General features: G+C 49.6%; 2 protein-coding genes across 21 annotated transcripts; one reads left to right on the forward strand and one right to left on the reverse strand.

Moving 5' to 3' along the window:
• The first annotated feature begins 31785 nt into the window (after positions 1-31785).
• ABCC10 (ATP binding cassette subfamily C member 10) lies at positions 31786-54506 on the forward strand. 13 transcript variants are annotated; one of them, XM_063633045.1, is made up of 22 exons: positions 31786-31979; positions 36330-36482; positions 37423-37548; positions 38808-39035; positions 39938-40094; positions 40325-40434; positions 42109-42188; positions 42794-42965; positions 46011-46109; positions 47127-47316; positions 48090-48167; positions 48316-48510; positions 48945-49095; positions 49281-49470; positions 49753-50096; positions 50431-50600; positions 51394-51554; positions 51830-52083; positions 53029-53174; positions 53255-53352; positions 53570-53682; positions 54008-54506. In XM_063633045.1, exons 2-22 carry the CDS (start codon positions 36363-36365, stop codon positions 54168-54170), a joined length of 3345 nt encoding a protein of 1114 aa, XP_063489115.1. In that variant the 5' UTR covers positions 31786-31979; positions 36330-36362; the 3' UTR covers positions 54171-54506. The 13 variants fall into 13 exon arrangements, 11 of the variants coding, with proteins under 11 accessions (XP_063489115.1, XP_063489111.1, XP_063489112.1 ...); XM_063633041.1 differs by adding an exon at positions 32189-32360 and having other exon boundaries at positions 31786-31921; positions 36330-37548; XM_063633042.1 differs by adding an exon at positions 32189-32360 and having other exon boundaries at positions 31786-31921; positions 36330-37548; positions 51872-52083.
• DLK2 (delta like non-canonical Notch ligand 2) lies at positions 54431-60467 on the reverse strand. 8 transcript variants are annotated; one of them, XM_055263174.2, is made up of 6 exons: positions 60402-60467; positions 59152-59282; positions 58812-58875; positions 57096-57208; positions 56017-56068; positions 54431-55353 (listed from the first exon to the last, which is right to left on the reverse strand). In XM_055263174.2, the coding sequence occupies exons 2-6, from the start codon at positions 59225-59227 to the stop codon at positions 54618-54620; spliced, it is 1041 nt and encodes a 346-aa protein (XP_055119149.1). In that variant the 5' UTR covers positions 59228-59282; positions 60402-60467; the 3' UTR covers positions 54431-54617. The 8 variants fall into 8 exon arrangements, with proteins under 8 accessions (XP_055119149.1, XP_055119146.1, XP_055119148.1 ...); XM_055263171.2 differs by having other exon boundaries at positions 56017-56161; positions 57078-57208; XM_055263173.2 differs by lacking the exon at positions 60402-60467 and adding an exon at positions 60284-60357 and having other exon boundaries at positions 57078-57208.
• Between the last annotated feature and the right edge of the window lie 1721 nt (positions 60468-62188).

The following is a 62188-nucleotide window of genomic DNA, read 5'->3' on the forward strand; positions in this document are numbered from 1 at the left end:
CGGCCATGTGTGATGCAATACTCAAAAATTACCGATGTATAGGGATTTATACCCTTGCTAAACAAGTGTGTGGGGGTTGTGTAACCTGCCAAAAAATAAACAAAAAAGTAGTTAGAAAACAGAGTACTGGAGGAAGACCTCCTGGATTAAGGCCATTACAAAGCATTCCTCTATTTAGGCAGAACTACTGACCTTCCTACTACGGAAACCAAACACCAATTTTTAAGAAATTATAGCCTGTAATCCCAGCACTTTGGGAGGCTGAGGCAGGCAGATCATGAGGTCAGGAGATCAAGACCATCCTGGCTAACACGCTGAAACCCCATGTCTACTAAAAATACAAAAAAAAAAAAAAATTAGCTGGGCATGGTGGCGGGTGCCTGTAGTCCCAGCTACTCGGGAGGCTGAGGCAGGAGAATGGCGTGAATCCGGGAGGCAGAGCTTGCAGTGAGCCGAGATCACTCCACTGCACTCCAGCCTGGGCGACAGAGCGACACTCTGTCTTAAAAAAAGAAAATAAATTATATACTGACCATACCCTCCACCCTGTCATCCCTTAGGTTAAAAAGACTTCTAACTGAAACCCTGCCTCTTGAATTCACAGGTCACCACTTCCAGCCTGGCGACTTGGTGCTAATTAAGACTTGGAAAGAAGACAATCTCTACCCAAGCTGGGAAGGTTCTAACAAGTGCTCCTGATCACTGAGACAGCTGTAGGAACAGCTGAACAGGGGTGGACACTCACACTTGGGTCAAGAGACTGGTAAAAGAAACCCCAGAAGGAAGGGAAAAAGGTGGATGGGAAGTGTATAGATCACCTAAGGAACCCTTAAAGCTAACTCTAAGGAAAACCTAAAAGGAAGCTATAAGCAGGCTCTGTCATTGGGGTGGATATGGTTAGGATTAATCCTAACACAAGGGGTGAAAGAAGACCTAAGTATTGAATAGGGCCCAGTACTAGGGATGGAAAGTAGGGAATATCCAAACTAATAGTCAACATAACCAAGACCTCCACCCTGCCCCAAACTATAAAATTTAGTACCTGCCAAGTCTTACCTTGTGGGAATTTAGGGAGCCACAGACAGTTGTCACAAGCAGACAAAGATCTATGTCCTAAAACAGATCGTTATTGGGCCCTCTCAGAAAAGCCCTGTGCTAGCTGGAATCAGGTCTGGTGGACTCAATATCAAAGCTGGGTGGGTCGTTCTTCCAAAAACAAACCCTTATAGAATAAAATACATTTGTATAAGGGCCCTACGCCACCTAACTGTAGAAATTTAGAATGCAATCCTATATTAATTACCATAACCCAGCTACTCTAGACCAGGAACCTTGGAGGTAGGTATTATGAACAGATATCTCAGGAAGCAATCCTGTGGAACAGTTTGCTCTTAGGCTAGTCACCAACTCCACCCTGAGCCCAGTCAGGATTACTATAACTCCTGGTCCCACTCCTTTTTTTTTTTTTTTTTTTTTTGAGATGGAGTCTCCCTCTGTCCCCCAGGCTGGAGTGCAGTGGTGCAATCTCGGCTCACTGCAAGCTCTGCCTCCCGGGTTCACGCCATTCTCCTGCCTCAGCCTCTCAAGTAGCTGGGACTACAGGTGCCCGCCACCACACCTGGCTATTTTTTTTTTTTGTATTTTTAATAGCGATGGGGTTTCACAGTGTTAGCCAGGATGGTTGATCTCCTGACCTCCCGATCCGCCCACCTCGGCCTCCAAAGGGCTGGGATTACAGTCGTGAGCCGCCGCACCCGGCCTCCCACTACCTCCTTTAATCCACCAGACAATAACTCTAAGAGAATAAAAATAATTAAGGTAACTGACTTGAGGCAGACTTTAGAAATTAAGACTGAATATGGGGATGTAAATGCCTGTTGAATGGGTCAAATTTTTGGTACTAGCTCTTTTTTTTTTTCTTTTTGAGATGGAGTCTTGCTCTGTTGCCAGGCTGGAGTGCAGTGGCACGATCTCGGCTCACTGCAACCTCCACCTCCTGGGTTCAAGCAGTTCTCCTGCCTCAGCCTCCCGAGTAGCTGGGACTACTCAGCTACTCGCACGCCGCCACACCCGGTTAATTTTTTTTTTTTTTTTTTTTTGTATTTTAGTAGAGATGGGGTTTCACTATGTTGCCCAGGCTGGTCTCAAACTCCTGAATCAGGCAATCCACCTGCCTCAGCCTCCCAAAGTGCTAAGATTACAGGCGTGAGGCACCACACCCGGCCAGTACTAGCTCTTAATAAGACCAACTGTTACGCATGCTCTGCTGGGCAGCCTCAGGCACAGGTGGTTCCATTTCCCTAGGATGGGATACCAATCCCGACGGAATGTGTTGCATGTTGGCTCTATACCAGGACACGAATGCATGGGGAAATAAGACTTACAAAAGTGTATCATTGCTCTTTCCCGCCTTGCAGAGATCAGACCCTAGAGCAATCCCCTCGTTCTCCAAAGGGAATATGAACCACTCCTCTTGCCTCTCTAGGCAGGGGGCAGAGTTCAGTAAGCCCGTGGGAAAACTCTCAGCTTGTACCCACATCCTAAACGTTATTGGTGAGTCAAATAAAGGCAACTACTCAGCATTTCGTATACCCCAGGCTGATGTCTGGTGTTACTATGGGAAGAGAAACCTCCCTAACCTGTTATCGTCCAATTGGACTAGAACTTGTGCTTTAGTTCAAGTGGCCATTCCCTTCACCCTGGCATTCTGTAAGATTCCCGAGAATCCACGTGGCCACTGAAGTTGGAGAGGTCTAACAAATTATTTTAATCCCAGCACTTATATTAACTCAATAGGAGTCCCTAGAGGAGTGCCTAATAAATTTAAGAACCAAAGGACACAAAAATAAATGTGAAAATGGGACCAATAGGAGTAAAAAGAAAAAGAGGAGGTAATTGAAAGAAATAATGCATACACTGGTCCATTTCCAAGACAAAGTGCCTTGAATTAGCTTAGGTCAGCAAACTACAGAAGATACAGGATATACTAGGCCCCTGCTTGGATAGCCAATGCCTGCTTGTCAGCCTCCCCACCCGCCTTAGTTGCCTTCACCTGAACCAAAGAAGTTTAGTCTAAGATAAAAATTTACTAGTCTGCAAAATAGCTTACTTTGTCTGTTTTTATCTGTCTGTCCGGCTACTTAGGTCATAAGTCAAACACTTAAAGAGCCCTTGAGCTAACTAGGATTGCAATGCATTGTGGGCTGCAATAAAATGCAGCAAGACCACCCTAAAAAAAAAAACACCTAAAGCCGCTACCCAACAATCAATAGGCAACATCCAGGAAGACTGTGACCCCATAGTACTCAGCCTATGAGGAACTGGGAGAGGGACCTGTGCATGAGGGGATAAATTGCTTGTTGAAACCGTGCTGGGTGTACCTGCCTATCACACACCCAATCTTGCAAGACTGTCATCAAAAGTCTCACTTTCACTGTTCTCTGGGTCTCTGAGTCCATTCTTTGGGTTTGGATGGGTGAGTTTGTTTCTCATACTTCTTCCTTTCTTCTTTCTTTCTATTGCCCAGGCCAGAGTGCAGTGGTATGATCATGGCTCACTGCAGCCTCAACCTCCTGGACTCAAGCAGTCCCCCCACCTCAGCCTCCTAATGTGCTGAGATTATAGGCATGCACCACTGCACCTGACCTATTCTGGCAACTTTCTACTTCCCTTCCCTACATAGGTGGAAACACAGCCAAATCATGTCATGGAATGAGTGATGAATTGATGACATTGGATTGTGTCTTCGTGATGATTAATAGGGGCAAATGTCCCCAATATTTTTGAGAGATTCCTCTATGTCTTTACTTTGGTTTTCTCCGTAATTTCCTATGATTGGCTTCTACCTCCACACTTGACTAAAATTGCTCTTGGTGAGGTCACAGAACACCCCTTTCTATCCAAATACTTCTACTCTCCCTAGAACTCTCCAAAGCACTTAGCACCTTACCTTTCCCTCCTCAAAAACTCCTCCCAGGCTTCCTCAAGTCTCTTTCCACTGCCCTGGGCCACTCCTTGATCTCTTGTCTAACCATCCCTCTTCCTTTTCCTGCCCTCTAGCTTTGGCCAACTGCAGTAGACATTTCTTTTTTGGGAGATAGGGGCGGAGGCTGCTCAGGCCATGAGAATTTCCCACTTTAAGAATCTTATAGGCTGGGCGTGGTGGCTCACGCCTGTAATCCCAGCACTTTAGGAGACCGAGGAGTGTGGATCACATGAGGTCAAGAGTTTGAGACCAGCCTGGCCCCCGTCTCTACTAAATATATAAAAACATTAGCTGCTCATAGTGGCGGGTGCCTGTAATCCCAGCTACTTCTGGGAGGCTGAGGCAGGAGAATCACTTGAACCCGGGAGGCGGAGGTTGCAGTGAGCCGAGATCGCGCCATTGCACTCCAGCCTGGGCAACAAGAGTGAAACTCTGTCTCAAAAAAAAAAAAAAAGAAAAGAAAAAAACAAAAAGAATCTTATATAGGCCAGGCACGGTGGCTCACGCCTGTAATCCCAGCACTTTGGGAGACTAAGGTGGGTGGATCACTTAAGGCCAAGAGTTCCAGAACAGATGGGCCAACGTGGTGAAACCCCATCTCTACTAAAAATACAAAAAATTAGCCAGGTGGGGTAACACGCGCCTGTAATCCCAACTATTTAGGAGCCTGAGGCTGAGACACGAAAGTCACTTGAACCCAGGAGGCAGAGATGGCAATGAGCCAAGATCACACCACTGCACTCCAGCGTGGGTGACAGATCGAGACTCTGTCTCAAAAACACAAACAAATAAAAAAGGCCCCAAGATTCTTATATGAAGCAGATCCTACTTATCACTAGAGATGCTGAAAACACCAGATCTGTGCTTTCCCAGCCTCCTTTGCGGCCAGAGCTGGCACTGTCCTAGGCTGGGCCAATCAGAAGCAGCTATCCTAGCCTTTGACTCTGGAGTTACTGATGAAAATAAGCAGACTTAATGGAAGGGCATTCCTGGTGACAGCAACTTCCAATTTTCATGCAGCTGTAGCAGCAGTGCCAAGCTCAGGTCCCTGGCCTGATGGTGTCAGTGATATGAGACGTGGCATATAGTGGACAGCAGAATCTTCACCAAACACTGTCTTTTGGAGTGGTTTTGGCTATGGTTATATCTGTTTAAGCTCTGAGCCTGGTTCTCCAGGTTTCCCAGTGTTTCTGTGAACTGCTCAGTAGCTTAAATTATTCAGAATCTATTTCCGTTGCTTGCAATTGAGAACTGGCAAATACAGCATTTCAGAAAGCTGTCCTCAGTTCTCCTCCCATATACCAACTAAAATCACACCAATCTCTATATTTTCTAAACTTCTATTGCACTGTTAAAGAATCCATGCAAGTTAGTGCATTATCATTTACTATCTCATACTTTTTCATTTTCATATGTTTATTTATAGTCTCTGTTATATCTGTAAATGATGTCTCTCCAACAATACCATGAATCATGAAAGAAATTAAAATGCCATATCGGGCTGGGTGCGGTGGCTCACGCCTGAAATACCAGCATTTTGGGAGGCCAAGGCGAGCAGATCACTTGAGGTCAGGAGTTCAAGACCAGCCTGGACAACATGGTGAAACCCTGTCTCTACTAAAAATACAAAAAATGAGCTGGGCCTGGTGGCAGGCACCTGTAATTCCAGCTGCTTGGGAGGCTGAGGCAGAAGAATCACTTGAACCCAGGAGGCAGAGGTTGCAGTGAGCCGAGATAGTGCCACTGCACTCCAGCCTGGGCAACAGAGGGCAACTCTGTCTCAAAAAAGAAAAAAATGTCATATCAAATATATGTTTAAAATCATGAGAAACTCAAGGCATACTTTTAAAAAGCCCCAAAAAGATGCTTTTTGGTATCACAGTATTTAATATTTATTCTTTCCTTCATCAATGTTTTCAATATTTTGATGTCTACTGAGTGCCAAGTACTGCAAAATTGATGAGGATAGAGACGAATAAGACATGTCTCTGATTTTTCAGGAACTTCGCTCTGGTGGAGGAGACAAACATGGACACATTGTGATAGTTCCAGGAGTGGCCACTTGGAGGTGGTATCAAAGTGCTGTGGGAATCCACTGGGGATTGCTGGGTATGTCACTGTCAATGGGAGGGAGCTGAGTTTCAGCTTGATCCTTCAAGACAGGCACTCAAGTGTGGAAAGGGCATGGGCCATGGGCATGTTTCCATAGGACCAGAGATAGACCTAGGTTCAAATCCTGACTCAAACTACTTATTAGCTTTATGATAATGAGAAAGTTACTTACACTCTCTGAGCTTCAGTTTCCTTATCTGTGAAATGGAGATGATAACATTTACATATATTGCTGGTTTATTGTGAATATTTTAAAAGACAATAATTGTATTAGTCTATTTTTTGCTGCTGTGAATACATACACAAGACTGGGTAATTTATAAAGGAAAGAGGTTTAATCGACTCAATTCAGCATGGCTGGGGAGGCCTCAGGAAACTTACAATCATGGCAGAAGGGGAAGCAAACATGTCCTTCTTCACAGGGCAGCAAGGAGAAGAAGAATGAGTGAAAGGGGAAAAGCCCCTTGTAAAACCATCAGATCTCGTGAGAACTCACTATCATGAGAACAGCATGGAGGTAACCACCCCCATGATTCAATTACCTCCCACTGGGTCCCTCCCACAATACGTGGGGATTATGGAAGCTATAAGATGATATTTGGGTGGGATACAGCCAAACCATATCAATAATATATAAAGAATCAAGCCCTCCATAAATAGCTATTAGTAGTACTATTATTGTTCCAGGTCCCATCCTCCAGGAAACCTTTCTTGATTGCTCTCGATGATCTCTCTCTTCTGAATTCCAGGAAAAGCCTTTGTGCTAATTGCTTGGCTTTATTATACACTGCTTTGTACTATTGATAGTGTGAGTTTGAATCTCAGTGCATAAACTTATACATGCCCCAAATATCTAATTTCTTCATATTCTAGAAATCAAATTAACTTCAACCTTTAGTCTCTATCCCACCAAAATGGCTGTCAATTCAACTTACAGGGACTTCCCTGAATTGTGCCAACGTTCTGCGACTCCTGCAGTGATATGGCATTAGAGGAGCCTCCTAGTCTACTGTCCATCCAGGTTACCACTTAATGCCCCAGCCCTCATCACCTTGATTCGTGGCTCTGCTTCATAGCCTGCCATGCCTAGGGAATCTTTGAGGCTGGGAGAATAAGGTTAAGGATGCAGCATCTCTGGGGTCTGACATGGCCATTCACCCTGGAGTCCAGCCACATCACTGGTGTTTTTTCATCTGAAAAGTGGTATAATAATAATAGTAAGAGTTATTAAGCAACTAATATATTCCAGGCAGTTTGCTAGATCTTTTGCACACCTTATCTCATTTAATCTTCCTACCCACTCTGTGAAAGAGGCTCTATTATTACTTTCAGGAACTTTGCTCTGGTGGAGGAGACAAACATGGACACATTGTGATAGTACCAGGAGCTGGCCACTTGGAGGTGGGATCTATTATTAACCACATTTAAGACTCTTCAAGCTCAAAAACTTCCCCAAGATCACATAGTTACACAGTAGCAGAGGCAAGATTTTAATTCTTGTCTCCAAAGTTTGGTTGGTTAACCACCATGCTCTATACCCAGTTTGCAGGGTAGTTCTAAAGATTAGAGCTAATATGTGAAAGTGCCAAGAACAGTATTGGACACATAATAGGCACTCAGTTAGGTACAGATATTGTTGTTATTTTTCAAAAGTGATATTTCTAGCTGCTGCTATGAGCTTGCCCAGTTTCCCACTGCAGGGCTGTTGGGAGAATAGGTGGGAACAAGGAAGCTTTTTATAGGTTGGCCTAGTTTCCCCTATTAATGAGTCCATTTACTCATTCATTCAACAAATAATTTATTGAGTAATTACCATGCGTCAAGCACTGTTCTATGCACTAGGAAAATGACAATGAGCAAAAATAATAAAATCCCTGCTCTCATGGAACTTAGAGCCTAGAGGAGGAGGGGACAGACAATAAACAAATAAAAAGTAGATAGATGATGTCTCAAATGGTAATATGCATTTTGAAAAAATTAATTTGGTAAGGGGTTAGAGAGTGATAGATGCAGATATACATCTATTTATATAAGGCGGATACGGAAGATCTCTCTGATAAAGTGAGGTTTGGGCAGAGACCTGAAGGAAGTGAGGAATTGAACCATGCAGATATCTGGGGATGTGGGTGACAGGCAGAGAGAAAGATTCTGAGGTGGCGCAGATCCTTGGTATGTTTGAAGAGCAGTGGAAGCCTAGGGAATGAGTATAAACAGAAAAAAAGTGGGTTGGCGTCTTAGATCAGAATCCCTAGAAGCAGAACTGAGATAGGGATTCGAGTGTATGTCATCTTTGAGGGAGTGCTGTCAGGAGAAAACGAGTGAGGGAAACAGAATAGGACAGGAGAAAGAGCTACGCAAAGATATGGTCTTCAGTTTGATCCTGTGAGAACTCTGGAGCATGAATTATTCCACAAAGCTGGTTCTACCCAGGCAAGGAATTGGCCTTTTTTACTTGACCTCGTTTAGTTATTAGTCATTAGGCAATGACAGGTCTGCAGGGCAGTGGAGAGCAGTAATTATCTCTCAGGCAAGGCAGAGCCACTTCGTGGGGAGCAATTCTCCAGAGGAGAAGGAAATGATGAGCCATTAGTAGCCAACACTCACAGGAGCTGAGGAATGGGTACAACTAGCCCTGTAAAGGAGATCTAAGTAGGACAACAGCATCCATTACGGATGGGAAATGAACCCTAAGAGGCTCTAACACTTTGAGGTTGAGAGGATAAAGAGAAAGAAAACTGGGAAGCAACCAATGAGGTAGGAAGAGGACCAAGAATATGTGGTATCCAGAAAGTCAAGAAATAAAATTATATCAAGAATGATGGAGCATTGACGAAAGAGAGGGGGAAGGGAACAATCAACTGAGTCATATATCACTCTGTTAGCCAGCCTCCAAGATGGCCCCCCAATGACTCTTGCTTCATGGTACACATTGTCCCTGTGTAATCTCTTTCTACTTTGAATCAGACTAACTTGTGTAACCAGTAAGATATTCTGAAAATAATGGAGTGCAACTTATGAGACCAGATCATAAAAGATATTTCAATTTCTGCTTTGTTCTCTTTGAAATCCCTTCTCCCAGAGGAGAAGCCAGTTGCCATATTGTGAGGATGCTTAAGCAACCTTATGAAGAGGTCTACATGGTGAAGAACTAAGGCCTACTACCAAAAACAAACACTAATTTGCCAGACATGTAAGCGAGTATATTGGAAGTGGATCCTCCAACCTTCTAAGACTTGACATGACTACAACCCCTGCCAACACCTTGAATGCAACTTCATAAGAGAACCTAATCCAGAATCACATAGCTAAGCTATTCCTGGATTTCTGATCCATAGAAACTATGAGATAATAGCTTCTTGTTTCGAGTCACTAAATTTGAGGGTAATTATTACGTAGCAACAGATAACCAATACAATGATAAGTGAAGAGTAAGGCCTGAGAAATGACCGTTTAACTTAATATGAAAGTCACTGACTACTTTGAAAAGAGCAGTTTCAGCAGAGCAATGTGGGCACAAGCCTAATTAAAATGTGCTCACAGATAATGAGAGAAGAGAAAGTGGAGACAGATAACTGACCATTCTTTCGGTAAGTTTTGCTGTAGGCTGGGCGCCGTGGCTCATGCCTGTAATCCCAGCACTTTGGGAGGCCGAGGCGGGCAGATCACCTGAGGTCAGGAATTCGAGACCAGCCTGGTCAACATGGTGAAACCCCGTCTCTACTAAAAATACAAAAAAATACAAAAAAAAACAAATTAGCCAGGTATGGTGGTGCATGCCTGTAATCCCAGCTACTCAGGAGACTGAGGCAGGAGAATCGCTTGAACCCAAGAGGCAGAAGTTGCAGTGAGCCAAGATTGCACCACTGTACTCCAGCCTGGGCAACAGAGCGACTCTGTCTCAAAAAAAATTTTTTTTTTTTGCTCTAAAGAGAAGCAGAGACTTGGGACAGTAGCTGAAGGGGGAAGGGCGTTGAGAAAGTTTTTTGCTTTTGTTTTACTTTTAAAATGGAAGATAAGGTCAGGTGCGGTGGCTCACACCTATAATCCTAGCACTTTGGGAGGCCAAGGCAGGCGGATCCCTTGAGCCCAGGAGTTCAAGACCAGCCTGGGCATGGAGTACAAAAAAATACAAAAGTTAGCCAGGCTTGGTGGTGTGTACCTGTAGTCCCGGCTACTCAGGAGGCTGAATTGGGAGGATCGCTTGAACTTGGGAGGTTGAGGCTGCTGTGAGCCGAGATCATGCCACTGCACTCCAGCCTGGGTGACAAAGTAAGACCCTGTCTCAAAAAAAAAAAAAAAGATGGAAGATAGTATAGCCTGACATATATGCTGATGGGAATGAGCTGAGAGACAGAGACAAATTTCAGATAAAGGGATGAATGGCTGCCAAGCCTAATGTCCTTGAGTAGTTGAGAGAAGAGATCTAGTAGCCAAGTCGAAGAGTTGACCTTGGGAGCAGAGACTGTTCAAGGAGGGCAGGGAGAGTGTGTAAGCATAGATACTATTAGTGGGTAGATGTGCCTGAATCTTCTCTGAAGGTTAGGAAGCCATGTCATCAGTAGAGAAGGAGAAGGGCAGAAGGTGTAGAAGGTTGGAGAAGATGTGGAACAGTCATTCAGGACAGCAAGCTGAGGCATAAGGCAACTTTCCAAGAAGTTTACAGCCTGGATTTTTTTTTTTCAGACGGAATCTTGCTTTGTTGCCCAGGCTGGAGTGCAGTGGCATGATCTTGGCTCACTGCAACCTCCACCTCCCAGGTTCAAGCAATTCTCCTGCCTCAGCCTCCCAAGTAGCTGGAACTACAGGTGTGCGCCACCATGCCTGGCTAATTTTTGTATTTTTTTAGTAAAGATGGGGCTTCACCATGTTGGCCAGGCTGGTCTTGAACTCCTGACCTTGTGATCCACCCACCTTGGCCTCCCAAAGTGCTGGGATTACAGGCGTGAGCCATGGCGCCCAGCCCAGCCTGGATATTTTTAAGAAAATAAGTAACCACGGCCACCCATCGTCTGGGAGGTGAGGAGCGCCTCTGCCCGGCCACCCATCGTCTGGGAAGTGAGGAGCGCCTCTGCCCGGCCACCCATCGTCTGGGAAGTGAGGAGCGCCTCTGCCCGGCCACCTATCGTCTGGGAAGAAGTGAGGAGCGTCTCTGCCTGGCCGCCCCGTCTGGGAAGTGAGGAGCGCCTCTGCCCGGCCGCCCCGTGTCTGGGTAGAAGTGAGGAGCGCCTCTGCCTGGCCGCTCCGTCTGGGAGGTCTACCACGGAGGCCAGAAGCAATGTGGGGGCTGGACGTGGTGGCTCATGCCTGTGGTCCCGGCACTCTGGGGGGCGAGGCGGGTTGATCACTTTGGGCTAGGAGTTCGAGACCAGTCTGGCCAACTTGGCGAAACATGAAGAATACAACAGACAAACCAACCAACCAACTCAGTGACAACAAAACAGGTCTACCCTGGAGTCATACTCTAATTTTTTCTATTTTCCTCCCTTTCTGATCCTTTATCCCACTTTCTTTTTCTTCCTCTTCCTTCTCCCTCTTCTTTGTCAAATAGAGGATTGAGTTATTATCACTGAAAAAAAAAAAAAACACTATGCCAGAAGTAAAAATTGGTACAATTTTTAGAAGGCGAAAAAAAAAAAAAAAAAAAAAAGAAAATAAGTAACCAAATACTCAGTTTCCATATGCTCCTTTCTCAAAATTGTTCTATTTTCCTAAAATAGAAATGCCACCTACCCTTCCTCAGTTGCCCTTCTTCTACTTTACAGAAGTCACATTTCCCAGCCAGCCCAAATCTTACCATACTAAGCCAGTATAAGAGGGTGTTTAGGCTTCCTAACTCTGGAGCCAGACTGTCTTGAATTGCATCTATTCAGTTCTGCTACTGACCAGCTGTGGTAGCCAGTCTCCACGATGGTTTCCAATGTCCTTGCCTCTGGATATTCACACCTTTGAGTTGTCCCCTACCTCACTGAATCACAGCTAGTCTGTGTCATTAATGTGTGACTTCTCAGGCTAGAACATAAAGGGCATTTCAGCCCTCACCTTGCTGTCTTGGATTGCTCACTATCGAGAAACCTAACCACCATGTCATAAAGACACTCAAGCAGCCCTTATGGAGAGGTTCATATAGAGGAGAACCAAGACTTTCCACTAACAACCAATACTCACTTACCCAGCACATGACTGAGCCACCTTAGAAATAGATCCTTCAGTGCGGGGCATGGTGGCTCACATCTGTAAACTCAGCACTTTGGGAAGCCAGGGCAGGCGGATCACTTGAGTCCAGGAATTCAAGACAAACCTGGGCAACATGGTGAAACCCCGTCTCTACAAAAATACAAAAATACAAAAATTAACTGGGTGTGGTGGCTCATCCCTGTGATCCCAGCACTTTGGGAGGCTGGGAGGATCACCTGAGCATAGAGGTTCAAGACCAGCCTGGGAAACATAGGGAGATGCCATCTCTACAAAAAAAAAAAAAAAATTTAGCCAGGCATGATGGCATACACCTGTGGTCCTAGCTACTTGGGAAACTGAGGTAGGAGGATCACTTTGAGCCCAGGAGGTCGAGGCTGCAAGTGAGCCGTGATTGCACCACTGCACTACAGTTTGGGTGACAGAGCGAGACCCTGTCTCAAATAATAATAATAATAACAAAGAAAAAAATACAAGCTACAAACTAAAAGAAAATATTTGCAAGAAAATACCTGATATCCACATATCAGATCAAAGACTGTTATGTAGAATATATAAAGAACTCTTGGCCAGGCGTGGTGGCTCATTCCTATAATCCCAGCACATTAGAAGGCCGAGGTGGATGGATCACCTGAGGCCAGGAGTTCGAGACTAGCCTGGCCAACATGGTGAAACCCTATCTCTAATAAAAATATAAAAATTAGCCGGGCTTGGTGGCACATGCCTGTGGTCCCAGCCACCCGGGTGGCTGAAGCAGGAGGATCAGTTGAACTTGGGAGGCAGAAGTTGCAGTGAGGTGAGATCACGCCACTGAACTCCAACCTGGGTGACAGAGCAAGACTCCATCTCAAAACAAAAATAAAACTCAACAGTAAAAAAAAACCAAACATCCCCATTAGAAAATGGGCAAAAACTGTGAAGAGACATTTCATCAAAAAAAGTATGTAGATGGCACATAAGCACCAGGCGTGGTGGCTCATGCCTGTAATCCCAGCACTTTGGGAGCCCGAGGCAGGCAGATCATGAGGTCAGGAGATCGAGACCATCCTGGCCAACGTAGTGAAACCCCGTCATGCCTGCCTGTAATCCCAGCTAGTAAAGAGGCTGACGCAGGAGAATCGCTTGAACCTAGGAGGCAGAGGCTGCAGTGAGCAGAGGTTGCACCATTGTACTCCAGCCTCGGTGACAGAGCAAGACTATCTCAAAAAAAGAAAGAAGAAAAGATGTTCAATATCACTAGTCACAGGGAAATGCAAATGAAGATTACCATGAGATAGCACTCCACACCTAGTAGAACAGCTATAATAAAAAAGCTGTGATAATACCAAATGCCAGTGATGATGTGGAGAAACAGTATCTCTCATACATTGCTGGTGGGAAAGTAAAATAGAACAGCCACTTTGCAAGACAGTTAGTTTCTTTTTTGAAAAAAAGTAGACATTTACCGTACAACACAGCAGTTGCACTCCTGGATATTTATCCCAGAAAAATGAAAATTTGCATCCACCCAAAAACAAACATACAAATGCTCATAGCAGCTTAATTTGTGCTAGCCAAAAACTGAAAACAATCAAGAAGTCTCTCAATAGGTGGACAGTAAAACAAACTGGTACATCCATATCATGTATAACTCAGCAATAAAAAGGAAAAAACTACTGGTATACACAACAACTTAGATGGATCTCAGAGTCATTATTTTGAGTTTTAAAAAGCCAACTTCAGGCCGGGTGCGGTGGCTGACACCTGTAATCCCAGCACTTTGGGAGGCCAAGGCAGGCGGATCACTTGAGGTCAGGAGTTTGAGACCAGCCTGGGCAACATGGTGAAACTCTGTCACTACTAAAAATACAAAAGTTAGCCAGGCATGATGGCATGCGCCTGTAATCCCAGCTACTCAGGAGGCTGAGGCAGGAGAATCGCTTGAACCTGGGGGACAGAGGTTGCAGTGAGCTGAGATTGAGCCACTGTACTCCAGCCTGGGTAACAGAGCCACTGTACTCCAGCTTGGGTAACAGAGCAAGACCCTGTCTCAAAAAGAAAAAAAAAAAAAAGCCAACTTCGAAATGTCACATGATTCTATTTTCAAAATAACCAAATTACAGAGATGGAAACAAATTAAGAGTTGCCAGGGGTTAGATACTTTTTGAAAGTAAGTAAACAATTCAATTCATAATAACATTGAATAGAATAAAATACTTTGGAATAAATTTAACAAAAGAAATGCAAAACTCTGAAAACTACAAAAACATTGTCAAAAGAAAGTAAAGATCTAAATAAAGGGAGAATATACCATGTCCATGGATTAGAAGACGTAACACTGTTGTGATGGCAATACTCCCCATACTGATCAGGTTTAAAGCAGTCCCTGTCAGGGCCGGGGGCGGTGGCTCATGCCTGTAATCCCAGCACTTTGGGAGGCTGAAGTGGGCAGATCACGAGGTCAGAAGATCTAGACCATCCTGGCTAACATGGTGAAACCCCGTCTCCACTAAAGATACAAAAAATTATCCGGGCGTGGTGGTGGGCACCTGTAGTCCCAGCTACGTGGGAGGCTGAGGCAGGAGAATGGCATGAACCCAGGAGGCAGAGCTTGCAGTGAGTCGAGATTGTGCCACTGCACTCCAGCCTGGGAGAAAGAGCGAGACTCCATCTCAAAAAAAAAAAAGCAGTCCCTGTCAGGATCCCAACTGACTTCTCTGGATATTGACTGATTCTAAAATTCATATTGAATTTCAAGGGACTCCAAAGAGCCAAAATAATCCTAAAAAAGAAGAACAAAGAGTACTTACAATTTCCAAATTTCAAAACTTGCTACAAAAGGAATAGTACTGTAGACAGAACAGCACTGGCAGAAGGATAGACATGTAGATCAATGGTATAGAACTGAAAGCCCAGAACCTGGCTGGATTCTTAGATATGACACCAAAAGCACTAGAAAAAATTAGATAAATTGGACACACGGGATCTAATTAAACTAAAGAGCTTTTGCAGAGCAAAAGAAACTATTGTCAGAGTGGACAGGAAACCTACAGAATAGGAGAAAATTTTTGCAATCTATCCATCTGACAAAGGGCTAATATCCAGAATCTACAAGGAACTTAAACAAATTTACAAGAAAAAAGTAGGCGAAGGATATGAACAGACACTTTTCAAAAGAAGACATTTATGCGGCCAACAAACATGAAACAAAGCTCATCATCACTGGTCGTTAGAGAAATGCAGATCAAAACCACAATGAGATGCCATCTCACACCAATTAGAATGGCAATCATTAAAAAGTCAGGAAACAACAGACATTGGAGAGGATGTGGAGAAACAGGAATGCTTTTACACTGTTGGTGGGAGTGTAAATTAGTTCAACCATTGTGGAAGACAGTGTGGCGACTCCCCAAGGATCTAGAACTAGAAATACAATTTGACCCAGAAATCCCATTACTGGGTATATACCCAAAGGTTTATTTATTTATTTATTTATTTATTTTTTGGTGCGATCTCGGCTCACTGCACGCTCTGCCTGCCGGGTTCACACCATCCTCCTGCCTCAGCCTCCCGAGTAGCTGGGACTACAAGTGCCCGCCACCACGCCCGGCTAATTTTTTTTGTATTTTCAGTAGAGACAGGGTTTCACCATGTTAGCCAGGATGGTCTCGATCTCCTGACCTCGTGATCCGCCCCCCTCAGCCTCCCAAAGTGCTGGGATTACAGGCGTGAGCCACCGCGCCTGGCTACCCAAAGGTTTATAAATCATTCTACTATAAAGACACGTGCACATGTATGTTTATTGCGGCACTGTTCACAATAGCAGACTTGGAACCAACCCAAATGCCCATCAATGATAGACTGGATAATGAAGATGTGGCACATATACACCAGGGAATACTATGCAGCCATAAAAAAGAATGAGTTCATGTCTTTTGCAGGGGCATGGATGAAGCTGGAAACCATCATTCTCATCAAACTAACACAGGAACAGAAAACCAAACACCACATGTTCTCACTCATAAGTGGGAGTTGAACAATGAGAACATATAGGCACAGAGAGAGGAACATCACACACGGTGGCCTGTCGGGAGGTGAGGGGCAAGGGGAGGGATAGCATTAGGAGAAATACCTAATGTAGATTATGGGTTGATGGGTGCAGCAAACCACCATGGCACATGTATACCTATGTAACAAACCTGCACGTTCTGCATATGTATCCCAGAACTTAAAGTATAATAAAAAATTTTTTAAAAAATTAGATAAATTGGACTTCATCAAAATTAACAGCTTTTGTGTCTCAAAGGACACTATGAAGAATGTGAAAGAAGAATGTGAAGGGCCAGGTGCAGTGGCTCACACCTGTAATCCCAGCACTTTGGGAGGCCAAAGAGGGCAGATTGCTTGAGGTCAGGAGTTCAAGACCAGCCTGGGCAACATAGCAAGACCCCATCTCTACTAAAAATACAAAAATTTGCCGGGTGTAGTGGTGGGCACCTGTAATCCCAGCTACTTGGGAGGCTGAGGCAGGAGAATCACTTGAACCAGGGAGTTGGAGGTTGCAGTGAGCCAAGATCATGCCACTGCACTCCAGCCTGGGTGGCAGAGTGAGACTCTGGTCTCAAAATAATAATAATAATAATAATAATAATAATAATAATAATAATGTGAAAAGGCTGGATGTGGTGCTCATGCCTATAATCTCAGCATTTAGAAAGGCTGAGGTGAGAGGATTGCTTGAGCCCAGGAGTTCAGGACCCACCTGGGTAATATGGCAAAGGCCTGTCCCTACAAAAATAAAAAAATTAGCCAGGCATGGCATGGTGGCACATACCTGTGGTCCCAGCTACTTGGGAGGCTGAAGCAGGAGGATTGCTTGAGCCCAGAAGGTCAAGGCTGCAGTGAGCCATGTTCATGCCACCACAGTCCAGCTTGAGTGACAGAGAGACACTCATGCGAAAAGACAAACCACAGAATGGGAGAAAATATCTGCAAATCATAGATGTGATAAGACACTTGCATTTAGAATATAAAAATAACTCTTACAACTCAATAATAAAGAGACAGCCTAATTAAAACAATAGGCAAGGGATCTGAATGAGCATTTCTCCAAGTAAGATATACCAATGGCCAATAAGTGGATGAAAAGATGGTAGACATCATTAACCATCAGGGAAAGGCAATCCAAATCACAGTGAGATACCATTACACATCCTAGGATGGCCAGAATTAAAAAGTCGGAAAATAAAAGTGCTAGTGAAGATGTGGAGAAATTTGAACTCTCACACACTACTGGTAGAAATGTAAAATGGTCCTTCCTTCCTTCCTTCCTTCCTTCCTTCCTTCCTTCCTTCCTTCCTTCCTTCCTTCCTTCCTTCCTTTTCTTCCTTCCTTTCTTTTCTTCCCTCTGTTGCCTGGGCTGGAGTACAGTGGGCACGCTGCAGACTCCCTGCCTCCAGCTCCCGTGATTCTCCTGCCTCGGCCTGAGGGCTGCCTGGGATTGCGGGCGCACGCCACCACCCCTGCCTGGTTTTTGTCCTTTGGCTGGAGGCACGGTTTCGCCATGTTGGCCAGGCTGGTCTCCAGCTCCTGACCTCGAATGGTCTGCCCGCCTCGGCCTCCCGAGGTGCTGGCACTGCAGACGGAGTCTCGCTCACTCAGTGCTCGGTGTTGCCTAGGCTGGAGTGCGGTGGCGTGGTCTTGGCTCGCTGCAGCCTCAGCCTCCCAGCTGCCTGCCTTGGCCTCCCAGGGTGCTGGAATTGCAGCCTCTGCCTGGCCGCCACCCCGTCTAGGAAGTGAGGAGCGGCTCTGCCCGGCCGCCCATCGTCTGGGAAGTGAGGAGCACCTCTGCCCGGCCGCCCCGTCTGGGAAGTGAGGAGCACCTCTGCCCGGCCGCCCCGTCTGGGAAGAAGTGAGGAGCGCCTCTGCCCGGCTGCCCCATCTGGGAAGTGAGGAGCGCCTCTGCCCGGCCGCCCCGTCTGGGAAGAAGCGAGGAGCGCCTCTGCCCGGCCGCCCCGTCTGGGAAGAAGCGAGGAGCGCCTCTGCCCGGCCGCCCCGTCTGGGAAGAAGCGAGGAGCGCCTCTGCCCGGCCGCCCCGTCTGGGAAGTGAGGAGCGCCTCTGCCCGGCCGCCCCGTCTGGGAAGTGAGGAGCGCCTCTGCCCGGCCGCCCATCGTCTGGGAAGTGAGGAGCGCCTCTGCCCGGCCGCCCCGTCTGGAAAGTGAGGAGCGCCTCTGCCCAGCAGCCACCCCGTCTAGGAAGTGGGGAGCACCTCTGCCCAGCCGCCCTGTCTGGGAGGTCTACCACGGAGGCCAGACGCAATGTGGGGGCTGGACGTGGTGGCTCACGCCTGTAGTCCCAGCACTCTGGGAGGCCGAGGCGGGTTGATCACTTGAGGCTAGGAGTTGGAGACCAGCCTGGCCAACATGGTGAAACATATGAAAAATACAACAGACAAACCAACCAACCAACCCAGTGACAACAAAACAGGTCTACCCTGGAGTCATACTCTAATTTTTTCTATTTTCCTCCCTTTCTGATCCTTCATCCCACTTGCTTTTTCTTCCTCTTCCTTCTCCTTCTTCTTTGTCAAATAGAGGATTGAGTTATTATCATTGATCTATACAAAGTCCCTCTCTCATTTATTTTCTTCAGTTCCCACCCCCCATTTCTATTCCCCATCTTCCCATGTGCAACCTTCCTAATATGTTTGATATGCATCTTTTCGTTTGTATGTATTTTTAGAAAATGTTTATTGTTTTGTGTGCAAAAAAAATTAATAAAATTCCTTCTAATCCTATAAAAAAAAAAGAAATGTAAAATGGTGTGGCTGCTTTGGGAAACAGTCTGGCAGTTCTTCAAATGATTAAACATGAATTAACATATGGTCTAAAACTTCAAATCATAGGTATATACCCAAGGAAACTGAAAACATATGCCCACACAAGACTTGTACATGAATATTTATCATAGTGATGGCAGCGGTGGCTCCAGATGGCTGGCCACTGCCAAACGCCAGCTGCAGCAGGGAGGCCTGGGCCCCCCACTCCATGGAGCAGGCAGGAGCCCCACCCTCCCAGGGTGCCAATGCAGCAGCCCAATGCAGCAGCTGTGGACCCAGGCATCTCTGTGCTCTTGGGGGCCTGGAAGGCCCCCCTCCTCCCTGCAGGCTCAGAAGTGCATGCTGCTGCTGCCCGCCCTCTCCCTGCTTCCAGCACCAGCTCCAATCATGGGGCAAGGTTGGGGCTGAGCCTGGACGCGTGGCAGCCCTGCCGGGTGGGTGCACACTCAGGACAGCACTGACATGCCATGCCCCTGCTGCCTCATCCCCCTCCAGACTTTGGGCACCAATGAGCACAAGAGGGAAGCTGAGGGGGTGCTGAGGGCAGCTCAGTGCTGGCCGGCAGGTGCCCCTTGGCACAAGCAACCTGAGTGCCATGGATGGTGGTGGCAGGAGGCGATGGCTCCTAGGCAGAAGATGGCAGTTCTGGTGAAGCCCCACCTTCAAGCTAAGGAAGGCCTGTGGCCTGGGGGCCAGGCTACCAGTCCTGCCAACAGGAGGGGGAACTCATAGTGCTTTTTCTTGGGCTGCCCATGGACCAATCAGTATGCACTTCCCCACTCAAGCCCATAAACACCCTGGACTCAGCAGAGCAAAGCAGACGCCCAGGTGACCAGCAGCAGAGAGGAGCTTCCCATTCCAGGGATGACCTGCCTGCAGAGAGGAGCAACTCACTCCAGGGCCTCTCTGCTAAGAACTGCAGAGATGAGGGGATGACCAGGAGCAGAGAGGAGCCACCAACCCCAGCACCTCATCCTCTCTGCTGAGGGCTGAACACTCATCAGAACACCTTGGCTGCAGAAAGGGGCTACCCATAGCAGACCTCTGAGCTGTTCTACTGCTCGATAAAGCTCTTCTTCATCTTGCTTACCCTCCACTTGTCTGCGTGCCTCCACCCTCCACTTGTCTGCATGCCTCATTCTTCCTGGTGGCAAGACAAGAACTCGGCACCCATCAAATGGCAAGCCCTGTAACACAAACAGGGCTGAAACATGCCCCTTGCTCACCACTTTGCAGGTGAGGAAGAGAAGAGCTGCAGCCCTTCAGGGAGCCCAGACCTGGGAACTCCCCAAGCCAGGGCTGTGACTCCCTCTTTGAGGCCCTGTGGTTCCTGGTGTCTCCAAGCTTCCAGGTGCCCCTGCATTCCCGGTGCTAGCCAGGGAAGCTGCTTGCAGTCCACTTGGTCCAGCTGCAGCCTCACAGAGAGCCGCCACCTGTGCCAGCACTTGCAGCTCCCTGCCCCCCTGCAGCAGTCAGCATGCCTGACTGTGTACAGTGGCTGGAGCCTATGCTCTCTTGCTCACACACCCCTTGCCATTCCATGCCTGGCTCACCCTTGGCAGGCAAGGGATCCAGACTGGTAGCATAAGTCAAGCACAGCCTGCCAGCCTGAGTGGGTGGAAGGAGCTGAGCAGGCCTGAGTCACACAAAGGCACCACTGGCTCCAGAGGTTTCTGGCCAGAAAAGTGACACCTCAAAGATCCCATAACAATAGCATTATTCAGCTGGGCGGGGTGGCTCACGCCTGTAATCCCAGCACTTTGGGAGGCCGAGACGGGAGGATCACGAGGTCAGGAGATCGAGACCATACTGGCTAACACGGTGAAACCCCATCTCTACTAAAAATACAAAAAATTAGCCGGGCATGGTGGTGGGCGCCTATAGTCCTAGCTACTCAGGAGGCTAAGACAGGAGAATGGCGTGAACCCAGGAGGCGGAGCTTGCAGTGAGCTGAGATTGCACCACTGCACTCCAGCCTGGGCGAAAGTGCAAGACTCCATCTCAAAAAATAAATAAATAAATAAATAACATAGCATTATTCATTTGGGCTAAAAGATGGAAACAACCCAAATGTCAATTGATGGAGGAATGGGTAAACAAAATGTATACTCATCCATAACCATCTATAAACAAATGTTTATCCAGAAAATGGAATATTATTTAGCTATAAAAACGAAGTCTGACATGTGCCACAACATGGATGAACCCTGAAATAGGCCAGTTATAACAGGACAAATGTTGTATGATTCCACTTATGAGGTACCTGGAGCAGTCAAAGTTATAGAGGCAGAAAATAGAGTGGTGGTTGCCAGGAGCTAGAGAGAGAGAGAACGGGGAGTTGTTGTTCAATGTATGCAGAGTTTCAGTTTGGGAAGATGAAAAAAGTACTGGATCCCTGGATCTAAGAAAAAAGAAGAAAAAGTATTGAAGATGAACGGTGATAATGGTTGTGCAGTATCCCGAATATACTTAATGCGACAGGACTGTATGCTGAAATGATTAAAGTGGTTATGTTACGTATATTTTACCACACACACACAAAAAATGAATGAGATACTGATGCATGCTACAACATGGGTGAACTCCAAAAACATTATTCTAAGTGAAACAAGCCAGAGCAAAAGACTGCATATTGTATGATTCTATACATATGAAATGTCATCTTTAGAAAAGAGACGCAGATGACAAGCTGGCCAGGCCTAATTCCAGCCCTAAGACTAGCATCGGCCGGGTGCAGTGGCTCATGCCTGTAATCCCAGCACTCTGGGAGGCTGAGACGGGCAGACCACCTGAGGTCAGGAGCTCGAGACCAGTCTGGTCAACATGATGAAACCCTGTCTCTACTAAAAATACATAAATTAGCTGGGTGTGGTGGTTGGTGTCTGTAATCCCCACTACTCGGGAGGCTGAGGCAGGAGAATCACCTAAACCCAGGAGGTGGAAGTTGCAGTGAGCCGAAATTGCGCCACTGCACTCCAAACCTGGGCGACAGAGTCAGACACTGTTTCAAAAAAAAAAAAAAAAAGACTAGCATCATTGCAGGTGATGTCACAAATGGTGACCCAGATGCCACTACCCACCCACTATAATGGGTATAATAAAAACTCAAACAATAGGTGTCAGTGAGGATATAAAGAAATTGGAACCCTTATACATTGCTGGTGGGATTTTATTTTATTTTATTTTATTTGTGAGACAAGGTCTCACTCTGTCGCCCAGGTTGGAGTGCAATGGTTCCATCATAGCTCACTGCAGCCTTGAACTCCTGGGCTGAAGCAATTCTCTTGCCTCAACATCTTGAGTAGCTGGGACTACAAGTGTGCACCACCACGCCTGGCCATATATGTGTGTGTGTGTGTGTGTGTGTATGTATTGATTATTGTACATATAAATGTATATGTATTTTATATATATATATACATATATATACGTGTATATATATATATATATATGTATATATATATATAGTTTTGTTTTGTTTTGTTTTGTAGAGACCAGGTCTTGCTTTGTTGCCCAGGCTGGTCTTGAACTTCTGAGCTCAAGCAATCCTCCTGCCTCAGCCTCCCAAAGTTCTGGGATTAAAGGCATAAGCCACCACGCCCAGCTGCTGGTGAGATTTTAAAATGCTGCTGTCACTTTGCAAAACAGTTTGGTAGCTCTTCAAAATGTTAAAATTGGAGTTACCATGTGGCCCAGCAACTGCACTCCTAGCTGCAAAAAAAAAAAAAAAAAAAAAGAAATCCTATATCCACAAAAACCTTATACCTGAATAACTTATAGCAACATTATTCATAATAACTAAAAAGTAGAAACATGAATGTTCATCAACTGATAAATGGAAAATCAAATGCAGTATATCTGTACAAAGAAATACTATTCAGTGTTAAAATGAAGTACTGACACATGCCACAACATGGATGAACCTTGAAAACACGCTAAGTGAACAAAGCCAGATGCAAAAGGACAACGTGTATGATTCTATTTACATGAAACGTTCAGTATAGGCAAGAAAATCTATAGATATAGAAAAGTATATTCATGGTTGCCAAGCACTGTGGCAGGTGGGTTGAAATGGGGACTAATTGCTAATAGGTATGGAGATTTTTTAGGGAGTGATGAAAATCCTCTCAAATTAATTATGGGCTGGGCTTGGTGGCTCAGGCCTGTAATCCCAGCACTTTGAGAGGCCAAGGCAGGCAGATCATCTGAGATCAAGAGTTTGAGGACCGGGCGCAGTGGCTCACGCCTGTAATCCCAGCACTTTGGGAGGCTGAGGCAGGCGGATCACGAGGTCAGGAGATCGAGACTATCCTGGCTAACACGGTGAAACCCCGTCTCTACTAAAAATACAAAAAATTAGCCGGACGTGGTGGCAGGCACCTGTAGTCCCAGCTACTTGGGAGGCTGAGGCAGGAGAAAGGCGTGAAGCTGGGAGGTGGAGCTTGCAGTGAGCCGAGATCGTGCCGCTGCACTCCAGCCTGGGCGACAGAGCGAGATTCCGTCTCAAAAAACAAAACAAAAAAGACTTCGAGACCAGTCTGGCCAACATGGTGAAACACCATCTCTACAAAAAAAAAAAAAAAAAAAAAAAAATTAGCTGGGCATGGTGGTGTGCACCTGTAGTCCCAGCTACTCAGGAGGCTGAGTCAGGAGAATCACTTGAACCCAGGAGGTGGCGGCTGCAGTGAGCCAAGATCACACCACTGCACTCCAGACTGGGCAACAATAAGACTCTATCTTAAAAAAATATATAGATGATGATGGTTGCATAACTCCGAATGTACTAAAAAATCACTGAATTGTACACTTTAAAGGGGTAAATGCTATGGTTTGTGAATTATATCTCAATAAAGATGTTCAAAAAATGGTGACCTGGCAGAGTGGCAGTGGACTTGCCCAGCCCCAGCCCTAGCTACACTTGTCCCCTTGCCTTCCAGATAATCAGCTTGCTGAGAACTATAGAGAAAAGTACGGGCAGAAAGGAGAAAGTAAGCCAAGAGGGGAGCTGGAAGACAGGACCTACTGCCTTGGAAAGCCATCGTGCTGTGAGGACTCTTCATCATTCCTCAAGGTACCTCCGCTTCCCTCCCTTACCTCCCACTCCCTCCTAGGCACTCCACTGAACCTGCCCACCTCCACTCCTGCCATCTCTGCCCACCTCTACTCCAAGCATCTGGGCATCCATGCTCAATTCACATCAAATCTGGGCGTAATGAGTTTGAGGTCAGTTTTCAAAGTTGTATTAATAGAATCTTTCTTTGGCCACCCAGGTTTTGGAGAATTTGGTCATCCTTCCACTTTATGGACTGTGAATTATCTTGTGACCAATGATTTCCTCTTCTTCCCACCTAGGTGTTACTTCACTTAGCAACAATTCCCCAATTCCCCAAAGTGGAAGGAAGGAGACAAACTTGTACCTTTGACTAATTTTTCAGAAACTATGGTGTAAAGGTCTCTGGGAAACTGGGTGAAACTAAGGGCCCATATGATATTGTTTTCATTTATTTTTATTTTTTAACCTGGAAAACATGTAGATGCAATGCCATATGATGTTGAGGAATTATTTGTTTTAAATTATCTTTCCTCCTTTATGTCCTGGGCAAATATAAATTAGTTGGTTATTTGTAACCATCAGAAAGGATCCTACTGATGGCATGACTCCTTTGCCAAACTTCTTATCAAAAACAAGGACTCTGGAATGTTATGAAAATGAGAGGTCTATGGCCGTACCACCCTGAAAACACCCAATCTTGTCTGATCTTGGAAGCTAAGCAGGGTTGTGCCTGGTTAGTATTTGGGTGGGCTATAGGCTTCTGGCATCCCACTCCCTCTTTCCCTTTAAAAAAAAAGACAGAAAGAAAGAAAAAAATAAAATGAGGGGACCACATCCTCTCCCACCTACTTCAGAGGGCTGGTAAGACTAGGGTCCTCCCCACCTGAGCACCAGCTTAGGGTGAAAGGGAGGAAGAGGAATCCTTAACAGAAGCATTATCTGTCCCTTTAACCTTCCTTTCAGAAGTGGACTCTCTAAAGAGTCCTCTTGTCCTCTGACTTAACTTTACCTCATCCAGCTGTATACGTGCAGTGAAACACACTTTAACTGTCCCAGATACTTGGGAGGCTGAGGCAGGAGGATCGCTGGAGCACAGGAGGTGGAGGCTACAGTGAGCCATGATCATGGCACTACATTCCAGCCTTGATGCACAGAGAAAGACCCTGTCTCAAACCAAAACCAAAACCAAACAAAACAACAACAACAACAACAACAACAAAAACCCACACATACACTTTAGGGCAGACCTCTGTAGTAGGATGATGTATTTGTGTACAGTGGCTAAAACTTGCAAGTAGCTGCTTACCCAGTCAGCCAGGCGGCCATGGGTTTTGTTTTTGTTTTTGTTGTTGTTGTTGAGACGGAGTTTTGCTCTTGTTGCCCAGGCTGGAGTGCAATAGCGCCATCTCAGCTCACCAAAACCTCCACCTCCTGGATTCAAGCCATTCTTCTGCCTCAGCCTCCCGAGTAGCTGGAATTACACGCATGCACCACCACGTCCGGCTAATTTTGCATTTTTAGTAGAGGCGGGTTTCTCTATGTTGGTCAGACTGGTCTTGAACTCCCGACCTCAGGTGATCCACCCACCTTGGCCTCCCAAAGTTCTGGGAATACAGGTGTGAGGCACTGTGCCCGGCCACAGCCATGGTTTTTAATCACTAAGAAGAGAAAGGGAGACTGAGGAGGGTGGATCACCTGAGGTCAGGAGTTCGAGACCAGCCTGGCCAACATGATGAAACTCCGTCTCTACCAAAAATACAAAAATTAGGGTGTGGTGGCGTGTGCCTATAATCCCAGCTACTCGGGAGGCTGAGGCAGGAGAATCACTTGAACCCAGGAGGCGGAGGTTGCAGTGAGTTGAGATTGTGCCATTGTACTCCAGCCTGGGCAACAAAGCGAGACTCCATCTCAAAAAAGAAAAAAAAAAGTTTATTTTTTCTAACTTTCTTATTTTCTTGGGTTAAACTAGAGCTCTTAAATTAACCTGCCTGCCTATTGGCTTTCCAGACCAGGAGTGATTATATAACTTACAAGTCTTACTGGGGACCTGAAAGCCCCAACATGCTCTGAAGCCTGGAAAATTAGGTGGAAGAAGGAAAAGATAGAACTTGGCACAGAAAGAAATAAAAAGCGGTTAGCAACTGTGCTGGACTAAAAAATATGTAAGTATGAATGTTAGATTTTGTGAGTTACATCAGGGACACATGTGCATATCTGCATTTGATGTGTGTGCAATTCTGTGGCCAAGAGGGTGTCTGTGAGTGAGAAGACACATCCAAAGATTTAATGAGAAGAATAATGATTTTGGATCCATCTGCCTTGCTCTCAGTGCCAAGAGGAATGGTAGGCACAGGATTCACTGCAGGGGTAGATGGTGAAAGCAGTCAGAAAGTGATGGGTTGTTAGGGGTACCCCTGAATAATTTCTCCCCGCCTAGCTGGCTCTTGCTTGAAATTTAGCAGTTAGCTAACTGTGTCTCTAAGGATTTTAAATTTTTCTTCATACTTTTCTTTATTTCCACATTTTCAAGACATACCCGAGACTGGATAATTTATAAAGGAAAAGAGGTTTAATGGACTCACAATTCCACATGGCTGGGGAGGCCTCACAATCATGGTGGAAGGTGAAGGAGGAGCAAAGGCACATCTTACAAGGCAGCAGGCAAGAAGTGCTGAGGGTATTGCAATTATAATCAAAAGGTTATTAATGTAAAATAACATATTTTAGTACTTTACAGTAGTTCAAATAAAAAGTCTTGAGGGAGGTTCCTGATTCCATTTAGACCATGATGCCTTGGGTTAAGGGTATGGATTGGGTATTGCAGATCCTGATCTAGAACATGTGCTGTGATGTGTACTAGTTCTATAATCCTGGGCAAGGCTCTTGACATCTGTGGGGCTTAAACCTGAGTGCAAGAATCACCCAATTGCAGATTGTAGGATCCTCTCCTAGAGAGTCTCATTCGGCAGGTCTAGAGTGGACCTTGGAATCTGCATTTTAATAAGCAGCTCAGATGACTCCAAAGCAAATGCTATACAGACCACTCTTTGAAACACACTATTCCATATTCTGCAAATCTCCATTTTAAAAAACTTTATTGTGAAAAAATTTCAAATGTATGCAGGCATAACTCATTCACCTGCATCTCGCTTTATTGCACTTTGCAGATTATGTTTTTACAAATAGAAGGTTTGTGGCAACCTGGTGCTGGGCAAGTCTGTCAGCATCATTTTTCCAACAGCATGTGCTCACTTCGTGTTTCTGTATCACATTCTGGTAATTTTCACGGTATTTCAAACTTTTCATTATCACTCTTGTTATAGTGATCTGTGATCACTGTGATCAGTGATCTTTGATGTTACTATTGTAATTGTTTTGGGATGCCACAAATCACACCTATGTAAGACAGAGAATTTAATAAATATGTGTTCTCTGACTGCACCACCTACCAGCCATTCCCCTATCCCCTCTTCTTGAGCCTCCTTATTCCCTGACACACACAGTATTAAAATTAAGTCCATTAATACCCTAAAATGAGGCTGGGTGGGTGGCTCACACCTGTAATCTCAGCAATTTAGGAGGCTGAGGCAGGTGGATCACTTGAGGCCAGGAGTTCAAGATCAGCCTGGACAAGGTGGTGAGACCCTGTCTCTACTAAAAATACAAAAAATAGCCGAGTGTGGTGGCATGCTCCTGTAGTCCCAGCTCCTTGAGAGGCTGAGGCAAGAGAATCACTTGAACCCGGGAGGCAGAGGTTGCAGTGAGCTGAGATTGTGCCACTGCACTCCAGCCTGGGTGACAGAGCAAGACTCTATCTCAAAAATAAATAAATAGATAAATAACTCTACAACGGCCTCTAAGTTTTCAAGTGAAAGAAAGAGTTGCACATTTCTCACTTAAAAAAAAAAAAAAAAAGCTTCTAGGATGGAGAATGTGAGGAAAAAAAAAAAGCTAGAAATGATTAAGCTTAGTGAAGAAGGCATGCTGAAAGCCAACATGGGTCAGAAACTAAGCCTCCTGGCCAAACAGCAAGTTGTGACTGCAAAGGAAAATTTATTGAAGGAAATTAGAAGTGCTATTCCACTGAACACACAAATGATAAGAAAGCAAAACAGCCTTATTGCTGATATGGAGAACATTTTAGTGGTGTGGATAAGGACCCAACCAACTGCAACGTCCCCTTAAGCCAAAGTCTAATCCAGAGTAATGCCCTAACTCTTCAATTCTGTGAAGGCTGAGAGAGGTGAGGAAGCTGCCTAGGAAAAGTTTGACGCTATCAGAGGTTGATTCATGACGTTTAAGGAAAGAAGCCATCTCTATAATATAAAAGTGCTAGTGAAGCAACAAGTGCTGATGCCCACCTGTAGTCGCCCACCTAAGCTGTCGCCAGTTAACCAGAAGATCTACCTAAGATCCATGATGAAGGTGGCTACATGAAACAACAGATTTCTCACTCTGTCACCAGGCTGGAGTGCAGTGGTGTGATCTTGGAACACTGCGACCTCAGCCTCCCGGGTTCAAGCAATTCTCCTGCCTCAGCCTCCGGAGTAACTGGGATTACAGACACATGCCACCACGCCCAGCTGATTCTTATATTTTTAGTAGAGACAGGGTTTCACAATGTTGGACAAACTGGTCTCGAACTCCTGATCTTGTGATCCACCCTCCTTGACCTCCCAAAGTGCTGGGATTACAGGCGTGAGCCACCACACCTGGCTGAAACAACAGATTTTGAATGTAGATGAAACAGTTTTCTATCAGAAGAAGATGCCATCTAAGACTTTCATAGCTAGAGAGGAAAAGTCAATGCCTAGCTTCAAAGCTTCAAAGGACAGGCTGACTCTCTTGTTAGGTGTTAATGCAATTAGTGACTTTAAGTTGAAATTAATGCTCATTTACTGTTCTGAAAATCCTGAGGCTCTTAAGGATTATGTTAAAGCTATTTTATTTATTTATTTTTATTTTTGGAGATGGAGTCTTGCTCTGTCACTCAGGCTGGAGTGCAGTAGCACAATCTTGGCTCACTGCAACCTTCACCTCCTGGGTTCAAGTAATTCTCCTGCCTCAGCCTCCCGAGTAGCTGGGATTACGGGCATGCACCACCACACTCAGCTAATTTTTGTATTTTTAGTAGAGACAGGGTTTCACCATGTTGGCCAGGCTGGTCTCAAACTCCTGACCTCAAGTGATCTGCCTGCCTCAGCCTCCCAAAGTGGTGGGATTTCAGGCGTGAGCCACCACACCCAGCCAAATCTACTTTATCTGTGCCCTATAAATGGAATAACAAAGCCTAGATGACAGCACATCTGTTTATAACATGGTCTATTGAATATTTTAAACCCACTTTGGAGGACTACTTCTCAGAAAAAAAAGATTCCTTTCAAAATATTACTGTTTATTGACAATGCACCCAGTCATTCAGGAGCTCTGATGGAAATATAAAAGGAGACGATTGTTGTTTTTATGCCTGTTAACACACCATCCAGACCGGGCACGGTGGCTCACGCCTGTAATCCCAGCACTTTGAGAAGCCAAGGCAGCAGATCACTTGAGGTCAAGAATTCTAGACCAGCCTGGCCAACATGGTGAAACCCGTCACTACTAAAAATACAAAAATTAGCCAGGTGTAGGGGCCCACGCCTGTAATCCCAGCTACTTGGGAGGCTGAGGCAGGAGAATCACTTGAACCTGGGAGGCGGAGGTTGCAGTGAGCCAAGATCGTGCCACTGCACTCCAGGCTGGGCAGCAGAATGAGACACCATCTCAAAAACAAAAACAAAAAAGAAACGAAAAAAACTACAACATCCATTCTGCAATCCATGGATCAAGGAGTAATTTCAACTTTCGAGTATTTTATTTTATTTTATTTTTTATTTTTTGAGATGGGAGTCTTGCTCTGTCACCCAGGCTGGAGTGCAGTGGCGTGGTCTCAGCTCCCTGAAACCTCTGCTTCCCAGGTTCAAGCAATTCTCCTGCCTCAGCCTCCCAAGTAGCTAGGATTAAAGGTACACACCATCATGCCTGGCTAAGTTTTGTAGTTTTAGTAGAGCTGGGTTTTCCCCATATTGGCAAGGCTGGTCTTGAACTCCTGACCTCAGGTGATCTGCCTGCCTCGGCCTCCCAAAGTGCTAGGATTACAGGTGTGAGCCACTGCGCCTGGCCTCAAGTATTATTTTAGAGACAGGGTCTCACTCTGTTGCCCAGGCAACAGAGCAGTGGCCCAATCATAGCTCACTGCAACCTTAAACTCTTAGGCTCAACCCGTCCTCCCACCTCAGCCTCCTGAGTAGCAGTGACTACAGGTGGGCACCGCCATGCCCAGCTAATATTTTATTTTTGTAGAGATGAGGTCTTGCTATGTTGCCCAGGCTGGTCTCAAACTCCTGGCCTCAAGCAATCCTCTCACCTTGGCCTCCCAAAGTGCTAGCATTAGAAGTGTGAGCCACTGTGCTTGGCCCAAGTATTATTTAGGAAATACATTCCATAAGGCTATAGCTGTCATAGACAGTGATTCCTCTGATGGATCTGGACAAAGTAAATTTAAAACCCTCTGGAAAATATTCACCACACTAGATGCCATTAAGAATATCTGTGAGCCAGGCATGTTGGCTCATGTCTGCAATTCTAGCACTTTGGGAGGCTGAGGCAGGAGGATGGCTTGAGGCCAGGAGTTTGAGACCAGCTTAAGCAACATAGTGAGACCCTGCCTCTATTAAAAAAAAAATTGTGATTCATGGGATTCATGGAAGGAGGACAATGTATATCAACATTAACAGAAGTTTGGAAGGAGCTGATTCCAATCCTCATGGATGGACCTTCAAGACATCAGTGGAGGAAGTAACTGCAGATGTGATGGAAACAGCAAGTGAATTAGAATTAGAAGTGGAGCCTGACCAGGTGCAGTGGCTCACACCTGTAATCCCAGCACTTTGGGAGGCCAAGGCAAGAGCATCACCTGAAGCCAGGAGTTCAAGACCAGCCTGGGCCAGGTAGCAAGACTCCGTTAATTAATTACTAAAGATTGTGAAATGCAAATCTACATCTCTTAGTTTTTAAAAATAGGAAAATTAATTATTGACATTGAGGGATATGGGGCTTCTTACTGAGATTAAGTTGAGGCTCAAAAAAGGTAACTTGTCCAAGGTCATGCAGCCCTAGAATAATGTGGGAAAACGGTGTGTCCCAAAATGGCATTATTTGTCCGTGGGGCAGGTATGTTTGAATTTCCATCCATCCATCTATCCGAGACTGGGGTCTTGCTATGCTGCTCGGACTGTTCTCCTGGGCTCAGGGCATCCTCCTGGGATCTACCTGCGCGCAGAGACTACATACGCGCGCAGGGACTACCGACGCGCGCTACCGTGCCCAGCTCCCCACCTCTTCAAGAAATGGAGATTGTAATGCTTGTGCCAACTAGTAAGCTTACACAGTTGGGAGCGAATACTCCACGTGAGAGGTTATAAAAGACGTTGCGCTAAGGGAGGGATGGATCCTTAGCGCAAGCCAGGCCACAAAAGCGTACCGAAACGCAACTGTGCGACTGCACCAGCGCGCCTGCGTGCAAAGGCTAGCCAAGCAGAGAGCAGTGCGCATGCGTGCACCTACCCGCATATGGGCGTGGCGAATAGGGCCGGCCAGTTCTTCCAGCCTCTAGGTGGGGCGCCAGCAGGGGCTGGCCCAGCACCCAGGCCGGGCAGTACTTTTTTTTTGCATACACCAGTACTCAGGATATCCGAATCCGGTGCACAGCAGCTTCTTCAGGTTTGAGGTTCCGGATGCCTGGGGGCGGAAAAACGGGAGGGGAAAAACAGATGGCAAGGTGGGTGACCAGCGTCCAGAAATCCACCGGGGAAACCTCCTCCGTTTCTACCCTTGGTACCGCGAGAATGGGCGGGGTCTGGCTTCGGGGCGGAAGCGACGGGCGGTCCCGGTTCCAGGGCGGGGCTGGAGGCGGGGAGACCCGGCTGGGAAGTGCAGGCAAAGGCGGCTGTTGCCCTGCACCGCCTTCACCCTCAACTTTCCCTTTAGGTGAGGCGTCCATGGAACGACTTCTGGCCCAGCTGTGCGGCAGCAGCGCAGCGTGGCCGCTCCCGCTGTGGGAGGGGGACACCACAGGCCACTGCTTCACCCAGCTGGTGCTCAGCGCCCTGCCCCACGCGCTCCTCGCCGTGCTCAGTGCCTGTTACTTGGGCACCCCGAGGTGGGTAGAGACAGGCGCAAGGCATCTGTCCGTGTGTGCCTGCAGATCTCACCCGCAACCTATATCTTCCAGCAGTGTCACCAGAATAGCGAGGTCTCTGGAGTAGGGCAGAAGTAGAATAAAATCTAAGCATTACTACTTAGCACCAATGTGGCTGTTCTTGGGCAAGTACCTGCCTTCTCTGAGTCTCATTGATGGGAGGTTTAAATGAGAGAATGAATTTAAGCATATAATGCAGTGCCTGGCATGTTTTTAAAGGTCCAATGAGTGTCAGAAATCATCAGAATTGTCCATTTTCAGCTACCCAGACTCAGCTGTCATGAATTGGAGGCAGAATTGGGGGAACAATGTTTTTAGCCAGAAGCGATGATGTGTTTAAGTTGTAGGCTCAGTTTCTCACCACTTCAACCCATGAAACCTGTTTCCAGATTAAGAAAAGCATACGTAGGCTCAGCTGAAGAGGAAGCAGTAGATAGACAAGAAGAGCAAAATCAAACATTAAGCCTTCCCCAATTAAGGGCTATAAGGTGTGGATGCTAAACTCAACTTGATTTTGTGTTTAGTTCTTGTATGGCTAGAGATGACTAAAATTAGTCTCATTCTGGCTGCCGAGAAGACAGGAGGACGGTGTGGTCTCTGCCTTTGGGAGTTCCTAGTCTGATGGGGGAAAGTGTCCCTATCCAAGAGGTCTTTCTTGCTTTCTCATTAGACTGAGTTCCCAAAAGACTGCCAGTTTTTAATAGCTGCTCTTCTGAGAAGGCTGTCTATGCTAGGTGATTAAACCCTTCTGGACTTTTGTCTCTGTGCAAGAAACAAATCAGGATTCCTCCCAGACCAAGCAGTTCCACAGCTTCTATCCAAGGAAGGGGTTCATCCGCCCCCTGAGAAAGCAGGAAAGACCATCGTGTGATCAATAGAAATTGTGCCTCACTTCACTTATCAGCCTTGTGTGTGTTGCTGAGAAGGGTTAGAGAGATTGAGAACCTAAGACAGGAAAGGGCCTCAGAAAGCTTTAATTTGAAACTCACTGCTCACCGTGCTGGTGAGGAAAGTGAGATTCAGAGAGGAAAAGAGACTTGAAGGGGTGATGAGGCTGGTTGATGGCCAGCTTGGGGCCAGTTTATGCCTCCAAGGGCTCAGTGTTCTTTCTTGGGTCCCCACATCTTAGGAAATGTATATATTTTTTTCTTTTCCTTTTTCTGTGTGTGTGTGTGTGTGTGTGTGTGTGTGTGGCGGGGTGGGGGTGTTGTTACTATTGTTTTGTTTTTTGAGACAGGGTCTCCCTCTGTTGCCCAGGCTGAAGTACAGTGGTGCAATCACACTTCACTGCAGCCTCAACCTCCTGGGCTCCAGCAACCTCCCACCTCAGCCTTTTAATTTGCTGGGGCCACAAGTGCATGCCACCACACCTGGCTAATTTTTTTTTAAATTATTTTTAATAGGCCAGGTGCAGTGGCTCAAGCCCGTAATGCCAGCACTGTAGGAGGCCAGGAGTTCGAGACCAGCCTGCCGACGTGGCAGAATGCCATCTCTACTAAAAATACAAAAGATTGGCCGGGCCCAGTGGCTCACGCCTGTAATCCCAGCACTTTGGGAGGCTGAGACAGGCGGATCACTGGAGGTCAAGAGTTTGAAACCAGCCTGGTCAACATGGTGAAACCCCATCTTGAATCGCTTGAACCCAGGAGGCGGAGGTTGCAGTGAGCCAAGATTGCACCACTGCACTCCAGCCTGGACGACAAAGCGAGATTCTGTCTCAAAAAGAAAAAATTATTTTTAGTAGAGACAAGGCCTTGCTTTGTTGTCCAGGCTGGTCTTGAACTCTTGGGCTCAAGCAATCCTTCTGCCTCAGCCTCCTAAAGTTCTGGGTTTACAGATGTGAGCCAACATGCCTAGCCAGAAATATAATTTTTTTTTTTTTTTTTTTGAGACAGGGTCTTACTCTGTCACCCAGGCTGGAGAGCAGTGGCGCAATCTCGGCCCACTGCAACATCCACCTCTTGGGTTCAAGCGATTCTCCTGCCTCAGCCTCCGGAGTAGCTGAGACTACAGGTGTGTGCCACCATGCCCAGCCAATTTTTGTATTTTTGCTAGAGATGGAGTTTCACTGTGTTATGTGGGCTGGTCTTGAACTCCTGGCCTCAAGCGATCCACCTGCCTCGGCCTCCCAAAGTGCTGGGATTACAGGCTTGAGCCACCATGCCCAGCCCAGAAATAGAATTCTTAAAGGCTGATTTTTTATTCCCATCTAAATCCCTACAAATAACTGTCATCAGGTGGACTTTTAAGAAAACCCCCAGCTACTCAGGAGGCTGAGGCAGGGGAATCGCTTGAACCTGGGAGGCAGAGGTTGCAGCGAGCTGAGATCGCGCCACTGCACTCCAGCCTGGCAACAGAGCAAGACTCTGCATTTTAGTTTACAAGTAAACATTTTTAGTAACCTAGCCCTGCCAACAAAGGGGGTAACAAACTCAGTCCTCTTTTTATATGAACTTTCAAGACATCCTGACACTCACTGCTGCAGATATGTTTTCCTGTATTTGATTCTTTTTTTTTTTTTTTTTTTTTTTTTTAATGGAGTCTCTCTTTGTCACCCAGGCTGGAGTGCAGTGGCATGATCTCAGCTTACTGCAACCTCCGCCTCCCAGGTTCAAGCGATTCTCATGCCTCAGTGTCCCAAAGTAGCTGGGATTACAGGTGTGTGCCACCATTCCCTGCTAATTTTTGTATTTTTATTAGAGACGAGGTTTTACCATGTTGGCCAGACTGGTCTCAAACTCCTGATCTCAAGTGATCTGCCTGCTTCAGCCTCCCAAAGTGCTGGGATTACAGGCATAAGCCACTGTGACCAGCCCCTATATTTGATTCTTAATGCAGACAGATCACCTTTTGTTTATTAAAAATATTTTTTTGTATGCCAAGAAGATGTAAACACAAGCAAAAAGAGATATTTTTCTTCAGCTAAAGGAGTCACAAAAGCAATCCACACCACCTTCTACAATCAGTGGAAAGAGAGTAGAATATTCCAAGCCTTTATAAAGTTTAGGCTACCATATTAGAATATAAAAGCTGTATGTAAGTCCGATTTTTATTCATCTAATAGTGCTTCAGGTGAATTTAAGGGTACTCTTAGGTGGATCCTTTTGTAAAAATGAATATGTACCCTTTAGCAGTTATCTGCATGAAAACTTTGTTTTTTTTTTTTTTTTTCCTGAGACAGAGTCTCCTTCTGTCACCCAAGCTGGAGTGCATTGGCATGATCTCAGCTGACTGCAACCTCCATCTCCTGGATTCAAGCGATTCTGCTGCCTCAGCCTCCTGAGTAGCTGGGATTGCAGGTGTCTGCCACCATGCCTGGCTAATTTTTGCGTTTTTGGTAGAGATGGGGTTTCACCATGTTGGCCAGGCTGGTCTCGAACTCCTAACCTCAGGCGATCCTCCCGTCTCAGCCTCCCAAAGCGCTAGGATTACAGGCGTGAGCCACGGCGCCCGGCCTGGATTTTTTTTTAGTTTTAGACTCATGAGGCTTATGGGCTTGTTATTGTACATGGTTATATTGTATGATGCTGAAGTTTGGGCTTCTAATGATCCCATCACCAAAGTAGCAAACATAGTACCCAGGATTTTTTTTTTCCTAGTTAGTCTTCATGTTAAGTACAATCTTACCTCAAAATTGTTAATGTCTGTGGTTTAAAAAAAAAATGAATCAGAAATGGTGTGGGTAGTTTAGAAAATGAGTTAGGTTCAGGTGGCCAGTTAGCTCAGTTAGTCAGAAAATGAGTTAGGTTCATCTGGGAAGACTTCCTGGGAGAAAAGACCCTGGGTTCCGAGGTAAAGTGGAGTAGGGATGAGATGTGCAAGGCAGGAAGGGAGTTGATACCTTAGGTAAGTGAATTATTGGAGGTGAGGGGTATGTCTGGGTCCTGAGTCAGCCACAATGTGCCTCCTTGTCTTCCCCCTTGTCCCCAGGAGTCCAGATTACATCCTACCCTGCAGTCCTGGATGGCGCCTCCGACTTGCAGCTTCCTTCCTGCTTTCCGTCTTCCCGCTGCTAGACCTCCTTCCAGTTGCTTTGCCACCAGGGGCAGGCCCAGGACCCATAGGACTAGAGGTGTTGGCAGGGTGCGTGGCAGCTGTGGCCTGGATCAGCCACAGCCTGGCCCTGTGGTTGTTGGCACATTCCCCTCATGGCCACTCCCGGGGTCCCTTGGCCTTGGCCCTGGTAGCCTTGCTGCCAGCTCCAGCCCTAGTGCTGACTGTGTTGTGGCATTGCCAGAGAGGCACACTTCTGCCCCCACTTCTCCCAGGGCCCGTGGTCCGCCTATGCCTGCTCATCCTGCAGCTGGCTGCACTCTTGGCCTACGCACTGGGATGGGCAGCTCCTGGGGGACCACGAGAACGCTGGGCTCAGGAGCCCCTCCTGCCCGAGGATCAAGAACCTGAGGTGGCTGAAGATGGGGAGAGTTGGCTGTCACGCTTTTCCTATGCCTGGCTGGCACCCTTACTGGCCCGTGGGGCCTGTGGAGAGCTCCGGCAGCCTCAGGACATTTGCCGCCTCCCCCACAGACTGCATCCAACCTACCTGGCTCGTGTCTTCCAGGCACACTGGCAGGAGGGGGCACGGCTGTGGAGGGCCTTGTATGGGGCCTTTGGACGGTGCTATCTGGCACTTGGACTGCTGAAGCTGGTGGGGACCATGTTGGGATTCTCAGGGCCCCTGTTGCTCTCCCTACTGGTGGGCTTCCTGGAAGAGGGGCAGGAGCCACTAAGCCACGGCCTGCTTTATGCTCTGGGGCTAGCTGGTGGGGCTGTGCTGGGTGCTGTGCTGCAGAATCAGTATGGGTATGAGGTATATAAGGTAACACTTCAGGCACGGGGGGCCGTGCTGAACATCCTGTACCACAAGGTTTTACAGCTGGGGCCCAGCCGCCCTCCTACTGGGGAGGCCCTCAACCTACTAGGCACTGACTCTGAACGGCTGCTTAACTTTGCTGGGAGCTTCCATGAAGCCTGGGGCCTGCCCCTGCAGCTGGCCATCACCCTCTACCTACTGTACCAGCAGGTAGGCGTGGCCTTCGTGGGTGGTCTCATCTTGGCACTGCTGCTGGTACCTGTCAACAAAGTGATTGCCACCCGCATCATGGCCAGCAACCAGGAAATGCTACGGCACAAGGATGCGCGGGTTAAGGTGAGGGGGTACTTGGGGTCCCTCAGCTATCTGGAGACCCCACCCAGCCCAGGGCCCCAGGTCTTCCCATGCACACTACCTGAGGGAGTGAGAGTGACCTCAAAGTTAAGAGCTGAGACTGGAGAAAGGTAGACCTGGGTTCAAATCCTGGCTCTACACTTACTAGTTCAATCACTTCAGACAAGTCACTTAACCTATTTGGGCTTCCCCTTCCTCATCTGTAAAATGAGAATAATAGTAGCTCACCTTGTAGAGTTGTTGTAAGGATCTCATGAGATAATGCTTAGTGTAGTGCCAGTCACAAAGCAAGCTCTGAATACATGTGCCCACCCTGGGAGGTAGGAAGTCATCTCCCTGGCACCAAACGGGTCTTTAGGGCCAGAGCTGGGACCCAAGTCTCCAACCTCCGTATCTAGGGCACAGACCACCCCATGGCTGCATGTAGAGACCTAGGAGAACCTCAGCTGCCTCTTTGGATAGGCTGAGGGGAAGGGAATAGGTCACTTCCTGCCTGGGCCAACTCTAGGTGTTTAGGGTTTGGCTGAATCAGCTGTGGGTTCTGCAGTGATTGTGGGTACCTTCACAAAGGGGATGGCAGTCCTGGGGGTTCATACAGCATAGTTGTCGATGCTTTAGTGGAACAGCTCAGAGTGCTCCTGGAGGGAAGGGAGGTTGATGGATGGTTACGGCATGAGGCCTTTTCCCCTACCTGTGACAGCTACAGACGAGTTTTGGCCCTTGCTCATCTTCCCTGGGCCCGTTAGCCTGTTTGACCCTGGGCTGTGGTGTGGCCTCTTATGCCTGTGTACTTCTACAGGAATAGTTTCCGTGCCACTCCAGCCAGGGGCCGGAACTGGGAGGCCAGCCCCGGAAGCCCACATCTTTTGGTTTTGGGAGATAGCCCTTTGTCTCTCATCTAATGGGAGGAGTGCTTTTACTCCACTGTGGTGACCTGGCTCCACCTTCCACCACTTCTCCTAGGAAGGTGGGGAATTCCCACTCCAAGCTGTCCCCAGCTGGAGCAAATGGAGAAGTAAAAGAGAGACTGGGAGGGGAAGCAACCCAGGGCTGAAAAGGATTTGAAGGGCAGGATTTCCAGAAAGTACTGAGGTGAGGAAGAAAACCAAGACTAGGGCAGTGCAGAGTGTCTGGGAGCTTAGAGTACTGAACATTCTGCCAGCAGCCTGGGGAAGGCTTGGCAGAGAAGACACATGAGCAGTGCCCCAACTTCACACCGCTCCCTTGTCTTCTTCCCCTAGCTTGTGACAGAGCTGCTGAGTGGCATTCGGGTCATCAAGTTCTGCGGGTGGGAGCGGGCATTGGGAGCCCGAGTAGAGGCCTGCCGGGCTCGAGAGCTGGGGCAACTCCGGGTCATCAAATACCTGGATGCGGCCTGTGTATACCTGTGGGCTGCCCTACCGGTTGTCATCTCCATCGTCATCTTCATCACCTATGTCCTCATGGGGCACCAGCTCACTGCCACCAAGGTGAGGACCAGGAGGGAAGGGGAGCAGCATCAAGGAGACTTTGGTGAAGTGAAGACGGAGGCTCGGGCCCTCGGTGCTGGCTGAGAAGGAGGGAGGGATCCCTGACTGTGTCATCTCTCAACCAAGGGAAAACTGAAGGAATCTTTTTGTGGGGGCCTTGGATATATAACCCTCCCCTCTGTGAAGGAGTTCCTTTCTTTCCTCTCCTCTACCTTTCACTCCAACTTTTAGTCAGTTCCAGGCTTGGGGTTAGGTCTCTTTATCCTCGTTTTAATGGCCTCGTTTTAATGGCCTAGATCCAGTCCTGGGTCTAGCCAAGGCCAGGTGATGTTGCTACTTGGAAATTCTAAAAAACTCAAAATGAGCTAGGCCTGCCTAGTTAAAAAGATGCAACCTTGGCCCGGGCGCGGTGGCTCACACCTGTAATCTCAGCACTTTGGGAGGCCAAGGTGGGCGGATCACCTGAGGTCAGGAGTTCGAGACCAGCCTGACCAACATGGTGAAACCTTGTCTCTACTAAAAATATAAAAATTAACCAGGTGTGGTGATGCATGCCTGTGATCCCAGCTACTCAGGAGGCTGGGGCAGGAGAATCACTTGAACCCTGGAGGTGGAAGTTGCAGTGAGCCAAGATTATGCCACTGCACTCCAGCTTAGGTGACAGAGCAAGACTTGTCAAGAAAAAAAAAAAAAAATGCAACCTGATTCCCTTGAGGAATATTGGAATTTCTAGGATTCTCTAAGTGACCATCTCTGCCACATCTGATCCCAGGATTGGCCAGCCAGCCCTTCAATTCTGTCATTGCCCAGTTCTTCCCTCCACAGACCTGTCCACAGGGCTTCCCATAGAAACAGGCCCTTAGATAACTCCTGGGGCTTCACCCTGCTCCCACCCCACTCAGGTGTTCACGGCCCTGGCACTGGTGCGAATGCTCATTCTTCCTCTCAACAACTTCCCTTGGGTGATCAATGGCCTCCTGGAGGCCAAAGTGTCCTTGGACCGGATCCAGCTTTTCCTCGACCTTCCAAACCACAACCCCCAGGCCTACTACAGCCCAGGTAATTGGAAGCTAGTGGGCAGAACCTGGCACAGGATGAGGAGGGAAGTGGAGCCACTTGGGTGCTGCGCATAGATGTCACCAAGAGGGCTTAGAGAGAGCGGAAGCCAAAACAGACTCAATTAGCTCTGGGCAGGTAGATACGGGGCCGGCAAGTCAATTACATGATTTACCCTCCCCAAGCAGATTGTGGTAGATTAGGAGCCCAAATCAGGTGGCTTCTCTGTTCAGATCCCCCCGCAGAGCCATCTACAGTATTGGAGCTGCATGGAGCCTTGTTCTCCTGGGACCCAGTTGGAACCAGCCAGGAGACCTTCATCAGTCATCTCGAAGTGAAAAAGGTTTGTTGGACAGACACCCTGGGAGAGTCCTCAGACTAACGAGAGAGATGGGAACTCATGTCAGAGAAGCAGTGACCGAGCCAATCATAGCTGATGGCTCTGCAGCTCTAATTGCTGCAGGAGGGATAGGCATTTGGTGAGCAGGTTCTAATCCATGAGGAGATGACACCTCACATCTGAATCTCAGAATAGTTGCACCTCTCTCTGGTCTTTAGGCAGCTTGTATGCATCCAGTCCAGACCAATGGGTGTGCTTGTCTCTCCATGTCCCTCAGAAGCTGCAGCATTCAGAACAGGTCCTGGGGCTATGTAGCATCTCTCCCAGATTGGGGATCTGGGGGAGAGGCCCAGCAAGTGCTTCCAAGAAATATTTTGCAAATGGGGATCCTCTGTTTAGGCTGGTGAAAAGCAATCACACCCTGTGACTCATGCTACAGCATACAAAGAACTTAAAATGGGGCATTCCTGGCCATAAGCCAACTCCTGTTCACCTCCTGTCCTGAGTTTTCACTCTCTCCTGACCTTTGTCCAACCCTGTGCCCCACAGCTCAACCCGGCATTCTCTGGTGGTGGCTGAATTGCCTCCACCACATTTGGCTCACGTTTCTGGCTTGGGCTGTATGTTTTGTTTTTCCTCTTAGTTCAGGCAAGACAAGGCTGGATTTGTACAAAGGAATTTTGCTAACGTGTTAGTTGGGGCTTTTTTTGGATATAAGTTACAGAAACGCACTGGAGCTAGCTTAAGCAAACAAGAATGTATGATAAGGATATAGAGATACATTGCAGAATCCAAAGGCAGGAACGCAGCTGGATCTTAGAAACAGCCCAGAACCAGGCCTCAACTCGCAGAGCTCTCTGCTTCTGTGTGCCTCTCTCCCTGTATTTGCCTGGTTCTCTTCTCTCTGTGGACACACCCTCCATTGAGCAGAAGATGTGACTACAAAGAATGCTCGAGTTTACAAGTTACAACCAACAAGGAGAAACTGCCTCTGGGACCTGATCCCAAATTCCCATGGAAAGGTCTCAGAAGTGGTGCCCACTTGTAGCTGGGTCAACCCTGGCTGGCAGAGTTGGGGCATCACAGGCAGATAGAGCTTCTGAGAACCCAGTCCCTTCTAGAGAAGGAACTAGGACTTTTATTTTTTATTTTTTTGAGCAGGGAGATAGCTCCATGAACATATGACCAAAAAAAAAAAAAAAAAAGGTAAACAGAAAAATTGCAACTATAAGCCACAGAAATAGGGATCTATGCAAAGCACTGCTTTTTCCCCTGAGATATGGGAAGTCTAGCCACAGGTCGACTTAGCCAACCCATCATCCAGGCCCTAAAGCCTGGAATTCTACCCTTCCCTCTCCCATTCTGGGGTGCCTGTCTCAGAGTTTACCTTAGAAGTTCTCGAGTGGTTTCCTCCCATTCTCTCTGGCATGCTGCTCCCCTTCAGAGGCCCTTCACATAGACAGTGAAACTGACAGCCACTCTGAGTGGAGAAAAAACACCCTACTTTTCTAGAGCCAACAGATCAGCCTGTGAAGTGGAGAATTCTTTCCCTACACACTAAAGAAAGAAGAGAAGCCTCAGTGGGAGGATTGGCAGCCCAGAGTGTCAAGAGGGAGACCACTGCCACCTCTGTCCTGTCCCCTACCAATAGCAGATGCTTGTGTGGCTTCCTTGCAGGGTATGCTGGTGGGCATCGTGGGGAAGGTCGGCTGTGGGAAGAGCTCCCTGCTGGCTGCCATCGCTGGAGAGCTCCACAGGTAACCAACCTCCTATGCAACCCTGTCCTTACTTTGTCCTTTAGCAAACACTGAGCCCCTGTTATGTGTTGGACACCTTTTGGGGGTCAAGGGTACTAAGAAGAGCAACGCATTGTCCCTTTATTGGGAGAGTTTTCAATCTGGAAAGAAGGAGGTGGGCAAGAAAGCGAATCATTGTAATCATTACACCAGAGTATTTTAAATGCTATAATAGCAAAGGAATGGAAACATCCAGTCTCACCTATTCTTTCAGAAATGTGGCTGTGCAGGGAAGGGATCCAGAGAGGAGCACAGGTTTGAGGAGGACCTTGTTTTCAGATGGGAACAAGTACAATGTGGTGCCCATACTCTCCACTGAGCTCCTGAACAGATGTAAATACAACAGCTGCTTGGCCATAGCCAAAGAGTTATTTCTTCCCTTCTTCAACCAGAATGGGCTTCGTTAGGATCCCTTGACCTCAGGAGCTGCCAGCTCAGTCATGTGACATGAAGGGGGACCCTGTGTAGAAGACAGCAGCCTGGAGAGGCTTCTAGGAGTCAAGGGCTGGGCATGGAGGGACCCAGAGGAGAGCTGGTCCTCATATTGCTGGCCTGGCTCTCTGCAGGCTGCGTGGGCATTTGGCTGTGCGGGGGCTGTCCAAGGGCTTTGGCCTGGCCACCCAGGAACCTTGGATCCAGTTTGCCACCATCCGAGACAATATCCTCTTTGGGAAGACATTTGATGCACAGCTGTACAAGGAGGTGCTAGAAGCCTGCGCCCTCAATGATGACCTCAGTGTGAGTGCCTGGCCTTGAAACCTCTTAGCTGCCTGCTTCTCCAGTGTCCCTGACACCTCAAACCAGAGCTTTGCTTTTCTGGAAAGGGGTTGCTTCTACTCGGGCATCACTTATCTAGGAATGGCCATCGGACTGTGGTCCTCCCAGAGTGTCCAGCTGCCCCTTCCGATAGGGCCCAGTAGGATGGTGACTGTGTGTTCTGCACAGCAGTGGGAAGAGCCCTAAGGCCTCTGGAGCTAGGGAGGGTTCCACCTGTGAGGCTTAGCTCTGCACAGCCTGGCTCCTTGTCCCCTTCTCCATACCCACTTCCCACCGTCAAGGCTTGGAAGAGTCAAAGTTTCATTTGGTTGCAGGTTACCCTAGGGAAACCTGCCAAGCTATTAGATTTCCCCTTGCCCCCAATCCAGAGTACTACATTTATAGGAGAAGAGATTCCAGATTTCTCCCTTGACTTCCCACCCAACCCCGCTGTCCCCTTCAGAAATGTCACCACCACTACCCTACCCAGGTAAATGTGGAATGTCCCTGAAAAGGAGCACCTTTAACCTTGACCATGGGGCATCCTGTTCCCAGCTGTCATTCTTCTTTTATTCCTTTTTTTAAATTAATTAATTTTTTTTTTTTGAGACAGGGTCTTTTTTCTGTCCCCCAGGCTGGAATGCAGTGGCACCATCTTGGCTCACTGCAGCCTCTGCCTCCTGGGCTCAAATGATCCTCCCACCTCAGCCCCTCAAGTGGAAGGACTACAGTAGTGAGCCACCACACCCGGCTAATTTTTGTTTTGTTTTGTGTTTTTGAGATGGAGTCTCGCTGTGTTGCCAGGCTGGAGTGCAGTGGCACAACATCAGCTCACTGAAACCTCCACCTCCTGGATTCAAGCGATTCTCCTGCCTCAGCCTCTCGAGTAGCTTGGACTACAGCTGCGTGCCACCACACCCAGCTAATTTTTGTATTTCTAGTAGAGACGGGGTTTCACCATGTTGGCCAGGATGGTCTCCATCTCCTGACCTTGTGATCCGCCCACCTCGGCCTCCCAAAGTGCTGGGATTACAGGCATGAGCCACCGCGCCTGGCCTACTACCCTGTCTTTTTAACAGGCAAGGTAGTAAGGTATCTTGGGCAGATTTGATGTAAAAGCTTTCATAGGTTTTTACTTTTTTGTGTGTGTGAGACAGAGTCCTGCTCTGTCGCTCGGGCTGGAGTGCAGTGGAATGATCTCGGCTCACTGCAACCTCTGCCTCTCGGTGATTCTCCTGCCTCAGCCTCCCGAGTAGCTGGGACTACAGGTGTAAGCCGCTACACCTGCCTAATTTTTGTATTTTTAGTAGAGATGGGGTTTCACCATGTTGCCCAGGCTGGTCTCGAACTCTTGGGCTCAAGTAATCCACCTGCCTTGGCCTCCCAAAGTGCTGGGATTACAGGTGTGAGCCACTGTGCCCAGCCCAGCTTTCGTAGGTTTTTAGAGAAGGAATGTACTACCTCCAAGCCTTCTTGTGGCCTCAGGAATGGTCTACTAAGCAAAGGGATTCCCTTCCTCACGCAGAGGAAGCACCTGTGATCCACTAGATGGTGAGTCCCCTGAGCTAAAAGCTTTGTTGTTCATCTCTTTCCTTAGTGCCTACAACAGTACCTTCAACCTAGCAGACTTGGGAAAGCAATGAATGATTGGCCAGGTGTGGTGGCTCATGCCTGTAATCCTAGCATTTTTGGAGGCCAAGGTGGGTGGATCGCTTGAGGTCAGGAGTTCAAGACCACCCAGGGCAGCCAGGCTTACAGTGGTGGCTCACGCCTGTAATCCCAGCACTTTGGAAGTCCAAGGTGGGCAGATCACGAGGTCAGGAGCTCAAGACCAGCCTGGCCAACGTGGTGAAACCCCATCTCTACTAAAAATACAAAAAATAGCTGGGTGTGTTGGTGGGCGCCTGTAATCCCACCTACTCGGGAGGCTGAGGCAGGAGAATCTAGCTTGAACCCAGGAGGCGGAGGTTGCAGTGAGCCAAGATCACGCCATTGTACTCCAGCCTGTGCAACAGAGTAAGACTCTGTCTCAAAAAAAAGAGAGACCACCCAGGGCAATACGGTAAAATCTCTTCTCTACCAAAAAAAATAATAATAATACGAAAATTAGCTGGGTGTGGTGGCTCACACCTGTAGTCCTAGCTACTCTGGAGGCTGAGGCAGGAGAATCGCATGAACCTGAGAAGCGGAGGTTGCAGTGAGCCGAGATCATGCCACTGCACTCCAGCCTGGGTGACAGAGCAAGACTCTGCCTCACACACACAAAAAAGTAAAAACCTATAAAAGCTTTTACATCAAATCTGCCCAAGATATCTTACTACCTTGCCTGTTAAAAAGACAGGTTAGTAGGCCAGGCGCGGTGGCTCATGCCTATAATCCCAGCACTTTGGGAGGCCAAGGTGGGCAGATCATGAGGTCAGGAGATGGAGACCATCCTGGCCAACATGGTGAAACCCCGTCTCTACTAAAAATGCAAAAATTAGCTGGGCATGGTGGCACATGCCCGTAGTCCCAGCTACTCAAGAGGCTGAGGCAGGAAAATCGCTTGAACCCAGGAAGCGGAGGTTTCAGTGAGCTGATATTGTGCCACTGCACTCCAGCCTGGTGACAGAGCGAGACTCCGTCTCAAAAAAAAAAAAAAAAAAAACAGGTAGTAAATGTAACAAAGTAGGTAAGAATCTGAATCTGAACTCGTGTCCTGCCCCTCACTAGCTGTGGGCCAGCTAGTTAATCTGTCTGAGCTTTGATTGCACCTGAGAAAAGGAAATGATACCATCTTCATAAGATTACATTGGGGCTTGAATGAGAGAATGCCTGTAAAGTGCTACGCACATAGTTAGCGTTTGATAAATGCTTGATGTTATTGGAATTATGTCTTGTCTCCTCTGACTAGCTCACCCCAAATTTAAGTCTACTCTCCTCAAGCTCCCTACTTCTCTTGACTCCGACTATCTGCTGCAAAGGGATAAGAAGTGGGCCAGAAGGTAATAGGAGCTCCCTGACCCACTGGGGTACCTGTTCCATCAGATCCTGCCTGCTGGAGACCAAACAGAGGTGGGGGAGAAGGGTGTGACCCTTAGCGGAGGACAGCGTGCCCGGATTGCCCTTGCTCGTGCTGTCTACCAGGTCAGTTAAAGATGGAGGTTGCGGTGGCAGGGAGGTAGGGGGAGTCCAGAGCCTTGGGAGCTTAGCTGAGTTAGGAGGATAGGAATATTTTCCTTAGCATCTGGTTCCTTCCCTCCTCCCTTGCATGTTCCTGAGGTATTGGCCATCCCATCCCCTTTTGCAGATTTAAGGCAGAGTTCAAGGCCTTTAAAAAGTATTTGTAGGCTGGGCATGGTGGCTTAGGTCTGTAATCCCAGCACTTTGGGAGGCCAAGGCAGGAGGATTGCTTGAGCCCAGGAGCTCAAGATCAGCCTGGGCAATGTGGCAAAACCCTGTCTCTACAAAAAATAATTTTAAAAAGTTAGTTGGTGTAATCCTAGCACTTTGAGAGGCTGAGGAGGGTGGATCACTTGAGGTCAGGAGTTGGAGACCAGCCTGGCCAACATGGTGAAACCCCATCTCTACTGAAAAACATACAAAAATTAGCTGGGCATAGTGGCGCATGCCTGTAATTCCAGCTACTCGGGAGGCTGAGGCAGGAGAATCGCTTGAACCCGAGAGGCAGAGGTTGCAGCGAGCCAAGATCACACCATTGCACTCCAGCCTGGGTGACGAGAATGAAACTCTGTCTCCAAAAAAATTTAGCTGGGCTTGATAGCATGCACCTGTAGTCCCAGCTACTCAGGAGGCTGAGGTGGGAAGGATCACTTGAACCTGGGAAGTTGAGGCTGCAGTGAGTGGTGTTCACTCCACTGCACTCCAGCCTGGGCAACAGAGTGAGATCATGTCTCAAAAAAAAAAAAAAAAAAAAAAGTGTTATATGGGCTGAGGGCCTGGGACCTAGGAAAGCTGAGTGCTGGCCCTGGGGTGCTGTTCTTTCTTGCCTGAAGGGATGTCCACCCTCAGGTCTCACCTCCTTCTCTGCTAGTGTAGGGGTAGCCCCCAGAGTTTCTCTCAACTGTCTTCTCTGACCACTTTGAGATCTTCCCAGGAGAGCCTTTGGGTCCTGGTGCCCACGGTACCCTCACGTCTCCATAGGAAAAGGAACTCTATCTCCTGGATGACCCACTGGCCGCTGTGGATGCAGATGTGGCCAACCACCTGCTGCACAGATGCATCCTGGGTGTGCTGAGCCACACCACACGGCTGCTCTGCACCCACCGCACTGAGTACCTGGAGAGGGCTGACGCGGTGCTGCTGATGGAGGCCGGGCGCCTCATCCGGGCTGGTAATGGGGGCAGGAGCCCAGTGTGAGGGAGGTATCTGCCCAGGTCTGGCAGGGGATTGTGAAGTACGGACTCTGCCACCTGCTGCATGTGTGCCCTGAGCCAGTCATTGCTGCCTCCTGCCTTCACAGAACTGGTGTGAGGAACTGGGAGAACAGGAGGAAAAAGGAGCACGTTGGTGAAATGCCAGTGTATTCGGGACTCATAGGCTTTGTGACTGGGTGCTCTTGGGAACTTAAAGGCCCAGGGTCTCTGAAAACATTCTCGTATCTTCAGAGAAGAGAAAGGAGTCAGGTTTAGAATGGTCTTTTTGTAAAAACAAAAATTTTTAAACTCTGGAAGATTTTTATGCTGAGGGATGTGACCACCTGCAAGTTCACTGGCAGAGAAACAGGAGGAAATGAAGCTCCAACCAGATATTAGGAATTGAGTGAAGCATGAGAAAAAGCTGTGCAGTAATGAGAAGTAACCCTGGACAGAGTGGCAGGCGTAGCTCTGGCCGTCCTCTTGGGGATGGACATTCGTCCCTCTCTGCTGGTCAGAATCGAGGTTTACAAGGATGGACTGGAGTCCTGCTCGAGGTCTAGGGGTATCCAGAGCAGGGTGGGTTAGAGAGGGAGGCCTAAGAGTCCTGCTCGAGGTCTAGGGGTATCCTGCTAGGGTGGGTTAGAGAGGGAGGCCTAAGAGGATGAGAGGTGGGATCTGCACACGCACTGAGAAAGGCATAGTATTGACTCAGAACAGTCCCCTCCCAATCTCCCCTTCTACCCTCCAGGACCTCCCTCTGAGATTCTGCCACTGGTACAAGCTGTCCCCAAAGCCTCGGCTGAGAATGGACAAGAGTCTGACTCAGGTATGGCTCCCCAGTGGGAGAAAAGAGCTTGCTTTTCACTGCCACACTGTAGAGCTTTTTCTACAAAGGCTGCCCGCTCCTCTGAAATACTGAGTTTTCAGCTGGCACCCTGCAAGCTTAATTCTTCCATGACCCTTGATTCTCACAGCCACAGCCCAGTCAGTACAGAACCCAGAGAAAACAAAGGAGGGGCTGGAGGAGGAGCAGAGCACATCTGGTCGCCTGCTGCAGGAAGAAAGCAAGAAGGAGGGCGCCGTGGCCTTGTACGTGTACCAAGCTTACTGGAAGGCCGTGGGCCAGGGCTTGGCCTTAGCCATCCTCTTCTCTCTGCTCCTCATGCAAGGTGAGAGTGTGCCTGGGAGTCTCTTACATCATAACGGCTGTGCTGTCTAGGTGCCCATTACCTTGCACTAATCATTACAAAGCCCAGAGACTCACCAAGCATGGGTCACAGCTGGGACAAAAGCCATACTCCTAATTCTGAGAGATGCCCAGGGGCCAGAGGCATGTGCTCCATAGCTGGCTTCTGTTCTGCCCCCTAGGTTAGCTCCCATTCTGCAAATCTGAGATCCTGTTCTCCCCAGAGCTGAAGGGTGACGGGCCTATGAGAGAAGTCCACACTAGGGAGGATATGGGGTAGTGGCAGGGTGAGGAGGCCAGGCCAGGTGGATGGAGATGGGCAGGAACCAGAGGCAAGGGTGGAGAAAGGGGGCATTGGAATAGAATGAATGAGGGAGAGGAGCCTCTTACAGCTTTTTCCTTCCTGTCCCCACCCAGCCACGCGGAACGCTGCTGACTGGTGGCTCTCCCACTGGATCTCTCAGCTGAAGGCTGAGAATAGCTCCCGGGAGGCGCAAGCCTCCACCAGCCCAGCTTCTATGGGGCTCTTCTCTCTGCAGCTGCTCCTTTTTTCCCCTGGAAACCTCTAGTGAGTGGCTGGGGCTGGGGGGAGGCCTGGTGCTCTCAGAGTGGTTGCCAGGCAGAGAGTGAGGGTTGTGGCCGGTATTCAGATGCTGTGGCTTCTGGAGGGTGGGAGAGATGGCATGGGGGAGGAGAAAGGACCCCCGAGTGGCTCTACTTTTGGTTACCCACAGCCCCTTCCTCACCACCCAGCACCCCAGTGTTCCCACTGCCCAAAGCTGCCCCCAATGGCTCCTCAGACATCCGTTTCTACCTCACCGTATATGCGACCATTGCTGGTGTCAACTCCCTCTGCACCCTTCTCCGGGCAGTGCTCTTTGCGGCAGGTACCCTTCAAGCAGCTGCCACTCTGCATCGCCGCCTGCTGCATCGAGTCCTTATGGTGAGGGGCTGGGACCTCGGGGGTAGGGGAGTGCAGTCCTAGCCCTGTGGAGTGTCCTCCCAATACTTGGGCTCCACTGGGGATGGGAGAGTCTTTCCTGCCCTGGGATATTCTTCCTCAAGCTCTGCCAATCTCTTTTCTCTGCCCCAAATTCTGGGGATATTTTAGTCCTTCCCTATTCTCTATCTTGGGCCTTCCCCTCCACCCCACCTCCCCCAGGGCTGCCCGCCAACCCCTTTTCTGCCAGACTCTGCCCTGGCCCAATCAGCGTCCTTCTCCCAGGCACCAGTGACTTTCTTCAATGCCACACCCACGGGCCGGATCCTAAACCGCTTCTCCTCTGACGTGGCCTGTGCGGATGACAGCCTGCCCTTCATCCTCAACATCCTCCTGGCCAACGCAGCAGGCCTGCTGGGGCTCCTGGCCGTGCTGGGCTCTGGTCTGCCCTGGCTGCTGCTGCTGCTGCCACCTTTGAGCATCATCTACTATCACGTGCAGCGCCGCTACAGGGCCTCCTCACGGGAGCTGCGGCGCCTGGGCAGCCTCACCCTGTCTCCACTCTATACCCATCTGGCCGATACCTTGGCTGGCCTCTCTGTGCTCCGGGCCACAGGGGCCACCTACAGGTGTGTGAACCAGAGCCCAGGGGGATGAGGTGTTGGGGGGAGAGGAAAAGAGAGACCCCCCGAGAAGAGGAATATGCAGGGTATGGTTGGTTCAGCCCTCCTGGGGACAAGGGATGGGGAAGGAGGAAAGCAACAGAAGAAGGAGATAGGGAGGCAGAGCAGACCCCCACTTGGAAAGAGCACACTGGTATCTGCAGCCCTGAGGGAGCCTGTGGGTATATAGATCAGCTCCCAAGAAGGAGCTGCTCAATAAGGGCCTTCCCTGTTGTGGCCCTGAGGCTGGGTGGCTCAGGGCAACAGTGGAGTGGCCTCACATCCCTCTGGCCTTCCCTAGGTTTGAGGAGGAGAACCTGCGACTCCTTGAGCTAAACCAGAGGTGCCGGTTTGCCACCAGTGCCACAATGCAGTGGCTGGACATTCGGCTACAGCTCATGGGGGCGGCAGTGGTCAGCGCTATCGCAGGCATCGCCCTGGTGCAGCACCAGCAGGGCCTTGCCAACCCAGGTGCCACCCAGGACCCCTCACCCCTACCTCACCCGCAAGTTAGTCCACCCCTCTCCCAGATCTCTCCCTGCACCATCCCCCCAACATTTTCACCTCCCACCCAGGGTTCCCTGTGAGGGTGTATCATGATTATCATCATCACCCCCGTTTGGAGTTGAGGAGACAGTCCCCAGGAGGGACTTGCCCAGGCGGTGGTGGCTCGGGGACTAGAATGAGTCTTCTGAGCTGCTGGTCTCAGTCCCTTCCCTGCTTCTACCCCGTCCCCACCGCACTGCCCCAGCCCACTTCAGTCTCCCACATGCCATCCCTCCCAGCTTCTCCAGGCCCACCCCCTGCCCTGCATCCAGCCTCCTGTGCTCCCGGCTAGGTCCCGTCACCCTCCTGCTTCTCTGTTGCCTCCTCTTTTTTTTGAGATGGAGTCTGGCTCTGTTGCCCAGGCTGGAGTGCAGTGGCACGATCTCGGCTCACTGCCCCTTCTGCCTCCCGGATTCAAGCGATTCTCCTGTCTCAGCCTCCCAAGTAGCTGGGATTACAGGCACCCGCCACCATGCCCAGCTAATTTTTGTATTTTTAGTAGAGATGGGGGTTTCATCATGTTAGCCAGGCTGGTCTCAAACTCCTGACCTTGTGATCCACCCGTCTTGGCCTCCCAAAGTGCTGGAATTACAGGCATGAGCCACTGTGCCCAGCCTCTGTTGCTTCCTTTAAATGCCGGCAGTCCACAGCTTAGGGAGTCTCTCACACACATCCCGGTGTCCAAGCTCTCCCAGCAGCTGGTACTCCTCTCCCCCAGGGCTGGTGGGCCTGTCGCTGTCTTACGCCCTGTCCCTGACGGGCCTGCTCTCAGGCCTGGTGAGCAGCTTCACACAGACAGAGGCCATGCTGGTGAGCGTCGAGCGGCTGGAAGAGTACTCCTGTGACCTGCCCCAGGAAGCCCAGGGCCAGCCACTGCAGGTGGGCCTGTACCCCCACCCCAGGCCAAAGCTCTGGAACCCTGAAGGCCCCAGTCTCCCCCGCAATTCCTTTCTTTTTGCCCACCCATCTTTCTCAGCTCCCATAACCTCTCTTCATGATGACCGCAATTCTTCACCATGTCCCTTCTTTCCCATCTCTCATTCTCTCATTCCTCTCATACTGTCCATTTCTCATTATTCTCCCCTCCTCACCATCGCTCCTCATCTCCCCTATCTCCCTCTCCCCCTCTATCTCCCACCCATGGACCCCACCAGTTGGGCACCGGCTGGCTGACCCAGGGGGGTGTGGAGTTCCAGGACGTGGTGTTGGCGTACCGGCCAGGGCTGCCGAATGCCCTGGATGGAGTGACCTTCTGCGTGCAGCCTGGAGAGAAGTTGGGCATCGTGGGCCGCACGGGCTCCGGCAAGTCTTCCCTGTTGTTGGTGCTCTTCCGGCTGCTAGAGCCCAGTTCAGGGCGAGTGCTGCTGGACGGCATGGACACCAGCCAGCTGGAGCTGGCCCAGCTCAGGTCTGGGGGAGATGGACTTGGGAGGGGAAGGGGGAACCAGAACTACTGGCACTTAAGAGGAGGGCACAGCTAGGGAGGCTTTATATAAACTCAGGGCAGCCAGGGCTGATCAGGGGGCTGAAATGGAGGACAGGATGAGCAGGCGAGGACAGTGAACTCCTAGTGCCCAGGTCCAGATTCATGGCTGGTGATCTCAAGGTCTTCCTCGCCCTGACCCAGGCCACCTTTCCAGCTTCATCTTTCTTGTACTTCCCACCGTACACCCTCCATTCTTGTGCCCCAAGATACTGATCCCCTGAGTCCTAAGGCTCAGCAGGCAGTGCATCAGACAGCTTGAGACCTGAACCGGTTGCCCTTGGCTTCAGGTGGCCTCACTGGAGGATATACACCCCTTCCCTACCCCCAGGTCAACCTAGTATCATTTTCTCTGAGTACGGTGACATGGAAAAGGTAGGGAAGTTGTATCCTAAAGCCCGAGGCCTGCCTCTTCTGCCTTCTCTTCTAAGCTGTGGTGGCCCTGCCTTATAGCTCCATCATGTTTTCAGGACCCAATTCTAGGCCCACTCCAACCTTGAAGTGTCACCTGCCCTTTCAGTCGCTCTGGTCATTCCCTGCGTAGCCACTGCCACCCCTGGAATCAGTGCCACACAGTTTAGCCCATTTGTTTTCTCTGGTTTGTGTGTGTGCACCTCCGTGAAATGTAGGCTCCTTGAGGACAGAGTCCAGCCTTTGGTTTCTTTGGTATTGCTCATAGCACTGGCACAGTTCTGGGTACCCAGCTACTAACAGATCATTTGGTGGGGATGGGGTGGGGAGCAGAGTGGGGTTATGTTCAGATCTCATCCCCAGGCTTTCGTGGAGGTGCTAGTCCTGTAGTCAGAAACTGAGCTGGGAGCAGAAGTGGCTACATCTCCAACCGCTAGACTCCATGTCATTGTTCCCCAGATCCCAGCTGGCTATCATCCCCCAGGAGCCCTTTTTGTTCAGTGGGACTGTTCGGGAAAACCTGGACCCCCGGGGCCTACATAAGGACAGGGCCTTGTGGCAGGCCCTGGAGCAGTGCCACCTGAGTGAGGTGATTACATCCATGGGTGAGTGCTGGACCCTGACCCTAGAGCAAGAAAGGAGCAGGGAGGGCCTGGGCCCTGCAATGAAGATGCTTTCCTTGCAGGTGGTCTGGATGGTGAGCTGGGTGAGGGCGGCCGGAGCTTATCTCTCGGGCAAAGGCAGCTGTTATGTTTGGCCAGGGCTCTCCTCACAGATGCCAAGGTAAGGTGAGAGAAAGAGACATTAGAGAGGGCCAGGAAGAAGGCGGGGGGCTGGGAGGTGGGGAGGTAGATTGGGGAGAGGTTTTAGGGGACCAAGTTCATTTTCCTTTTAGAGCTGGAAGTGGGGAGCTGTGGTAGGGGCTATTGCTTGGGCCAGGCCCAGCCCACCCTACAGCCTCTCCTTCCTTGTTGTCCCCTACCCCATTCCCATATTCCAGATCCTGTGTATCGATGAGGCCACAGCAAGCGTGGACCAGAAGACAGACCAGCTGCTCCAGCAGACGATCTGCAAACGCTTTGCCAACAAGACAGTGCTGACCATTGCCCACAGGTATGTAAACGCCTGGTAACAGCCTAATCAGGGACTGTGGTAGCATGCACCCAGAGCCTCCACTGCTTTCAGGGACCCCAGTGGTCAGGGCCTTAGAGATCCTGCCCCCGCAAATCTCAGCTCCTCCTTCTCCAGGTACTGCCTAGGGCCCTTTATAGCACATTATCTGAGGGACTCTGCAGTCCCCTCCCCAGCACCAAGCCAGGGGCTAAAGCCTGTGGGGACAGACTTGTGGTGTCCCGAGGCGAGAGGAGGGAGAGCAGGTCATGTTCTCACTTAGGGCATCGTCCCTCATCCCCTGCACTGACCATCTTCCCCCTCACAGGCTCAACACGATCCTGAATTCAGACCGGGTGCTGGTGCTACAAGCGGGGAGAGTGGTAGAGCTGGACTCCCCGGCCACCCTGCGCAACCAGCCCCACTCGCTGTTCCAGCAGCTGTTGCAGAGCAGCCAGCAGGGAGTCCCCGCCTCACTCGGAGGTCCCTGAGCCCAGTCCCACACCCTGCAGAGTTCTCCCCTCTCTCTGATCCAGGCCGGGCCTGTACAGAGGTGCTGGCTGCTTGTTTACATTCTCCTCTGGGGCTCTACCTCTCCACACTTCCCCAGAAGGGAAAAGGGCACCCTGGGTTACTCTTTGGAAATCACTCCTTGGTGGGCAGCATCCTGAAGCTTCCCCAGAACCAGGCCTCTGCTCTGGCCCTCTTGCATCTGGAACACCAGGTGGGTTTTTCTGGCATAGGAGCCCACTTGCATTTTCATAGTTTTATTTGATAAAATTCCATCTTACATTCTGTGTATTAAAAAAATAATATTTCTGGTGTGAGGCTGAGGTCTCCTCTGTGTGTGTACCCAAGCTGAAAGGTGGTGAGAAAGGACCACTCCAGTCTGAGGGGTGGAAGAGGTGAGGAAGGGGGCCAGAAAGCCCCCACCTCCATCACAGTGCTGTGGTCTTTCCAGGCTCAGGGGGCAAGTCAGGTGGCAGGGGGAGCCCTGCCGGCAGCATGCTAACCTGACACTCCTGGTCCTGGCACGCTGGAGCATAGTGTGGGGCAGGGTAGCAACAGGGTCCAGGGGGGCAGACACCCCGGCGCCAGGCCCTCAGGGTCAGCAACACAGTAGCCAGAACCAGGGCAGCAGTGAGGGCCCCAAACACCACCAGGGCCACCAAGCTAGGCTCACCTAGCCCAGCCTCTTGCCTCCGCACCACCTCCTTCACTGAGATCCGCAGCAGACCAGCCCCTGCGCTGTGGGGGGCTGGCCCTGTGGCAGGTACCATTACAGCTGAGGTGGGCCCTAGAGGGGTGTCCACTGTGGTTGGGGGGTCTGGGACAGGTAAGACAAGCTCACAAGTCTTGCCACCATAGCCACTGGGGCAGACACAGTCGAAGTCATGGACACGGTCCCGACAGCGGGCCCCTCTCTGGCATGGGCGGCTGGCACAGTCATCCAGGTTGATGGTGCAGAAGCGTCCAGCAAAGCCCTCAGGACAGAGGCAGGAGAAGCGGTTTATGCCGTCAAGGCAGGTGGCACCGTTAGCACAAGGCCGCATCAGGCAGTCATCCACATTTACCTCACAGCGGGCACCCACAAAGCCCACCAAGCAGCGGCACGTGAAGTTGAGGGCAAAGCCCTGGTCGTCCTGGCACTGCCCGCCATTGCGGCATGGGGAGCTGTGGTAGGGGTGAGAGAGGACATGATAACCAACTTACCAACACCTGTAGGGCAGCCCAGGTCAGTATCCTGACCACTGCCCGCCATGTCACCTTGGGCTACACTCTCCATCCTCAAATACCTCATTTTAAAAATGAGAATAAAAATAGTACCCAGCTTCCCTAATTGTGAGGGTTAAGTGAAATAATCAATGTCAAGCCGTTAGCACAGGGCCCAGCCAGAAGGCAGGGCTCAGGATAAGTGTGCTATTATTATCCTCGCAGGCTCCTGGGCCTGATGCGGAAATGAGGACAAGTCCAGCCCTGCAGGCTGTTTCCTCATCCCTACTGTGACGCAGAAGAGTGCAAGCCAGCATTCAGGAGAGGATGAGGAGAGACCCAGGCCCCTCAATCTCCCCACACCCACCCTCCCCAACCAGAACAGTCACAAGTTTGTTACCCCTCTAGCTCCTATAGATTGTTGAAGAAATCGCTCAGAAGGTACAAAAAAAAAGTTGAGAAACCCTGAACTAGGAACACTTTGGCATGCAGGGGTTTTATCTGAGTGTCCCTGTGTGGGTCTGACCCTCAGTCCCCCACCCTCCCAACAGTCCTGCCTCTTTTCTCATCCCATCACCAGGTTCTGGTCTAACCTTCCACTCACGCTGAGGGCCCAGCACTCACCCTGCCTGTTCACAGGGTCCAGCCTTGCGCTCGCAGTCACGCCCATGGAAGCCTGGTAAGCACACACAATGGTACTCACCGCCCCCGTCATACATGCACTGGCCTCCATTCTGGCAGGGGGACTGCGTGGTACAGATATGTTCATCTGGAGAAGGGACAGGAAAGGCTCTGGGATAACCCCTCCCATCTGGTCCCCAGACCAGACTTGTCCACGCCTTCCAGGCCCCAGGTTCTGTAGGTGTGGCTACACTACAAACCCAGCCCAGGCTGGTATGGTATACCAGGGAGAGACAACAACACAGAATTTGGAGTCAGGAGGCTCCTGGGCCTGGCTTTCAGTCTGTCTCAAACTGACCTTGGTCTGGGTGCGGTGGCTCATGCCTCTAATTCCAGCACTTTGGAAGACCAAGGTGGGCAGATGACTTGAGGTCAGGAGTTCGAGACCAGCCTGGCCAACATGGCAAAACCCCATCTCTACTGAAAATACAAACATTAGGCCGGTGCAGTGGCTCATGCCTATAATTCCAGCACTTTGGGAGACCGAGGCTGGTGGATCAGTTGAGGGCAAGAGTTCAAGACCAGCCTGGCCAACATGGTGAAACCCTATCTCTACTAAAAATACAAAAATTAGCCGAAGTGGCGGGTGCCTGTAATTCCAGCTACTTGGGAGGCTGAGGCACGAGAATCACTTGAACCCAGGAGGTGGAGGTTACAGTGAGCCGAGATTGCACCACTGCACTCCAGCCTGGGTGACAGAGTGAGACTCCATCTCAAAACAAAACAAAACAAACAAACCTGACTTTGAGCAGGTTATAGCTCTTCTGTGGGCCTTAGTTTCCTCATCTGTAAAATGAGTACAATTTTTAGCAGCTGTGTTTCCTACCCCATGGGGTTATGTTGAGGATCAATTCAGACAACGTATAAAAAGTCTAAGATTAAAAAAATGATAAAACACCATGTATTTGAGGGTTTGACAAGGACACAATAGGCACTCAATACTGATGGCTGTTCCCCTAAGAACATGGGGTTCCCAACCAACAGCTACCCTTCCTCCCCCCTACCTTTGTCACAGAACTTGCCTGCCCAGCCACTGTGGCAGATGCACTGCCATGGCTGGTGGCAGGTGCCGTGCTGGCAGCCAGGCATCCTCACACAGCGCTCACAGTGCAGCCCCTCCCAGCCCGGGTCACACCTGACGGGGAGAAGCACAGGGTCAGGGCTCTGGGTCATGGATGTGAAGAAATCGAGGAGACAGAACCAGAGCTTCTAGAAACCAAGAGGACATATGACAGCCCCTAAGGGAAAGCAGACCTGTCCCAGGTAGGTGTAGGACTGTGCAGGGTCACAGGACACATATACGGAATCAGACCATCAGACACCAGCACTCAAACCCTGGTTCTGTACTCTAATCTGAGCCTCAGTTTTCTCACCTGTAAATTGGGGATACACCTTGCAGGGTTGAGTAGAGGAAGAAATAAGATGTCTGTAAATGCCTCCAGTACCCCTCCTGGCATGTCTGAGGTGCTCACAAACATTTAAAGAAGAATGACCTTGAAAGGCCATCAGGGCCGGGGCGTGGTTGCTCACACCTGTAATCCCAGCACTTTGGGAGGTCGAGGCAGGTGGATCACTTGAGGTCAGGAGTTCAAGACCAGCCTGGCCAACTGGGTGAAACCCCGTCTCTACAAAAAATACAAAAAATTACCCGGGCATGGTGGTGTGCATCTGTAATCCATTATTGAGGAGGCTGAGGCAGGGGAACTTGAACACAAGAGGCAGAGGCTGCGGTGAGCTGAGATCGTGCCACTGCACTCCAGCCTGGGCAACAAAGTGAGACTCCGTCTCAAAAACAAAAAAAATAAGGTCAGGCCGGGCGCGGTGGCTCACGCTTGTAATCCCAGCACTTTGGGAGGCCGAGGCGGGCGGATCACAAGGTCAGGAGATCGAGACCACGGTGAAACCCCATTTCTACTAAAAATACAAAAAATTAGCCGGGCGTGGTGGCGGGCGCCTGTAGTCCCAGCTACTCGGAGAGGCTGAGGCAGGAGAATGGCGTGAACCCGGGAGGCGGAGCTTGCAGTGAGCCGAGATCGCGCCACTGCACTCCAGCCTGGGCGACAGAGCAAGACTCCGTCTCAAAAAAAAAAAAAAAAAAAAAAAAAAAAAAAAAAAAAAAAATAAGGTCATCAGGACTATCCTCCCACCATGATTCCAGGGCAAATACTTGACCTGTATTTTAAAAGCCCTCCAGGGGTGAAGAGTCTCAAAGACCCCCAGACAATTGAACTACCTGCCCCATCAGCTCATTTCCTTATGTCCACTTTCCTCCTGCTACAGAATTTGCTCAATCTCAACCCTCCACCCCAGTGAGTCAACTACTCAAACTCATCAAGAAAGATCCTCTTTCATTGTAAGTGTTTCTCCCCAGCAACTCTCCCTGCAGCATTTCTTTTCCAGGCTAAACCATTTTCTCTTTCCCCTTTTCCTTTATCTTTCCATTTCCTCATGGCACCCAATCCCCAAGCTCTCTCAAGCTTTAGGTCTCTCTCCTTGTATCTTGAGGAGCAACGGTTCAGACAATCCCTGGATCAGACTTGGGAGATTAAAGAAGTGGGGAGATAAAAACTAGAAGCAGCAAGAGAGGTGAGGTAAAGGGGAAAGGGGGGCTGGCCAGTCAGCCATAGGAGTGATGAGGCATGAAGAGTAGAGTCTGAAGCCCGTAGACACTGTTGTGCCTGTGAAGGGCTTAGAAATGGGTACCAAAGGGTTTGGGGGCACGTGCTCAAGACAGGTACCTGCAGGAGCCGTCGGGTGCACAGCAGCCGTGGGCCAGGTCACAGTGGGAGCTGCAGTCATCGGCTGCAAGAGATTGATGCGGGAGGGGTGAGTCTGAGTCAGGGCACAGCTCGCTGGGATGCGGGACTCAGGAGAGGATTGGGGTTCCAGTAACTGAGCGGACTCAGCCCTAGGGCAGGACATTAACACAGAAACTCATCCCATTCCAAAAAGGCAACCTCGGTCTTGCTTGCCCCGCGGGTCGGAGCGATTGTAGTGCCGTCTCCGGCCGGCAGAGGTCAACGTGCAAGCGAGGAAGGCTGGACAGGGCCGCGACTGGAGCCCGGCGGGCGCGCTCACCTCGGACAGGCTGACCGGGAGCCCCCAGAATGCACAACAGGCACACGAGATGCAGGCAGCGGCAGCCGCTGGGCATGGTCAGCGCCGGCCCCAGGAGGGACGGACGGATGGACGGCCGGACGCGTGGACACCTGTGGGACGGCACCAGTTGGGAGGCGGCCGGACGCGGAGATAGCGGCACGGATACGGGTTCCAAGTGACAGGAGCCGACGGGGGAGAGGGGCGCCGGGACAGAAGAAGGGGATGGGAGTAGCGGGAGGATGGGGGCAGGGAAGGGTTGAGCAGGCGAGGAGAGCAAGGAGAGCGAAAACAGGAACCGGGAGCGGGGTCTACAAGAAGGAGGCGAAAGATGGGCAGCGCGGAGCGAGGCCAGGCGCGGGAATGGCTGGGGCTGGGATCGCAGTCAGGACGGAGGGGTCCGCGGGATGGGGACAGCGCCGAGAGGCGGCCTCGAGCATGGAGGGGACGCGGGGGCCGGAGGGAGGGACGGTTCCCGGCAGCGAGCAGTCTCCGCCCCACAGCTCCGACAGCCCCCCCAACACTCTCTCCCACGTCCCCTTCCTATCTCCGCCGCGCTGGGCTCGGCGGCGGCGCGGGGCCTGGAATCCCCACCGCGCCCGTAGCCCTGCGCGCCCTGTCCCCGCAGTCCTCACCTCCGGCGGGGAGGTGGCGCACCCCGGGGCGCAGAGAGAGGCCGGATCCGACGGGGGCGGCCGAGGGGCCGTGAGGGAGCGCGGGGCCGCCCCTAGCTGGCCGCGGGGCCGGGCGCCGAAGCGGCTGCCATGCGAGCCGAGCGCTTGGGAATCTGGGGCTCCAGGCGACCCCGAGCGGCAGCGGCGGCGGCGGCGGCTCCTCGCGCGCGCTCAGGCCCCCTGCCAGGGGCGGAGCCCGCCCCCACCCCCATCGCCCCCCCGCGACGCACGGCGCACACCTAGCACCCGGCGCGCCCCGGGGCCCCGGCCCTCCGCGGCTACCCAACGCCCCGAACCCAGCTTCCTTCCACGAGAGGAGGAAATCTTAGGAGTCTCAATGGGAGCAAACTATTAAGCCAAAGGCACGCGACCCCGTTATTCCCTCATCTCCCATGCCCACTTTCCCGACCAGCGCTCCGCGGCCCACGCCCCAGCCTTGCCTTCGCTTGTCCGCCGCTCATCACGCTTCTCATATAGATCCATGGACACGCAGGCAATCGCTCCCCGCCCTCCGCCTGTCACCAGCCCACGCCTCCCCGCTTGTAAAGCGTTCATCACCTGCTTCATCAGTGTGCTCCTCTGCTCCTCCTCGCCCTCCGCTTCTTCCTGTCCACGTCGCCGTCTCCAGCCTTCCAAGATCAACCTATCCCTATATAAATATCAACCCGATCGACCCACCCACACCCCGGCCCTACCCCCCACCACCCTTCCCTCCCTCAGGTCTCAGCCCTTCCAACCCATTCCTTTTTGTGACTACCTCTGAGAATCCTTTCTGGACTGGGAATGCCCCTGACTCTGTAAATGTGCGCACAAAACCCCCTACACCGCCGAGTTCCTTCTCCGGTACCCTATCACGTTCGTCCTTGGCCTCAGGCTAAATAAACCTCAACTGCCCAAACCTGGAGCTCAGATTGAGAGAGTAACGGAGGGGGAGTGGGGGAAAGCTGTCCTCCAGGCCTCTTTGCCCCTTCTGGCTAATGGCTCAGAGACACATTTCAAGACAAGGACCCAGCCAAGCTCGGTGGGCTTACGCCTGTAATTCCAGCACTTTGGGAGGCTGAGGCGGGCGGATCACCTGAGGTCAGGAGTTCGAGATCAGCCTGGCCAACATGGTGAAACCCGTCTCTCTTAAAAATACAGAAATTAGCCAGGTGTGGTGGTGCGCGCCTGTAATCCCAGCTACTCGGAAGGCTGAGGCAGGAGAATCGCTTGAGAACCCGGGAGGCAGAGGTTGCAGTTAGCCGAGATCGCACCACTGCACTCCAGCTCGGGGAACAGAGCAAAACTCCGACCCCACCACCCCCCCCCAAAAAAAAACGAGGACCCAAAACATAATTTCTAGTTTGTGCAGGACAAAAGGGCAGAGGTCAGGAACGCTAGCGCCCATCTCTAGTCCTTCAGGTTGAGATTTCACCATCTTTAAATTCAAAACATCGGAAGGAGCAGTCGCTAGTCGGTGCAGAGCAGCTTCCCACCTTCACACAGCCACTTCCACAGGCACAGAGCTCCTGGGCTCATTTTTCCTGCAGTCTCCATTGAATATAACACTTACACCCACCCAGCTCCCTAGCTGGCCTCCTCTCAACTGTTATCGCCTCTTCCCTGAAGAGCTCTCTGAATTTGAGTAATGACATGGCTGTACCATTCATTTTGTTTAAACACTTTTTTTTTTGGTGAAAAATTTCAAACAACCTATAATTCAAACATTACTGTAGGCAAATAAATTATGGCACATCAACACTATGTGACTGTTAAAAATACTTTTTTTTTTTGACGTCTAAAGATGTCCAAAAAAGCTAAGAATATGTAAAGTGGGGTGGGGGGAAGCCGGAAACAAAGAAGAATGTACTTCAACATTGCCAGTGCTTTCCTCTGGATGATCTAATTATAGAGGTTTTTTTTTTTTTCTTATTGATACTTTTCAGCATTAACACTTTTTTTTTTTTTTTTTTTTGAGTCGAAGTCTCGCTTTGTGGCCCAGGCTGGAGTGCAGTGGCGCGATCTCGGCTCACTGCAAGCTCCGCCTCCCGGGTTCAGGCCATTCTCCTGCCTCAACGTCCCAAGTAGCTGGGACTACAGGCGCCCACCACCCCGCCCGGCTAATTTTTTTTTGTATTTTTAGTAGAGACGGGGTTTCACCATGTTAGCCAGAATGGTCTTGATTTCCTGACCTCGTGATCCGCCCGCCTCGACCTCCCAGAGTGCTGGGATTACAGGGGTGAGCCACCGCGCCCGGCCTTTTGGTTTTTTTTTTTTTAAACAATGAACATCTATAACTTGTTTTTTGTTGTTGTTTGTTTGTTTGTTTGTTTGTTTTTCCTTGAGATTATCACTCTGTCGCCCAG

Source organism: Symphalangus syndactylus, chromosome 23 (genome assembly GCF_028878055.3).
Source record: "Symphalangus syndactylus isolate Jambi chromosome 23, NHGRI_mSymSyn1-v2.1_pri, whole genome shotgun sequence".
In the NCBI taxonomy this organism is placed as follows: domain Eukaryota; kingdom Metazoa; phylum Chordata; class Mammalia; order Primates; family Hylobatidae; genus Symphalangus; species Symphalangus syndactylus.

What these genes read in the sequence shown, in the direction of transcription:
- ABCC10 (XM_055263126.2), top strand. Translation starts at nt 32,047, where the DNA reads ATGGGCGGGGTCTGGCTTCGGGGCGGAAGCGACGGGCGGTCCCGGTTC. An exon ending in TGGACAAGAGTCTGACTCAG is followed by an intron (nt 48,168 to 48,315) that starts GTATGGCTCCCC and finishes TGATTCTCACAG; the next exon opens with CCACAGCCCAGTCAGTACAG. An exon ending in TGCTGCATCGAGTCCTTATG is followed by an intron (nt 49,471 to 49,752) that starts GTGAGGGGCTGG and finishes TCCTTCTCCCAG; the next exon opens with GCACCAGTGACTTTCTTCAA.
- DLK2 (XM_055263171.2), bottom strand. Translation starts at nt 59,227, where the DNA reads ATGCCCAGCGGCTGCCGCTGCCTGCATCTCGTGTGCCTGTTGTGCATT. An exon ending in TCCCGGTCAGCCTGTCCGAG is followed by an intron (nt 58,876 to 59,151) that starts GTGAGCGCGCCC and finishes AATCTCTTGCAG; the next exon opens with CCGATGACTGCAGCTCCCAC. An exon ending in GCACCCGACGGCTCCTGCAG is followed by an intron (nt 57,209 to 58,811) that starts GTACCTGTCTTG and finishes TCTCCCCGTCAG; the next exon opens with GTGTGACCCGGGCTGGGAGG.